Source organism: Urtica dioica, chromosome 11 (genome assembly GCF_054948205.1).
Source record: "Urtica dioica subsp. dioica isolate 48M chromosome 11, U.dioica_male_clone48M_v1_H2, whole genome shotgun sequence".
Lineage (NCBI taxonomy): Eukaryota > Viridiplantae > Streptophyta > Magnoliopsida > Rosales > Urticaceae > Urtica > Urtica dioica.
The window spans coordinates 4,866,083-4,938,171 of record NC_142766.1 but is presented as its reverse complement, the minus strand read 5'-3'; the positions used below and the strand labels follow the sequence as shown (position 1 = coordinate 4,938,171).

The following is a 72,089-nucleotide window of genomic DNA, read 5'->3' as shown; positions in this document are numbered from 1 at the left end:
ACAGATACTCGAGAGTAGAAATTTCATTTTGTAGACCTCAGAATTATCAAAATATCAAGATTAGACTCACTAATATAAAAATATCTGAAATTAGACTTTTGACCTAATTTCAGACAAAAATACATTTTCACTCCATGTAACTTCTATTTCATTCATTCTCTTCTCTATCTCTTATCAAATCTCTCATTCTCACTCATTTTTTCATCATTTCGCATCTCCAATTGGTTGAATTCGGTAAAAAAAATGGGTAAGTTTGCTTCTTTATTCATATAGATTTAGTCATATATTTTTAAGAAAATCAAATAAGTAGGTATATTTATGTTAAACTTTCCGGAATTTTACGTTATTTTCGATGAAATCCGATAGTTTAGGATGAAATGCAACTATTTTTTCCGATGAAATTCAAGGTTAAATTAGGTAATAATCCGATAGGATCTGATAGAATCTGATAGCTTTATGAAATCCGACAATTTCCGACATAATATGACAATTTCCAATGGACTTTGACAATTTTCGGTGACTTGTGTAAAAAATCCGATAGATTCCGTTTGTTTTTTTTTTTAATACATTTTAATGTGTGTTTTTTTTATTTTGTTTTTATTTACAGTTTTAGTGTTGTTTAACGGCACGTGGGAGATAAAAGAACACCTATGGGTGTTAAAAAATGTGAGAACATTTCCTATCAAAGTTTCGAAAGACATGACCTATATTGAGTTAGTGGATACAGTCTACAAGAGAATTGATATAGATAGATTCAAGTATAACTTTAAACTTGAAGTTCCATATGCAGTGTGTAGGATTCCGATTGAGCCTGCTTTGTTGAAGGACAATGTTGACGTTATGTATAATATGAAGCACAAAAGTCGTAAAAGATTTCCACTCTGTGTAAGCTTGGTATCGAAAGAAATCATATCGTTAAGTGCAAATCGAGGAGTTAATAAAAGGAAAAATGTGATGAATGAAGAATTATCTCGTGTTGAACTCAACAAGAGATGAAATAATCTGATTAGCAAATATCGACACAATGTTCCTATCATCAACAACCGACAAGATGTTCCTATGTTCAACAATCGAGAAGATGTTCCTATCATCCATCAACTCAATGGTATCGAAGATGAGTTGTATAAGGATGATGATCTATATAGGCGTGACAGAGATGATTACCACAACAACGACAAAGATGATGAACTTAACTGTGAAAGAGGTGACGAAGACAACGCTGACGGAGATGATGGATAAAACAGTGACAAAGGTGAAGAATTTTAAGAATTCGCAAAGCCTCAAGAATATGAAGATTTTGTTGAACATTTTACAGTACCATCGGGACACTGTCCACCGTCACGTGAGCCTTTTAAAGTAGTATCACCAACAGATTGCGTGTCTTACTCATGGAAAGTCCCCAATTTCATAATCGATGATGTTGTCAAGGAAGAACTTAGTGAAGGTCCAATTCTGTATCCAACTTCTTCCACGGGTAATATAAATGAGATGTACTTAAATTCGCAAATGAAAAATGTTACGTTATCTTCATTATAACCGTTGAATGTAATAGGTAGCACATAAGATATATATCTTCGGAAGGAATTTGAGTTCAAGAAACAAATGAAGCAAGATATCCACATTTATGCTCTTAAAAATAATTTCGAATTTAGAGTGAAATCTTCTTCGAAAAGGAGATGGTATATCATATGCAAAATGATATGTTCACTTGGAAGCTAAGGGATGTTGTGCAGTGGTCTAATATATGGCAGATTACATCTTACGAGAGTAGACACTCTTGCTCGCGTGTGGTTCAAAGAGAAGGCCATATAGGAGGTGCACCTTGGGTTAATGGGCACGTGTTTAAAGGTAAGTATACTATTAGCTCTATGGCTAAATATTGGGCGCATAACGTAAGAGATGAGGTCAAGAAAAGATCGGGGTATTGCCATCTCGTACTTGAAGGCTTGGAGAACTAGGGAGAAAGTTATTTTGTATGTAAGGGGTACGCCAGAAGATTCTTATCAGAAGTTACCATCTTGGCTATACATGTAGGAGCAGATAAATCCTGGGACATTGAATGAGTTTGTGAAAGATGGTGACAAATTCAAGTACATGTTCTTTTCTATGGTGATAAATTCACCTGCAAAATAAAACAAGAAGAAGAGAAAAAAAACACATGAAAACAAGTCTTCATCTCCATCTTCTTCTTCTCATTACTTTCTTCGTTCTAGCTCGGCTAGACCACCACCAACCACCATGTTCTTTTCCTCGCGAGCGGACCAAAGACTTGCACTTTGACCGAGAAGAAGAGAGCCATCGCGAGTACGCCGAAGACACCAGACAGAGAGAAATCGCTGAAAACAAAGGGAAATAGCACCGAAGAGGAGAAATTTCACGGAATTAAGGTGGGATTTTGGTTTCCCCAAATTTTGAATCCGAGATTAGGGTTCTTTTTTCCCCTAGAACTGTGGCTTTCAAATTCTAAGTTTAATCCGAGAAATTGAAGTGTGTTTGCTATTCATTTGCGCTCGAAATTATGATTTTGGAATCGATTTGTGAATTTTGCTCCTTTGATTTCAAGAATTTGATTTCTCTTAGTCTGCTTGTTGCTTGGCCGAATTTGATATGATGTTTTGTGAACCGTGAACGTGTTATAAGGCTCGATTTTGTTATCGGTTAATTCTGTGTGATTTGAACTTTAGCAGGATGGTATCGTTTGTCTTCCGTGCTCTCTGTTTGGCTGATATTTCTCTCTCTCGTTGTGACTCAGTGAAATTGTTTTCGGTCTGAATTGGAACCATTTTGTTTTGTCTGACTATGATTCATTGAATTTGATTTTTTGAGTCGAGCTTAGCCAATGAGTTTGTTAGTTGATTTTGATTTCAGTTTTGGTTATGCTCATCTTGAATATGAAATTGCATATGAGATAGTTGAATCTGAGGTTTTGTGTTGTTGAATTTCTGGATTTTTGTGGTGTTTATGAATCTGAGAGTTGAAGTTGATTTTCAGATTTAATGCTATGATTTGATGATATGTTTGTCTCTTTGTTTGTGTCTTTGTTTGTCGAGGGTCTAGGCTCGGTTTAGGCGGGCTGCGTAGAGCCCACGGCGGCGGTTCCGGATGGAGAAGACGCTATCCGGAAAATGGCGGAGCTGTTGCTCGAGCGACGACGAGGCAGGTCTGGACATCGAGGTTCATCGGCTCGATTGGGACGAGTTGTTGTGCCATAGGCGGCAGTGGCGGCCTCTCAGGGGATGTTCTCGATCAATTCTTGGTTCGAGAATGTCTTGGTCTCGGCCCGGACCAAGCCGAGAGTAAGCAGCATGCTCAAGGCCTTTGGGTTTTCGCTCAGAGACTCGTAAAGTCTTTGTCTAGTGTTTAGCAAGTCTAAATTTCCCGATTTCCGACTCGAGTCCAAGACGTAATTGAGTGTTTTATTTTTCGAATTGGTTTCGATGTTGGAATTGATCTAGGATTAAGAAAAGATTTAATGCTTCTAGCAAGCGGCGGAAAATAAAAATTTTCTTTAAACAAGTAAAACGATTTTTACTAACCTAGACAAAGAGCAAGCACATGTTATTTTTAAATTAAAACTATCTAAGAGCAATTACACGTTTACTAAATTTTATGAAGCTGGATCATTGAGAAGCTTGTGGAGGTTGAATCGCTCGTGTCCCCACGCAGCTCGTCTTTCTTCGTTCTTCGGGACTTTGAGTAACCACGAAAATTTCTATCACATAAATGACTCGAGATAAAAACGAATTAGTGTGTGGGCACTTTTAAACACAACGACTCAAGAACAAGTCTTGGAATCGAAGAGCTAACACTAAACGCTAGGTCAAATCTGGACCTAGTTGCCAAAACAAAAACGAAAAGGGAAGAGAGAGAGAGAGAGAGAGCAAAAACTGATCTCTCTTTCCTTGGGTTGGATGTGCAAGGCCTTCTAGAAGGACCTTCTAGATTTTTCTTCATTTGTTCATGACAATATAAGAAAAGCCCATTAAGAATTTTCAAGTAAAATTCTATGAAATAAAATTAATCCTCAAGGCCCAATTACTCTAATCTTGGCCGTGTGGTACATTTCATTTTTCATCATATGAATAAGTCAAAAAAATTATTTATTCACATTCATTCCATCCTATGTCCAAAAAGACAAAATTACCCTTTAGACAATTTTCGTAAAACTTGTCTATTTCTTGTTTTGACTTAGCTTCTAGTTTAACTAATTCTACTTGAAATGAGTTGTGACAGTGACCTCATGTATCCAAATGAACAAAGCTTGATCTAACATACTTAGACTCAAAAGTTCACAAACCTTTTTCAAAGTTTAGCTTAATGTCAACTGACTCCACTAAAGAGTTGACACTGAGAATCTCTCGGTTCAAATGAATTTATTTTCTAATCAAGAATTCAACTTAATTGTGATGAGTGGATCCACTGAATATTATCTATGTTTACCCTTCATGAATATCATCAGCTAGATGAGATTTACAAAATTACCATTTTACCCTTCTAGCTGTTATTTCCCCAACTCCTTTATCGCTTGTGAATAAGTTAGAAACAATGTATGGACAAAGAGCTAACAAGTCACATTGATTCATCCAAAAGAGTCATGACTCAATTTGGACACTAGCCAATTCATTTATTCACATTCCAAGGAAATAAGCATGAGGTGATATACATTGCATTTCAGCAATCTTGTACATGAATTCCATATCTACAAGATCTTCACAAACTTACTCATGACATCTTCATAACTTAGTACTTCACCAATAGGTCTTGTCTTCATCACATAGTGAATCTAGAACTTTGACTTTCTGAAATGAGAATACGTAAGCTCTGAAATGACATGTCTCATTTCAGGATTAAGGTAAGCACGATGCAATTCATGCATAGTGATTTCGAGACATAAGAGGTTATATGGTTTATTCTTATTCTGTCTCTAGAAGTGCATTGGTCAATTCAGTACCTTAAGAAGATACCTAGAAGAACTACAGAGTCTCCAACCCTCAATGTCCCATAATCAGACATCATATATTCTCCTAACAATCATACTGGGATCAATAGTCCTTTGACCCTTAGATTGTGAATATGCAGTTTTAAGCAAACCATGAAGGGTTTGTTCATGCAAATCTATATTTGACTCTTCATTTGTTGTTAGGTTTGTTTAAGGACTAAAGACTATATGTTGGAATTGATCTAGGGTTAAGAAAAACTTTAGCGCTTTAAGCAAGCGGCGAAATTTAAAAATTTTCTTTAAAACAAGTAAAACGTTTTTACTAACCTAGACAAAGAACATGTACATATAATTTAAAACATTATTGAGCATTATATATTTACTAACCTTTGAGAAGCATGAACGTTGAGAAGCCTTCGGAAGGTTGAAATGTTCGTCCCCCCTTGCAGCACGTCTCTCTTCTTTCCTCAGGAACTCGAGCAACCACGAAAGTTTCTATCACTAAAATCACTCGAGAAAGAAATGAATTAGTGTGTGGGCAATTTTAAACACGACGACTCGAGAACAAATCTCAAAGTAGAAGAGCTAAAATTACTAGGTCAAATAAGGACCTAGGTGCCAAAACAAAAACGAAAGAAAACTAGAGAGAGAGAGGGAAGAGGGAGGCCAAGCTAGAGAGAGAAGCTCTCAATCTCTAAAACTTGGGATGAATGAAATGTGAAGAATGAGGGTTCTATTTATAAAAGAGGTTTTACCTTCAATAAGATAGTTTCCTCTTCTATAGAATATCAAATATTCATGAGCAATATTCCCCTTATTTCTTTAGAGGCACACGGCCAAGAGAGTCTTCATGACTCCTTGCATTTGTTTCCTCTTTTGTTTGCTTCTCCCTTGACCCATTTGGACGAAATCCCCTATGCATCTAGATGCAAATTTGTTTCCTCTTTTTTCTTATGGCAAGTATCTTCATACATTAATGCACAAAATAATCTCCCTTTTTTCTTTGGGTTGGGTGGCCAAGACTCTCTAGTAGGAGCTTCTAGAAGCTTCTTCATTTGTTCATGACAACATGAGAAAGGCCCATTAAGAATTTTCAATTAAAATCCTATGAAATGAAATTAATCCACTAGGCCCAATGAACTTATCATGGCCGAGTATCAATATGTCATCATATGACATTGTCAAAAAAATTATTGACATTCATTTCATCTTATGTCCAAAAAGACAAAAATACCCTTTTGACAATTTTCGTAAAACTTGTATCGTTCTTGTTTTGACTTAGCTTCTAGTTTAACTATACCTACTCGATATTATTTGTGATAGTAAACTCATGGATCCAAATGAACAAAGCTTGAGCTAAAATACATGGACTCAAAATTCACAAACCTTTTCCAAGTTTTAGCTTAATGTCAACTGACTCCACTAAAGAGTTGACACTGAGAATCTCTCGGTTCAAATGAATTTATTTTCTACTCAAGAATTCAACTAATTGTGATTAGTGGATCCACTGAATGTTATATATGTTTACCCTTCATGAATATTATCAGCTAGTCGGGATTTACAAAATTACCATTTTACCCTTCTAGATGTTATTTTCTCAACTCCTTTGTGGCTTGTGAATAAGTTAGAAACAATGCATTGACGATGAGCTAACAAGTCACACTGTTTCATCCAAAAGAGTCAAGACTCAATTTGGACACTGGCCAGTTCATTTATTCACATTTCAAGGAACAAAGCATGAAGTGATATACATTGCATTTCAGCAATCTTGTACATGAATTCCATATCTATGAGAACTTCACAAAGTTACTCATGACATCTTCATAACTTAGTACTTCACCAATAGGTCCTGTTAAGAATCACATAGTGAATCCGAACTATGAATTTCTCAAATGAGAATACGTAAGCTATGAAATGGCATGTCTCATTTCAGGATTGAGTTAAGCATGATGCAATTCATACGTAGTGACCTCGAGACATAAGATGTTAAATAGTTTGTTCTTATCTTGTCTCTAGAAGTGCACTGGTCAATTCAGTACCTTCGGAAGATACCTAGAAGAACAATAGAGTCTCAAACTCTCAATGTCCCATAACCTGACATCATAGATTCTCCTAACAATCGTACTGAGATCAATAGTCCTTTGATCCTTAGATTGCGAATATATTCTTTTAAGAAAACCATGAAGAGTTTGTTCATGCAAATCTACATTTGTCTCTTCATGTGTTATTATGTTTGTTTATGGACTAAAGACTAAGGTTTTATCATAAAGCTTCACACAAGGAATAATGAATGAATGTTTCAACTTTTTATTAATAAATAAGAAATTACAAGCAAGAGTCTTCGTGAGACTTTATTACATCAAATGTACAAAAGTAAAGAATACAACTCTTCTTGTGGGCACCATTGACAACAAACTCACACTTGACTCAACAAAGATGTGGAATGAGAAAAATGAGAAGAATGAGGCTCCTATTTATAGGAGAGGTCTTACCTTCAATAAGGTAGTTTCCTCTTCTATAGAATATCACATATTCATGATCCAATTTCCTCTTTTCCTCTATGACATACTCGGCCAAGGTAAGCCTTCTAGAAGGCTTGGATTTGTTTCCTTTTTTGTTCCTTGCCTTGCCTTGTCTCTCTCTTGGGCGCCTACCTCATTTCCTCTTAGGGGAAATTTGTTTCCTCTTTTTCTTTTGGCAAGTATCTTCATACATTTATGCACAAAATATTCTCTCTTCCTATGGGTATGTTGGGCGCCTATTTCTCATCTAGAAGGAGCTTCTAGAAGCTTCTTCATTTGTTCATGACAACATGAGAAAGACCCATTAAGAATATTCAATAAAATTCTTATGAAATGAAATTAATTCACAAGGCCCAATTATTTTAATATGGCCGAGTGACATTAAGTCATCAAATAAACTTGTCAAAAAATTTATTGACATTCATTTCATCCTTTGTCTCAAAAGACAAAAATACCCTTTTGACAATTTTCGTTCTTGTTTTGACTTAGCTTCCAGTTTAACTATTCCTATTCGATGTGATTCGTGACAGTGACCTCATGGATCCAAATGAACAAAGCTTGAGCTAAATACTTGGACTCAAAAGTTCACAAACCTTTTGCAAGTTTAGCTTAATGTCAACTGACTCCACTAAAGAGTTGACACTGAAAATCTCTCGGTTCAAATGAATTTATTTTCTACTCAAGAATTCAACCTAATTGTAATGAGTGGATCCACAGAATATTATCAGTGTTTACCCTTCATGAATATCATCAGCTAGTCGGGATTTACAAAATTACCATTTTACCCTTCTAGCTGTTATTTCCTCAACTCCTTTGTCGCTTGTGAATAAGTTAGAAACAATGTATTGACGAGGAGCTAACAAGTCACATTGTTTCATCCATAAGAGTCAAGACTCAATTTGGACACTGGCCAGTTCATTTATTCACACTCCAAGGAACAAAGCATGAGGTGATATACCATGCATTTCAGCAATCTTGTACATGAATTCCATATCTATGAGATCTTCACAAAGTTACTCATGACATTCTCACAACTTAGTACTTCACCAATAGGCCATGTTCGGAATCACATAGTGAGTCCGAACTCTGACTTTCTCAAATGAGAATACTAAGGTGTGAAATGACATGTCTCATTTCAGGATTAAGGTAAGCACGATGCAATTCATACGTAGTGACTTCGAGACATAAGAGGTTAAATGGTTTGTTCTTATCTTGTCTCTAGAAGTGCACTGGTCAATTCAGTACCTTCGGAAGATACCTAGAAGAACTATAGAGTCTCCAACTCTCAATGCCTCATAACCAGACACCATAGATTCTTCTAACAATCATACTGAGGTCAATAGTCCTTTGACCCTTAGATTGCGAATATATCGTTTTAAGAAAACTACGAAGAGTTTGTTCATGCAAATCTACATTTGTCTCTTCGTAAGTTGTTTAGTTTGTTTATGGACTAAAGACTAATGTTTTATCATAAAGCTTCAAACAGACACGGAAGAATGAATGAACGTTTCAACTTTTTATTAATGAATAAGCAATTACAAGAAAGAGTCTTCATGAGACTTTATTACATCAAATGTACAATATAAAGATTACAACTCTTCTTGTGGGCACCATTGACAACAAACTCCCACTTGACTCAAAGAAGATGTGTGTAGTCCTTCATGCCTAATCCCTCTCGATGTTGGTCGAAGACCTTGTTCGCTAGGGCCTTTGTGAATGGATCTGCTAGGTTGTCCACCGTTGAGATCTTCTTCACTTCCACGTCTTCGCGTTGCACGATCTCTCGAATCAAATGGTATTTCCTCTCAATATGCTTAGAGCGCTTATGGCTTCGAGGTTCCTTTGAGTTAGCAACAGCCCCACTATTATCACAATAAAGGGTCATGGGCCCGTCGACGTTTGGAACAACTTCCAAATACTTAAGGAATTTTCTAAGCCATACAGCCTCTTTGGATGCTTCACAAGCAGCCACATATTCTGCTTCCATTGTGGAGTCAGCAATGCAAGATTGCTTAATACTTCTCCACACAACAGCTCCACCATTAAGGATGAACACAAATCCCGAAGTGGATTTCCTGGAATCCTTATCCGCTTGAAAATCGGAGTCGGGATATCCCGTCATAGTCAGGTCAGTACCTGAATATGTAAGCATCAAGTTCCTAGTTCTTCGAAGATACTTGAGAACATGCTTAACAGCAATCCAGTGCTCGGGTCCAGGGTTGGATTGGAAACGGCTAACTACGCCAACGGCATATCATACATGAGGCTTCCTACGGCAGAGGCGTAAGGAATTTTCCTCATGTCTTCAATCTCTTGTGCAGTCTTGGGAGACTGGTCCTTAGAGAGTGAGACTCCATGCTTAAAGGGTGTTTGGCCCTTCTTGGAGTCTTGCATCGAGAAGCGATCCATCACCTTATCAATATAAGATGCTTGAGAGAGAGACAGGGTCCGGTTTTTCCTATCTCGAAAGATTTGGATCCCCAGAATGTACGCGGCTTCTCCTAGATCCTTCATATCGAATTGCTTTGCTAACCAGACCTTAACCTCAGATAATTTACCCACGTCATTACCAATGAGTAGTATATCATCGACATATAGTACCAGAAACACAACTTTGCCTTCGTGTATTAACTTGTAAACACAAGGCTCATCTATTGACTGTTCAAAGCCGAAGCTCTTCACAGTTTCATCGAATCTAATATTCCATGACCTAGATGCTTGCTTTAATCCATAAATGGACTTTAGCAACTCACAAACCTTGGTCTCTTGACCTTCTTCCACGAAACCGTCTGCTTGAGCCATGTAAATGCGCTCGTCAAGATTGCCATTCAGGAAGGCTGTCTTGACATCCATTTGCCAGATCTCATACTTGAGAGCTCGAGCTATGGATAGGAGTATGCGGATGGATTTAAGCATCGCGACTGGCGAGAAGGTTTCTTCATAGTCAATCCCTTCTTGTTGAGTATAACCCTTCACCACAAGTCGTGCTTTGAACGTCTCGACGTTCCCATCATGATCATTTTTCTTCTTGTATATCCACTTACACCCTGCGGGTTTAATCCCTTCAGGAAGGTCTACAAGTTTCCAGACTTTGTTGACATACATCGAGTGCATTTCAACTTTCATGGCGTCAACCCAAAGGTTTGATTCAGAACAAGCCATCGCTTGACTATAGGAAACAGGATCATCCATGTCGGAGACAGCTACCAGAGATTCTCCATAAGACATGTACCTGTCAGGCTTTTGAGTAGCCCTCCCACTACGTCGAAGTACTACTTGACGAGATTCTGAAGAGTTAGGTTGTGTTTCAGTTGGGGTAAGAACAGTTCTTACAGATGAGGTAGAAGCTTCCTCACCCAACTTTTCTTCAAGCACAATTTTGCTTCTAGGTTTTGCATCCTTCATAAAGTCCTCCTCAAGGAAACGAGCATTCGTGCTAACGAAAGTCTTATCGTCCTCAGGACTATAGAAAGTAAAACCTTTGGTTTCCTTTGGATATCCAACGAACAGACACAATTCTGACCTACTAGCCAACTTGCTAGTCTTTTGCCTTAGCACGTGTGCGGGGCAACCCCAAATTTTGATGCGGCCAAGATTCACTTTACGGCCAGTCCATCGTTCATATGGAGTACCAGGAACCGTCTTGGACGGAACTTGGTTCAGAATATAAGCGGTTGTTTCGAGGGCATATCCCCAAAAGGAAGGAGGGAGTGATGAGTAACTCATCATTGATCTAACCATCTCCATAAGAGTTCGGTTCCTTCTCTCTGACACTCCGTTTTGTTGAGTTGTGCCAGGTGCGGTAAGCTGAGAAGCGATACCTTCTTCTTTAAGAAAGTCATCGAACTCTCCAGACATATACTCACCACCTCGATCAAATCGAAGGGTTTCGATCACTTTGCCAGTTTGCTTTTCCACTAAAGCCCTAAAGACCTTAAATACGTTAAAGGTCTCAGATTTGTGTTTGAGCAAATAGACAAAACCATATCGTGAGTAATCATCGGTGAAGGTAACGAAGTATTCGTATCCTCCACGTGCCTGTTGACTGAGCGGACCACATACATCAGAATGTACTAGTTCCAGCAACTCAGTGGCTCTTCGACCTTTATCGGAGAAAGGTCGCGTAGTCATTTTTCCTTCTATGCAGGATTCACAAGTAGGTAGTGAACCTATTGCAGAGGCTTGGAGTGGACCATCCCTCACAAGTCTCTTAATCCTATCTAGACTGATATGACCAAGTCTTAAGTGCCATAGGTATGTTGATTTTGTTAGATCGGAGGATTCAGAAAGTTTGATCCTCTTTGGCTCCCTAATTAGATCATTATCTATTTTGGTGTCTAAAAGAGAAGGTTGAGTGGGATAGATGTAGAAAAGAGCATTCTTCATACATGCATCAGTGACAAAGGAATTATCAGGAAACGAAATACGAATTTCATTCTTAATGAACTTTAAACAATAATCTTGCTCAAGAAGACGAGCAACGGATATTAAGTTCTTCCCAAAGGTAGGAACAAAATAAACATTATTCAAGTTTAAAGTGCGGTCTTCAAAAGACAGCGTCACAGATCCCACAGCCTTTGCGGACACCAGGCTCCCATCACCCCATTTGAAACAGAACTCGCCTTCATCTAAGCTTTTGGTTTTCTTGAAACCATTCAAGGAACAACAAATATGGTTAGTAGCAGCGGAGTCAAGAATCCACGTTGATAAAAGATAAAAATCAGCCAAGATTCTACTTTTCTATTTTACTTATTTACCCACTAATGTTGGAATAATTTACATAAGCCAAGTAAGTACATAGAGAGATAAGTTAATTTTTTTTAATCAGGCTACAAAAACTTTCTAAAACGAGAAGAAGTCCTAATGTTTGGGATAGGAACATATTAAGCTAAGATTTCTCTTTAAATTTACAAAAAAATTAGAAAAATTGTCAACTTAAACGTTTGATATTCCTAAATAGCCAAGGTTTAATAAATATTAGGTAAATAGCCATAAATGATGACGTAACTTAATATGACAGTGGCTATTTACTTAATATTTACGTTTGTAAATATATAAAATTAGCTATTTACCTAATATTTATCAAACTTTGACTATTTAGTAATTCTCAACGTTTACGTTGGCTAATTTGCTAAATTACCTTTAAATTTATTATATGGCGCACATTAATAATTATCCTATTTGGTGGTTCTTGGTTCGATTGACTATTGTATTGTATTTATACATTCAGTGAAAGTTGTTTTGTGAAGATAAAGGTACGTGTTGATATTGATTTATCATTGAAGATCTAAGCAACAAAAGATATACAAATCAAACACTCATTATTATATTATTATTAAAGTCAAGACAAACCTAAATCCATCACGGAATCTTAAATTGATGAACGTTGACTAATAGTATTTCGGTCATCTTCATTTAGTATCTCCCTAAGCCTGATATGCTCTCTCGATAAGAAATAAAAACGAGTGTATTCTAATACGGTATATTAGAAACCATAACCGTTTTAATAGAGTTTCAATTAGTGTTTTCATAAAATTCTAAAAAAGTAATTCCAAGTTGTGGTCGAGAATAATATTGTGGTATGTCTCACTTAACATTTGGATGTCATTGAATTGAGCAGGGATCGAGTACATAAAGGACAAAGTACATTGCTAATATTAAAAACTTATTTCCTAGAAAACGAATGGAATACATATAAAAAAAAATACAAAATTGAGAATTATTTTCAAGATGCTTAGCATAAGCTAAATTTATCATCTTTAGTTAAGTAAATTAGTTGTAAGTGGTATTCTCAACGCAATGGTCAAAATAATAATTTATCTTTGGACAAACTACTACTTTCATAAAAATAAAACTATATAATTGTCATATATTTATCCCTGAATGCATTATCATTCGGTCAAATTGCGTGCACCTATGGATTGATTACAATTCACATTATTAAAAATGTACAACAAATATTTTTCATTTAACTAATTTGATTTATGCATTAGATGTTACTTTGGCAACGCATTGTTTCAATTTTAATAATTAAGATAGAAGACCGATTCAAATAAATGACTATTAGAACAATTTCTATCTATAACGGTTAAAAGGCACAAACTTAAGTTAAAGAATAAAAGACATATTTACCCTCTGAATTATGGCGGCGACGAAAATTTAACCCTCGTACTTTAAAATCTTGATGCTTTCCCCTTAATCTTTGATTTTTTTTTCAGCGCAATTATTTCTTCAAAAATTTTGAAAAGTCACATGTTAAATAAGCATGTGGCACTCAAATGTTATCTGATTAGGATTAAGAAAATAATATTTATAAAGAAATAAAATAAGAAATTTAAAATAAAAGAATTACTGCATTCCATCTCTCTCTCTCATGTTTGGTTCATCGGCGTGGAAGAGTGCGGGGTGAGGCTGATGGTGCCGGCGCTCATGGCCTGTGTGTGGGAGGCGTAGACGGCATTCATGGCAGCGGTGGCTGATGAGTGCGTTTCGTACTCGTTAAACTCCTATTTTCCGACTTGAATCTAGCTAGTTTTTATTCTTTTTTTACGGTTTTAGTGTGTTTATGATGATTTGAAGGTTCAAAGAAGTGAAAGAGCCACTATAAACTATTTGGAGCCATTCATCGGCAAAACGAAGCAATCGAGAGTTGAAACGGGTCAAAACGGAGCAAAGAAAGCAAAGTGGTGAAATATTTCCAAACCGCGTGCCGCACGGAATGTTATGCAAGTCACCGAGCGATACGCACATTCCGCAAAGAAGTGAAAGCTTTAACCTCGTGATGCGAACCCCCCTCTGCGTGCCGCGAGGTTTAGCAAATTGTCGCCACGGTCTCCGAACAATACGCGCGTTCCGCACACTACCCACATGCTCAACCTCGCACCGCCACTATCTTCTACGGACCGCGCGAGGCTTGTGTACCATCTCTAAATGACTCTGGGCGCACTTCCTGAAAGTTTCGAAGCGCGCCGCGCAATGTGCCCCCCGCGCCATGACCATCATTCTGCACATGCGAGCTAGGTCCCATCAGGCAAAACAGGAAATTAACAATTTTATCATTTTGAGCCGTCGGATTAGTTTGAATGCCCCAGATCACTCCGAAAATTAGATGAAAACTTATGTAATCAGACCTAGAGTCTTATAAAACACAGCTTAGCCTCTTTTTACTTCCACTTTAGTTTTAGCTTTTGATTTTTGTGTGTTTGGGAGACATAGAGTTTATATTCTCTTCTCTTATTCTCTTGAACTCCCGTTTTTTTTTTATTTGTTTGTATTGAATTTAAGTTTTTCTTCTTCTTCTTCTTCTTCTTCTTCTTCTTCTTCTTCTTCTTCTTCTTCTTTGTTTCTTCGCTACGTCATGAACTTATCCCCTTAATGGCAATGGCGTAGCTAGTCTAGAATATGGTTATGGATTCAATTTGATTTTAATTGAAGTATTATTCATTCTATTTTGCTTTGCTTAATTCAATGATGCTCTTAATGCTTGTATGAGATTCTCAACCTCGTTCATGATTTTGAATTCAACTTGATGCTTGAGAAAAATTAGGTTATTAGTGTGCGTGAATTGAATTACCGTGATTCATTTCTAGGTTAGAGATACATAGGTTGTTATGGAGTTGTTTATACGTTCTTGTGTTCATTGCTTGCCGTTTTGAGATCTAGAGGTAAAATTCTGGCGTAGGTTTAGGTTGCTAGATGCTCGAGAGAAATTTAGTGATATCATTGTGAATGGACTAGCAAAGTTCCAAGAATCCAAACCATTGAATAGACTAGTGAAGCCGGTCATTACCTCCGCATAACCGCAAAACCATCTTTTAATTGTTTTGTTTATTTTTTCTTAAAAATTTGTGACGACTTTTCTTCTCCATCTTTTTAGTTTAATTTGGTCTAGTTGATTTAATTATTAATTAAACTTAGTCCTCGTGTGTACGATATCCTTACTTACTTATCTATATTACTTAAGCGACTACATGCACTTGCGTACGAAAATATCGCAACAGTGGCGAGAGATGATTACACAACAAAGAAACAATTTGGGAGTTTTGGGAGTTTAGAAATTAGATAGCGTTGAGTTGTGGGAATGTTGATTCGGCGAAGGAGAAACAGAAAAAGGCGAGGCAGAGAAGAATCTTTGGCAAATTTTTAATTGCCGTATTTGAGAGTGAAAAGAATATTCCTGTTGGGTTCATCGATACATTGGGGGTCTGCGTCGCTAGAATCCTCATCGCAGTCCACCAACTCGTTGTCGTGAGGGGATGTGGGTCTTGGCAGTCAATTATGCTATTCGCCTTCTTCTTCAAAGCTGAACAAAGAACGCCGAGAACAAAAAGATTAGAGTATTTGCTTAATACAAATCCTTAATTATTATGTTGATGTATTTTTCTACTTGATTTTATCATTCGAGAAATTGTCTCATTTGTCACAAATTTCATAACATTTTCCCACTTTCCACCAAAAGACTAATTTTGCCCAAAATGCCACCGATATGTCAACAATGTTGCATCTAATACTGAAGGACAAAAATAGATGTCAACATTGTTGACATATATGGTGGCATTTTGGGCCAAATTAGTCTTTTGGTGGAAAGTGGGAAAATGTTATGAAATTGGTGACAAATGGGGCAATTTCTCTAATGTTATCACACTAAATTTTGCATGAATTTGGTGTGGAATTATTCATCTACACCAAATTGGTGTAACATAATTTTTAATTGCAAATGCATCTCCAAAACATAATAATTTCTAATTTTCACCCTAATTTAAATAACTTATAAAATAAAGTACATATCATTAATTAAAAAATAGAGTAAATAAGATCATATTAATAAAGTACATAATATTAATGAAACACAATACATACTAAATAAAATACCCCACCAATTATACTAATAAAAAATACAAATACTATCCCAATACAAATTAAACTTAACAAACACGACGTTATAGAGAAACCAAGATACAAGTGCATACGTAATCAAATAAAAACACAAACAAGAAAAATAACTTTTGCTTACACATATTTAGTGACATTTATAATCTAATGTTAACATAAATTATAATCAATGACATTTAATAAAAAAAATGTAATAAAAGTGTGTATATATGATATATTTGGCGACATTTACATACAAAACGGTGTCAATTATGTTTTTAACGACAATAAATAAATGATGTAAAACTGAAAGCATCATGAGTAGTAAGAGATGTCAATATATGTTTTTCAATACATATTTATATAAAGTCATGGTATGTACTTTGTTATTTGTTTTTTTAGAAATATATGTACGATATGCATTCTCTTAATATATTTTATAAAAAATAATATTTGTTTACTTTAAATTATCTTCATTTTCATTATAATATTCATCTATCTTTCTAAAATGAATTATTATAATGTATCGTTTGTAAGTACTTGTTGTCAGTCGTTTTCGAAAAACCCGGAACGCCGAGAAGACACGCCGTTCAAAGGGCCGATAGTCAGGCCGGATGTCCTAAAGAGCGGCAAGCCCTCCGTCACGAGTTGACTGGCAAGTCCTCATGCCGAAATTTCAGCTCCTCGAGTCGAGTCACTCTCCTCGAGTCGAGCCTTGCTCCTCGAGTCGAGTCACCCTCCTCGAGTCGAGCCTCACTCCTCGAGTTGAGCCGTCTTCCTCCTCGAGTCTAGATATAACTCCTCAAGTAGAATCACGTGTCCGCGAGTCGATTAACAAATCCTCGTGTCGACATTGATTCCTTGGGTATGGACTTTTATGTTTCACTCGATTTGCGTGACATCTCGAATCCCGAACGCCCAACGGGCCGGGTCTTCAAAGCTCTCTAAGGCCCACAAACGACCGACGAGATGGGCCGCACGCCCCTCAAGAAAAGCACGTGCACGCTCCTTAAAAAGGACACGCGCGAGCAAACCACACGCTGCAGCTGGAAGGCGCATTCCACACGCCGCGCACCCCCTGGGGTAAGTACGCTCGCGCGCCATCCGGAAAGAACGCCCCGCGCACGAAGCATGGGGTGCGTCACGCAAAGCACCTTGCGCGCCGCGCACCCGCACGACTCCTCCTTTCAAGGAGAGCACGCTCTCCAGTCCTACATCGACGATCAACGGGCCTCTTAAGGCCATCCAACTACTATAAATACCCCTTCTCATTGAGGGGAAACCCATCTCATTCAATCCCATTGATTCTCTTGAAAGATCACTCTTTTCTCTGCTTCTCTGAATGCCATCTTTGGCCTGAAGCACTCTTTACAAGATTTCTCGCTATCAAAGATTCTGAAACACTCCCGGGGACTCCCGAGCGTCGCTTCTTCTGATCGAGCGCTAAATCTAGAGCCCAAGCGCGCTCTTAGGATTTTCCATTGAAAATCCCCTACGCGTCTAGCACACTAGACGCGTCTACCATTTTCAACAGAAAATCATCTATACGTCATGCACGCCTGCCACGACAAGGAACTCTTGACTTAAAGTCTCACACGCCTTCAAAGGAGAGAAAACACACATTCTCTCTCGGGTCACTCGATCCCAGAGTTCTGAGACGTCGCCGAGGACTCCTCCGCGCTCCGCCTCCTCTGTCGAGCACACCCTCCATGCTCCGCGCCTCATACAGCGTTACATACGCCTTGAACTACGTTCTCACCTGATCCATATTCACAAGGGTACGTAGGCAGCCCACACAAAAGGCACGGTCACTCGCCCTATTCACCCTTTCTCTCCTTTGAGAAACCCTCCGACTGGTGGAAACCGAACTCGAGACTTTCGAGTTCACACATTTGGCTCGGGTGCGGCCACTTGGTCCGACCTTGGGTCGAACCGCCCGAAGTTTTAAATCATTGTTCATTTTCGTGCGACAACAGTACTTGTTTTTTATTACCCCATATTTGATTAATGTAATTGGTTCCTTTATTAAATAAATATTGCAGTTGTTTGAAAACCGTCTATTAAAAAATTACAACAAATATATAGAAACTGCCACTAAAATAACTTGACATCCAACCCTTAAAATGTTGCAATGCACAACTATTTTGAGACCCAAAATACTTCGAAGTCCGCCATAATTTTCCCAAATTTATGGTTCTCTATGACGTATCCAAAATTTTAAACTTACAAAGAAATTAAACACATCAAAGTTTTGCATCTTAAATAGGCTTTCATTTCTCTCCATCCAATGCTAACTGCTATGGAAAATCACGTTTACCTCTATTCATTTCATTATTTTAGTGTGATTTATTGGTTTATAGTTTAATTTATTTTTTATCATTGATTTCAATCAACACCTCTAGCTCATTTTCCATATATACACATTGCATTTTCTATCCCCATCATAGAAATTGATTAGTCCATTAGGTATTATCTTTTTTTTTAAATCGTATATATCATCCTTTATTAATTTTTCCCACTATGTGCTTGGAATTGATTCAATGTCTTATTCATTAAATTTGATTTTGTGTGTGTTATATTTTATTTATTGTTTGTAGACTTGGGAGGCTTGAAGGTTATTTAAAGAATATCCTTGGTTTTTTCTAGTTCATTGATGCGTGAATATATATATATATATGCAGTGCTCAGTGAAGGTGACCTGCTTTACATAGAATTTTTTAATGACATAAAAAAAATTGCATCAATATGGAATGTAACTCAAGTGTTCTATAAAATTATGTGTTTGATAATACTTTTGTTGCATGTATAGGTCATTCGACCAATCACGGATTATCGTGTTGTGATTGATTTTGTTTAGTTATGTTCTATAAAATTATGTGTTTGATAATACTTTTGTTGTATGTATAGGTCGTTTATGCTCACGAAGTTGATTGCCAAGCTTCTCAAGTAGATGACGATGGACACGAGAGACCATTCTAAAAAGTCTCAAAGCTATAACACTAAGATATCTAATGTGTTTATGTTGTAAAATTTAGTTTATTTGTTTATAATAATTTTGTATTATTCTCATAAAGGCCGCTAATTAAAATAAAGAAGTTGGCAATATTTATTAATGATTGTTATGAAAACCAAAAGAATAACTTAAATCGAAAACTCTTTAAACACTTATAAGGTAGGAATTTTAGAAGAGAGATTAGAAAAGTATGAAGAGTAAATTTTGGAGAGAAATTGAAAGAGTGAATTGTAGAAATTGGGATGATTTTCCCTTCATCATACTCATGTATTTATAGTGAAAATTTGTGTACATTAGTCAATAAATTAGGTGTAGGGTAATTAATTACTTACCCATATTTTTTACTTATGACCATAACAATTATTTACAACACTCCCCCTTTGGGATGCTCATTGATACATTTACGTGTTCATGCTGCCTCATTAAAAACCTTACTAGGAAAAACCCAGTGGGATAAAAACCTCAGTAAGGAAAAAAGAGTACAGCTATGCAAAGCTCCCCCTGATGCAGACGTTGGTGCGGTCTTTCTACAAATCTTGCAATTTACGCATTCCAATGTCATGAACATGTTTTCTGAAAGTTGAAGTGGGGAGCGCCTTTGTGAGGAGATCAGATGAGTTATCACAAGAACGAATATACTGGATGTTGATAACATTGTTCTTCTCTAGCTCTTGGGTGAACGAAAAGAACTTTGGAGGGATGTGTTTTGTTTTGTCGCTCTTGATGAATCCTTCCTTCATTTGAGCAACACATGCGGCATTATCTTCATGAAGTATGATGCGGTCTTCAATTGTTGGAAGACCACTGGTGGCTCTGATATGTTGCGTCATTGATCTCAGCCATACACATTCACGACTTGCTTCATGTAGTGCTATAATCTCCGCATGATTTGATGATGTAGCAACGAGCGTTTGCTTTTGAGAACGCCAAGAAATTGCAGTCCCTCCGTACGTAAATACGTATCCAGTCTGAGATCTCCCTTTGTGTGGATCTGATAAGTAACCTGCATCTGCATAACCAATCAAAGCTGGTTTTGTCTTGTTAGGATAAAATAATCCTAAATCAATTGTTCCTTGAAGATAACGAAGCACATGTTTTACACCATTCCAGTGTCTCTTTGTAGGAGCTGAGCTGAATCTTGCTAATAGATTAACTGCAAAAGCTATATCTGGTCGAGTGCAATTAGCAATGTACATAACGGCTCCAATCGCACTGAAATATGGTACTTCAGGACCAAGAATCTGTTCAGATTCCTCACATGGATGAAATGGGTCTTTTACCACATCTAGGGATCTAACAACCATTGGAGTACTTAAAGGATTTGACTTATCCATATGGAAGCGTTTTATCACCCTTTTCGTGTAATTTGACAGATGCACAAATATTCCAGTTTTCACATGCTCAATCTGTAAGCCAAGACAATATTTTGTCTTCCCAAGATCTTTCATTTCAAATTCTTGCTTTAAGTAAGAGATTACTTCTTTGATCTCTTCATCAGTCCCAATGATGTTTAAATCATCAACATAAACAGCGATGATTACACATCCGGATGTAGTTTTCTTAATGAATACGCATGGACAAAGAAAGTTATTGACATAACCTTTTTGTATTAAATATTCACTTAAGCGATTAAACCACATTCGTCCGGATTGCTTTAACCCATATAAAGTTATTTGTAATTTGATGGAATATTTTTCTCTAGGCTTTGAACTAGATGCTTCAGGCATCTTGAATCCTTCAGGGATCTTCATATATATTTGAGTATCTAACGATCCGTATAAATAAGCTGTGACAACATCCATGAGATGCATATTTAGTTTCTCATGCACTGCTAGGCTGATCAAGTATCTGAATGTAATTTCATCCATTACAGGGGAATATGTTTCTTCAAAATCAATTCCGGGCCTTTGAGAAAAACCTTGGGAAACAAGTCGAGCTTTGTATCTCACAATCTCGTTTTTCTCATTTCTCTTTCGTACAAATACCCATTTGTATCCAACAGGTCTCACATCTACAGGTGTGAGTACTATAGGTCCAAAGACCTTGCGCTTGTTAAGCGAGTCAAGTTCGGCTTGAATTGCATTTTTCCATCCCCCCTAATCGTGTCTATTTTTACATTCAGTAACAGACCTTGGTTTGGGATCTCCATCATTTTCATCCATGACATCGCATGCCAGACTATATGAGAATGCATCATTGATTTCATCATTTCGGTTCCATTGTATACCTGTATTGGCATAATTAATTGAAATTTCTCGATTTTCCTCGTTTTGTATTTCTGGAATACATTCCTCCATTTTGGGGTCATTTTATCTCTCTGCTCCTTTTCTTTTCCGAGGATTTTTATCTTTGGAACCGAATGGTCTTCCACGCTTCAGGCGTATTGTGACTTCATGAGTGACTTTATTTTCAATTTGTCCTTTTGGGACATCAATTTGCGCAGGAGCATTTGCAGCAGGAATGTATGATTTAGTCACTCTTTTAGTGTATGTAAACGCATCAGGAAGTTGATTTGCAATACCTTGCAAATGTACAATCCTTTCCACTTCTCCTTCACAATCTTTTGTGTAAAGGTCAAGATGCAATAATGTTGGTGCAGACCAAGTAATTTCCCTTTTTAGATGGTTTCTTTCCCCCCCTAATACTGGGAAGTTTTCTTCATCAAAATGGCAATCAGCAAACCGTGCTGTAAAAACATCACCAGTTTGAGGTTCTAGATACCTAACAATAGATGGACTTTCATAATCTACATAAATTTCAAGCCTCCTTTGAGGTCCCATCTTTGTTCTTTGAGGTGGTGCTATACGCACATAAACAGCACATCCAAAAATTCTCAGATGAGATATATTTGGTACTTGGCCAAATGCAAGTTGCAGAGGTGAGTATTTATGATATGCACTCGGTCGGATGCGAATTAATGCAGCAGCATGTAATATTGCATGACCCCATATTGAAGTAGGGAGCTTTGTTCTCATTATCAATGGTCTAGCAATAAGCTGGAGGCGCTTAATTAGCGATTCAGCTACACCATTTTGTGTATGTACATGAGCAACAGGATGCTCAACATCAATCCCAACTGACATACAATAATCATCGAATGTTTGGGATGTAAATTCACCAGCATTATCGAGCCTGATTTTCTTAATTGTATGATCAGGAAATTGAGCTCGTAATTTAATTATTTGAGCAAGTAATTTCGCAAATGCCATATTGCGAGTTGATAACAGACAAACATGCGACCATTTGCTAGAAGCATCTATCAATACCATGAAGTATCGAAATGGACCAGATGGTGGGTGAATAGGCCCACATATGTCACCTTGAATACGTTCAAGGAACGTAGGTGATTATGTTTCAACCTTTCCCGGTGAAGGCCTTATGATAAGCTTTCCAAGAGAACAAGCTTTACATGGGAAAATATTACCTTGAGGGATCTTCTGGCCCTTCCATGGATGCCCATGTGTATTTTCAATAATTCTTCGCATCATAATAGAACCAGGATGACCCAAACGATTATGCCATGTCGTTAAAATTGAAGACTCAATGACTACCGAATTTGATTCTATCGCATTTATATATGTGTAGTGCAATCCAGTAGGGAGCATAGGTAGTTTTTCTAAAATTTGTTTCTTTCCGAATTTGGATGTCGTAAAACACATATATTTCATGGTGCCTTCAGTTATAGACTGAGTATTAAATCCATGATAATATATGTCATTAAAACTCAACAAGTTTCGTTTGGATCTCGGTGAAAGTAAAGCATTATTTATATTGAATTCTGTTCCATTTGGCAGTGTGAAATTTGTCTTACCAATACCTTCAATCAGATCTACAGGACCTGATATTGTATTCACAAAATTTTTCGTTGGCTTTATCATTGAGAAAAACCTTTTATCATTCAAAATAGTATGCGTTGTTCCACTATCCGGTATGCAAATTTCTCCAGTACCATATTGATCCGAATTACAATTTGCAATTTAAATGGGGGTACCTCTTTGTAATTACAAGTTAAAAGTTACACGGTGATGAAAAACTACGGTACTTTTAAACGGTGATGACAACTAAAACCTAATTGGGGTACCTCTTTGTAATTACAAGTTAAAAGTTACACAACCCTCGTGACTTGCTATAGATAATAGCCAGTTTTTCAAGCGATATAAATCCTTTTCTCGGCAGAAGATCATCAAAATATTCCCCTCCTTCGAACCGAATTAAATAGATCTGAACAAATTACTCTTTTTTGAAAGGCATAACATAATACACATGTTGTACAGAATTGTGATTCTTTTCTTTAGAACTTGGTTTTTGAAAACAGCTGCTCTGTGAAGTGACTTTATATCTGACACCGATGCTTATTCGTTTCGTAGGAGGTCACAAGAACAAGATAAGAGAAACAAAATTTTCACTCCAATTCAAGGTTTCTATTAAGAAGATAAAAAACATATCCTAATCTAAACTTCTCAGGCTTCTGAAAAAAATAACAATATCATACTCATAGTTAACCTTGTTCTCAGAGATAACCAAACTTCAAAAAATTTCTCTATGATGTTAAAATAGGTCCAAGGAGAACTTGTAATTCAAAGCAAACAGAAATATCCAAACACTGTCATTCGGATAGAGTATTGAAAGTTGAGCAAATGATCTTTAAACACCAAACACTCTAATCTAAACTAAGTTTATTCCCGAAATGGAATGGGTGTGAATTGATTATTCATTATTCCAAACAAGCTCAAAAATCATTTACAGCACAAATTCAGAAACCCGTTTGACAGGCTCATTCAATCAAATAGTAATAGGAAATTCTAGCTGAAAATGCGAAAGGTTGAGCGAATGATCTTTTATGGCCTGTAGTTAGGAAAAATTGACCTTGAAAATGACATCTTTAAACACCAAACATTATCTCTAGACTGATTTTATTTTCCGATATCCCAAACAGGCTAAATAATTCATTTACAACACCAGTGAAGAAATCCAGCCAAGAAAAAAAAAACACACAAATTCGTGATCATTTAGACTTCTTTCCTTGTTTCTTCTTAACAACCTCGTCGATGTACATAATACCTTTGCCTTTGTAGACCTCGGGTCGCTTGCAGTCGCGGACATCGGCGGCGAACTGGTGGACTCTGTTCTTGTGGATCCCGGTGCAGCAGATCACGTTGTTCTTGAAGCAGAACACTCTCACCGCCGGAGGCACCGTGAGTTCCACCTCGTGGCTGTACCCTAGTTTCAGGTACAGCATTCTTCCCTGCGACTCCGCTCGAGCTTTGTACCCGACCCCCACGATCTTCAGAAACTTGAAGAATTTCGCTTCCATATCTAGATTCTACGTTTTCTGCCAAAAACGAATCCAGGTCAATTTCATCGAATCCACAAACTAATGCACGAGTGATCGACTTGGTTTATGTCGCCGGGGATTGCAGTTACACGAATGAGCGAATTGGATCTGCTAAACGGAAAAGAATAAGAGAACAAGCTACAGAGAGAGAAATCGAACCCGTCGTCGAGTTGCAAGTAATGCCGTCGCCGAGTGGTGGAGAAGCGAAGCGAAAGAGGTGAGAGATGAATTTAGGGTTTATATTACTTCGCTCTTTTCTGTTTACCCGCCCGCCTCATGATTCCTTTCCTTTGTTTTTTCGCTTATTTTTTATTTATGTAATTATATTCTATAACATTGTTTTTATATTATTTTATTAAATTTTGCCCAGAAATTTCTAAAATAAATAATAGAAATATACATCTATTATCATAATTTCTAATTAAACACGTCCTTTTTTTTTATCTTCAGACAAAAATATCAGTAAGATTTTTTTTCTTTTAGCAGGTTATTATTACTTTTTTTTTTTTTGAATAATACGGATTTTCTATTAAAATTGGGTAAAAAACTCATCAATACAGGAGAATAACACCTTAGTACATGGATTACCAAGACCTAAATCGAGGTGAATCTAACACTAACTTCCGGTAAAAGTACGATATGTGCAAACTTCCGACATCGGGAAGAATTACAAGCACCAATAGAGCACACAAGAGGCTCGTTAAAAAACCCAAAGAATGGCGAAGGAAAAATCCAACCAAACTTGGTCCGATAACCACGAATAGGGTGGCTCTTCAACCTGCATAGATAAAAACCTAACAGGAAATCCACTACGGGAAAGGGAACTACGGCTAATCCGAGTCCAACACAAAACAAAGCATAACAATAAAAAGATAGGTCCATTCCAACACCAGAAAAAACAAACTAAAAAACTAAAACCAAGACAAACTAAAAAAAAGGCAGACACCCGCACCCAAGATCTGCAGCGAGCACGGCCGCGTCGCGAACGTCGACGAGCCACAACTGTCACTCGGCATCAAGCTTCGATGGCTCGATCCCGTGGCACGGAGCACCTCCAGCGATTCCATCCGGGAGGGACCATGAGGATCGGGGTCGACGGGACCACGTCGGAGCTTCGGATCTACACACGAGAGGGAGGGACTCGCTGTGCACCTCCGAAAAACGCTAGTCCACACCGTCGGGGCTGAACCGGTGCCGGGGACGTCGACCGCAGAAGCTCTCCGGCTTGGAGAACCTTCGCCGGCGAGGGTGGCTTCCGACGAGGGCGAGTGGGGCGTGAAGGAGCAGGAGCCACCGCAGCGTCTTGGTAGCTTGTCAACTCCCAAGCCACCGAGATCGGTGAGGATTCGCGAGGACCACCGGTGGAGGGGGTTCGGGGCACCGAAGATCTCCCGGAAAGACTCCTCATTCGCTCTCGAGACCTGCAAAAACCAAGACCGGGAGGAGCACCCGAGCAAGACCACACGAGGACAGCCGGAGGAGCAGGCTTTCAGACCGGGGAAAAACGACGCGGGGTAGCACCCACAACGAGAACGGGGGTCGGAGGGGGGAAGGAGACGGTTGACCGGAGTTGGTGTCGAACGCCCTAATGGCTGGGCTCCGCCCAGGACCGACGCCGTGGCTGAGAGCACGCCGGCGAGCAGCATCCTGGGGGGCGGCGGCGGCTGCTACAAGGAGAAGAAGAAATTTAGAGAGAAAAAACCCTAGTTTCTAGAGCAGTTATTATTACTTTCAATCTATCTTGTTAGCGCTCTCATTATCTCTAAATCCATTTTCGAATAAAATAAACGAAGTTCAACTATGTTCAAAATAATATTTTGTATTTTCGGATGGTATTTGATGGTTTAAAACATAGTGCTCAACAAGTTCTTTGAACGGTTATGAATAACGTGATTTGCTCATTTGTAATTATCTAATTAGCTCATAATTCGTTTCTCTTTCTATTACCAATTAATATAAATATGGATGAAGTAAAAATTTATCTCGGTTTTTTACGACTCTCTCTCTCTCTCTTACTCATCTTCAATTGTTAGTGTTTAAAGTTGTTAGTTTTAGCTATTGTTTTGGTTTTCCCCTAAAAAAAACAAAAAAACAAAAAAACAAAAAAAAAAACTATTGTTTTGGTTTTCATAACAATTTACCAAGACGATCACTCTCATTAATATGATCAACTCGGAGGTATAATACTCTAAACACTAAATTTTTTACAGCTATTATTTATTGTTGTATAACACCAGATTACTATACACATGAAACGTTGCCGCCTTATGGTAATATGATGTGATTTACAATATTTTAACTTCATTAGTGTATAACATCATAATACTATATACATGAAGGCTCTGCCTCCTTATAGCAAAGTGATGTGAACTACATCTCGTCTTATTTGTAATTAACGTCAATTTTCTTTACACCTGACGTTCTGGCACCTTATAGAAAATGTTATTAATTGTAAATTTATTTTAACTGCTTATTAATATCTTACTTTGATTGACTATGTCACTTTAATACTCGTACATTTGCATCTTGTTTATTACACATTGTTATGGTTTACAGTTTACTATAATTAATTTTACAACAAAATTAAAAAAAAATACCCCACGGTAATAATATAATGGCCATAAATGGCTATATTTTACCTTATACATACATATCTATTCAACTAATTTTAACCTTACAGAAATCCCAAATTTTCTACTCTCTAATTACTAATTTTCAGTTTATACAAAAAATTTCGTTTGATACTAGTCCTTATTGTCATACTTATTGTTGCTTAATGTTCGTGTTTTTATCTGAAAAATTTAACCAGATGATTTTTACTTCGTTCTAGTAATATTTGGATTCATGTATTACTTTTCATTCCTTATACTCTTTGTAGACTTATATGTCATTACTCGATAATCTAATAGATTATTTTACTTCTATAATAGTTACCATCATATCAAACCTTGTGAATCTTGAATCCAGTTCACTAGATATCATGGGACACAACTACGTGCCTTAACTGGTGGATGTAGAAATGCTTTTAGAATCCATGAATCTCCTCGATACACTTTTGGAGGACAATCTCAAACCAAGAATGGACATGGAAAAATTGTTGATTTTCCTTTGTTGGCATTTTGACGAACAACTCAAAAGTAAATATTTCACTATTAGAGATCCAAGTGTATTATGGATAGAGCCGATGGATATGTATGATCACTAGAGAGACGCAACACATCCTATATACCATGATCAATGGGCCAATTTACGATTCCAAGATTACAAAAAGGTCAATGAATATAACTATGCAATGTTCAAAATATTATCTCATCTAACATTTTGTGGAGACAAAGTGACAGATGCTGACATGGCGAGCCCCACGGCGTCGGTAATGTTCACGAACTTCTCGTACCCCTTCAAAGTGGTTGTGGCCGATGTCTCGAATGCTCGGATCGGGGTCGTCGTCTTTCTTCTTGAAGGGGCTCAGGTGCTTCTCCTTCGGGGTTGTCGTTCGGGCCTTGCCCCGAGTCTTCAATTTCGGGTCCCAACGGGATGTACTCCGTTACGTCTTGATTGTTGAAGATGTCGTCAATGAGGACGCCTTACCCTCCGAGTCTTTTTAGATCAACATTTACGAGACACATGTCGGGGTGCGAGCTTGAGACGTGTCTCGATCTTAGGTTACGAAGCGTCGAATCTTCTATGGTCCCGAATGGATTGTGACGGGTCCGGGATGGTGTTACGACCGTGGTGAAGACCTTCAGGAATTCGACGTGGGTAGTGTATTTTACCGTGCCCTTCCTTTCCCTTAGCTGAGAGAGAAAATACAAAGGGTGATAAATTTTGGAATGTTCCTCTTATTAAGTGAAGAATAAGATAATTAGATTTCTCAAGTTTTCGGACACCTTTCGAGAGGGAATGTAATTTGGCGTAGTTCTAGCCTTTGTTTGTAAAAGAAATATGAGAGAGAGAATATTTCTTCATCAATTCTAGAGAGAAATGAAGTAGATCATTCTTCTTTGTGTTTTGAGGTGAGTTTGTCTCGATTATGAGAGAGAGAGAGAGAGAGTTCTCTTTTAACTCTAGAGAGAATTTTAGAGAGAGAAGTTGTAGTCTATATTTCTTGGTAGAGAATGACTTTTTTGAGTGCTTTGAGAGCTTTTGTTCTCTTGAAAAAATCCTTCTTCTTTTTGGTGAAAAATGATGGAGTATTTATAGGATTTTGAGTGTGCATAGTTATGGAAACTTAGTCGGAAGGATTCTCTGATTTTGTGAATTTTACCGGAGGGATCATCCGGTTTTGTGAGTTTTACCGGAGGGATCCTCCGATTTTGTGGGTTCTATCGGAGGGATCTTCCGGTTTTGGAGATTTTACCAGAGGGATCCTCTAGTTTTGTGAGTTCTACCGGAGGAATCCTCCGGTTTTTTGGATTTTACCAGAGGGGTCCTTCGGTTTTGGGGATTTTGGCGGAGGTGTCCTCCGGTTTTAGGTCGTTTTTTGCTCTCGGGGTGTTGTTTTTACTTCATGAAAAAGATGGATTTGATATATATTTCATGGATTTGATACCCAGTCTATAATTGAAGGTACCATAAAATATAGGTGTTTTGCGACCTTCAAATATGGAAAGAACACATTTTAGAATTATTACACATACATAAAATATAGGTGAATTGATACCCAACTGGATTGCATTACACATACATAAATGCAACATAGTCAAATTCGATAGTTATTAATTCTTCTTGGTTCAACTATGATGCTAAGAATTATTGAAAATACACATGAGCATCCATTAAAGGGCCAAAAGATCCCTCAAGGTAATATTTTTCCATGTAAAGCTTGTTCTCTCGGAAAGCTCATCATAAGACCTTCACCGGAAAAAGATAAAACAAAATCACCTATGTCGCTTCTAAAAATCGGCGTCGCTTCTAAAAGCTGTTTTTGTAGTAGTGATATGTGGGCCTATTCACCCACCATCTGGAAAATTAATTTTGATACTTCATGGTATTGATAAATACCTCTAACAAATGGTCACAAGTTTGTCTATTATCAACTCGCAATATGACATTTACGAAATTAGTTGCTCAGGTAATTAAACTACGAGCTAAACTCTTCATATGATCATACAAATCAGGAAACGAGAATAAAGGCATGAACTAGGTTAAGGGTTTGAACCGAGAGGCTCTAATACCATGTAGTTTTGTGGAAAGGTTGAAAATTATCTTCTTCTTTTTTATTAATTAACAAAAGAATGAATATATACATGTATCAAAGCAACAGATACGTGAGAAACTAACCCCTAAAGAATAGGAACCGCTTAGCTACTCTGTAACCTATTTTACATGATACGGTTATAATAATAATAATAATAATAATAATAATAATAATAATAATAATAATAATAATAATAATAATAATAATAATAATAATAATAATAATAATAATATATCCTAAAATATCGATTAGTTTGAATTTCAACACTGCATTTGGTGGAGAAAGAAAACAGCTGAAAATGAAAATCAATTGGTATGAACCAACATTATTGCATCTGGATCTTTATACAAAGGACCGTGAAGGAGAAGTAAAAAGATCGTACATTTGCAAATATTTCGTAGATTTCCTGATGCGTTTACCAAATAACGAGCATGACTAAATCATACATTCTAGCTGAGAATGCTCCTGCGCAAATTGATGTTTCAAACAGATAATTTGAAATTAAAGTCACTCATGAGGTCACAACATGCCAGAAGCGTGGAAGACCATTCGGTTCCAAATATACATATATACTCAGAAAATAAAATGAGCAGAGAAAATGACCCCAAAATGGAGGAGTGTATTCCAAAAGAAATACACAACTAGGAAAATCGAGAAATTTCGATCAATTTTGCCAATACATATACAATGATGAAATCAATTATGCATTCTCTTATAGTCTCGCTAGATCTGTTACGATTGGGGTGAAAGCAAAAATGAAATTCAAGCCGAACTTGACTCCCTTAACTAGCGCAAGGGTTTTTGGCTAGTAGTATTCATACAAGTAGATGTCAGACCTTTTGGATACAAATGAGTATTTTTACAAAAGAGAAATGAGAAAAATGAGATTGCGAATCAAAGGCCTGTGATTGATTTTGAAGAACCATATTCCCTTGTAATGGACATAATAACATACATATACTTGATCAGCCTAGAAGTGATTGAGAATATATATATATATATATATATATATATATATATATATATATATGCATCTCATGGATGTAGTCACGACTTATTTATACGGATCGCTTGATACTCAAATATATAAGAGAACGCCAAAGGATTCAAAATGCCTGAAGCATCTAGTTCAAAGCCCAGAGAAAGATATTCTATCAAATTAGAAATATCTTTGTATTGGCTAAAGGAATCCAGACGCATGTGGTTCAATCGCTTTAGAATATATTTAATACAAAATGGTTATGCTAATAACTCTCTTTGTCCTTGGGTATTCATTATGAAAACAACATTCGGGTGTGTGATCATTCCTATTTATGTTGATGATTTGAACATCATTGGGACTCATACAGAGATCCCAAAAAGTAATCTCTTACCTAAAGAAAGAATTTGAAATGAAAGACCTTGGAATAACAAAATATGCACATCAATCAAATTACACAATAAAGGTGATAATACATTTCCATATGCATAAATCAAATCCTTTAATTACCCTAATGCTTGTCAGATTCCTAGATGTGTAAAACCCATTTCATCCGATTGGAGCCCTTATGTATCTTTCTACTTGCACTCGACCTGATATAGCTTTTGCAGTTAATCAATTAGCAAGATTCTGCTCAGCTCCTACAAGACACTGAAATGACTATCAAACATGTACTTCGTTACCTTCAAGGAACGATTGATTTAGGATTATTTTATCCTAACAATACGAAACTAACCAGTTTTTTATTGTACATGCAGATGCTAGTTACTTATCAGATCCACACAAAGGGAGATGTCAAACTGGATATGTGTTTACGTGCGGAGGAATTGCGATTTCTTGGCGTTCTAAAAAATAAATGCTTGTCGCCACATCATCAAATCATGCGGAGATTATAGCACTACATGAAGCAAGTCGTGAATGTGGATGGCTGAGATCCATGATGAAACATATTAGAACCACCAGTGGTCTTCAAAAAATTGAGGAATCTAATCAAACTTTATGAAGATAATGCCGCATATGTTGCTCAAATGAAAGAAGGATTTATCAAGAGTGACAAAACAAAGCATATCCCACCGAAGTTCTTTTCGTTCACCCAAGAGCTGACAAAGAACAATGCTATCAACATCCAATATATTCGTTATTGTGAGAACCCATATGATCTCTTCACAAAGGCACTCCTCACTTCAACTCTCATAATACACGTCCATGACATTTGAATACATAAATTGTAAGATTTATAAAGGAACACACCCATATTAGCATAAGGTGCCCATATTAGCATATGAGGGAGCTTTGTGTGGTTGTACTCTTTTCTCTTACTATGATTTTTATTCCACTGGGTTTTTCCTAATAAAGTTTTTAACGACGCATCATGAACACGTAAATATCATAATGAGATCCCAATGAGGAGTGTAATCAATAATTTAGTTTGCTCATTTGTAATTACACAATTAGCTCACTATTCTTTTCTCTGTCTATTATGGTGTTGTACCAATTAATTTAGCTTGATTTTCTTGTCCAATTTTAATCTATAAATACACGAGAATGGATGAAGCAAAAAACCATCCCGATTTTGTATTCATTCTCTACATTTCTCTCTATCTCTAAATCTCTCATTTTCAATTGTTAGTGTTTAAAGTTTTTAGTTTTTAATTATTACTTTGATTTTCAGGACGAACAACATTTTCCTCAATGATAATTCTAACATGCTGTATTTTATCATAGTAAGTTCCAAGATAGGAAACCAAGACCCACTGAGTCAATGTTAGCCTACTTTCTTTATTGAGAAAATTTTATAACCAACATAAAACATGCGTCACTTTTCATATTTCACTCATATTTTCTAAATATTTCACCAGTTATCGTTTTTTTTGGACAAAAATACCATCATATTTAAAAAAGGGAAAATACCAAGATTATCCCTCATGTTTAATCGAAATACGATATTTATTCCTTTGATTTCTAGAAATATCATACATATTCCTTCAGTTTAATATAAATGACATATACATCCCCTAAAAATGTTATAGTACAAATATCACCCTTTTCGTTTATTTTTTACAAAAAAAAAAAAAAAAAAAAAAAAAAAAAAAAAAATTGAACTCCCCAAAATACACTTAATAGAATAAATATTTATTTATTATTTTATAAAAAAAAATCAAAATATCTCTTTATAAAAAAATCCTTAAACTTTTTATAAAGAAATTATTTAATTTAATTTTTGTATATAGAATAGAAAATAAAAAATTATATCATTAAGGGTATTTTGGGGAGTTCAATTTTTTTTTTTTGTAAAAAATAAACGAAAAGGGTGATATTTGTAATATAATATATTTGTAAGGGAGATTTATGTCAATTATATTAAACTGAAGGAATATGTCTAATATTTTTGGAAACTGGAGGTATAAATCGCGCACTTCTATTAAACACATGGTATACTGTTGATATTTTACCTTTAAAAAATGTAGTAAATAATTATTGAAATTTGATCACTAATTATTGAAATCTAGTCACCAATTATTGAAATTTGGTTAAAAGGTGTGGTCAATAGTTATTGAAATATGATCAACTATTGAAATCTGATCAACTGTTATAGAAATCTGGTTAACTGTTATTGAAAAATATTATTTATGAAAATTAGAAGTTTCAATGACTAAAAAGTATGAAAAACAGTTACTTTCGATTATTTCCAGTTTTTTATTCGTGTATTTTTCACTTATGAGAACATTCATTCAAATATGCCAACAATAACTACAAAGTTCCCTAAAAAAACAAAAAAAACAAAAACAATAACTACAAAGTTCCCTAAAAAAACAAAAAAAACAAAAACAAAAACAAAAACAATAACTACAAAGTCCAAGCTAATTCTCGATACAAATGATAGTAGCTATTGTAGTTGTAAATCCTATATGTGGTTCATCACCATTCACTTTAAACAAAAACATTTAAAAAAAAATTCAATTTAACATTAGATCATATACACAAAGCATTGACTTGGAATACAAGATAAACTTCCACCTACACCACAAATTACCAATTAAATAAGAGACATTTACAGTCTCTTCTCATCACTCCTCTGATCTTGACACAAAATTAAGCCGTTGATCGTTATTTGGCCATAGCTTTTACATCCTTCTGTTTTGTTAGAATGCTTTTAGACCATCCTTTATTTACGTTTTCTTTTTTTTTTTTTTTTTTTTTTTTGTTCAATCAATTAACACCGTTTACCCTAAATCTTTTTCCAACAACCTACCACGAAGCCTAACACCCTGAACTCTTCACGTTCCCACTAATAGCCATATAAATAAAAACATTAATATTTATACAGTATACTTCAAGGAACAGTTAAGGTACACATTATATTTGCTGGTGACGAAGACTAATAGTACGAAACAAGTGAACAAGAAAAGAAACTTCGACAATATGATTTTTCCTAATTTGCTTGGTAGAAAATGAAATCCATCATATCTTGCCAAGGTAACAAAATTCAGTGCCTAGGGATTTAGTTTCCGTAAAGCTACTCTCTCCCTCTCTGTCTCTCTAATAATCAATCAGTTATCAACAATGACATTACAGCACAAACACTCCGTCCTAAAATCAAACTAAATTCCAATTCGTCAAACACTCCATCCTAAAATCAAACTTACTTCCAATCCGACGAATAGCACCATTTACATTTGGGAGATCGGACGGTAACACTAACTTGGCCTTGCAGGCAAGTTATTGTGAAAACCGACCAACCTATACCGTACCAATGGGCCGGCGCAGACCGCAATAAACTACTCTTCTGATTAGGGGATGCACATTTTCTGTTAGTACTTCTGCCTCCAACTTTTCCATGTTAAGCCATACCTGTAAATCACCAAAATGAAAAAATAAGTTTGAATAAAAAATCAGAGTAAGAGAGGGTTAGTAAGACAGCCTGTTGAGATGCATTTTTTAATACCTCAGAAGCGTATTGCCTTGAGAAGGCCTTGAGATAACCCAAAGTGGATAAGCACCACTGCTCTCTTTCACCAATGTTATATGCCTTCTTCCCACCACCGTTCAATTGACTGCCAGGAATCAAAATCAATGGTCGTTTTAGTATTCGACAAAATTAGATGTGATTACAGGGGTTTATCGAGCTTGTTTATAAAATTGCTAATGAGGGGTCATTATACCTTTTCTTAGGCCTACTATTCTCGTCGTCCACCTCCATCGTTGCAGGTTCTTCAAGGTCAACGGCCATAGCATCTGAGGAAATGGACTTCAGTTCCTGGATCGTTCTAGCTTTGGATGCTTCTGGCAGACGTTCCATCAGCACCATCGAGAAATTTTTGTACAATGAGATAAACAACGCCTGGACAATAGTGAATGGAGGTTTTCAAAAGAGAAAGGAAATTAACGGGGAGGAAGAGAAAGGGAAATTAATCTGATTTTTGAATACTATGTATAAATAAAGAGATAACAAAGGGAAAATAAGCAAAAGATAAATAGAACAAAACATAAATAATCTGACAAGGACATTTTGGTAAAGGCCAACAGGACAATATTCAATCAGATAAACAAAAATGCTAGATACTGCTTCTAACTTGTCGCGTGTTGGTACCTCGATTTCATCAAGTGCTCTAGCAAGAAGAGCCTCTTTAGCCTCCAAAGATTCTCTGGCTGACACTTCTTCCTCGTTTGCCTTTTCAGAGGATGATTTTAAGCGCTTTAACTTCACTGGGTTGTCACCGACAACGGGTTCTCCATCAACAAGTGTGAGCTTCAACTCAGCTTCATCTAGCTCTGCTTTCGCCTTTGCAGCTACTTCCGCTGCTGATGCAATATTCTTCTGTTGAGATGATATCTCTTTCCTCAAATCACATATGCGATTATATGTCTTGCTAACAGCATTTCTTAGAATCTTCATTTGAACACAAACACAACAAAATAAAGAGTTATATGGAAGAAAATACAAACAGCCAACAAAGTATGTGCTTTGCTGTTCAACCAAGAAAAAGAAAAAAAGAAACACACCTCCCATGGGCGATCTGAAGTGTGGAATTGTTCAATGTTTTCCGGAGAGAAGACCCATCTCACAATAGATAAATTAGATAAAAGCCGGTAACCCATCATCCTATCAATCGCTATAGCGGTCATTTGCGTATTGTTCTTCCAGTAAGTAGCTACTTCTGTGATTAACATCACCTGTGTATCTTGATCGGGGCAAAACTTGGCAATAACTTGAAAATATCTCTCCAAAACAGTAATCAAATGAGTGAAGCTTTTAGATCCTATGTCAAGCAGAGTTTGCACAACCACCTTCAGGGCAACCTCCAATCCATGAACAGGGTACACTTTCTCTTCCAACCATAAAATGATTTCACGGGAAGCCGCTCTTCCTTTAACCATGTTTTTAAGGTCCGTTGAAAGTGTGTATTGCTCACTTTTATCATCAACGCTGAATGCAAAGTTTGGTCCACCTTTAGGAGGAAGCAACTCTTCTAAACCAGGAGCATTTTCAACACTCTAGACAAATATCCAGAAAGAAAAAGAGTGAATAAGTGAACATGTTAGCTATGAATTTCATTACCAAGAAGATATTACAACATTGGTGATTTTTTTTTTTTTTTGGCTTAGAGACCTAGTCTTACATATATTAGAGTTTATTACATCTCACGACCCTCGCATAGAAAGGGAAGGGCAAGAGAGCTAATACCATACCCATCACATATCTTAAAGATAGGACTGCTTTCTCTTAAGGTGTCGCATATTTTAAATGCCAAACTTCAGATAATCAACCACCCATCATTTATATATTCTGGCAAGGTAAATTGATAGTAATCGTTAGTTACCTGCTTAATTTTGTCCCAGTATGATAAACGAATTTCTCTTTCCAAAACTTCCTGAACAAAGACACGCTGAGGTGCCCACTTAGGAAGGTCTAAAACAAATGCCCACTCTTCCCAGTGCCAGATGAATTGAAAGTTTGATCTGCATTTTCAGGGCACATTACTAGATGCAGAATGAGTTATAATTTAGACAACTGACCTTGTTTACCAAGTTATCAAACATATTCAACAAAACAAATCATTCTACCAGAAAACATTGATCATGCCAGCAATCATGATCTCTTAATTGTTCTTGCATCTTCCAAAAGTTTCATCCCCTTTTGTCTTCCTACGTACATTTGTGTTGCAAAGAAGTGTACATAAGTGGGCACTTACAGATGGTGAGAAAACCAAAGAACAAGACGCGTACGGCACTCCATATCTAAGTCATCTATTTTCTCAAACAGAGCACGCACAGCACCAGCTATAACTCCGGGAAAGGCCCCAGGGAGAGCCTACACATTAACCAATGTTGTTAGATTCAATAGTTAAATTCCAATCATTTATGCAACTAGGCTTGCCCATGTTTCTCGGTATTACCTTACAAAGGTCTATAATTACAAGTGTATAGTATATTGGCTTGAACGGCGGTTCTGGTAGCAGAAGTAACTGGAGAAAGACGTAAACGTGTTTAACACAAATGAAGAGGAAAGACCAAAATCCACAGTGAAAATCTTTGCTGCATAGCTAATCTCCCAGGACTCACGTTATCATCACATAATAGCTCACCCAGATAAAATCAACGCTGGACAATAAGTTAATTTATGATGTAGGCCGGTTACATACTCTTTACAGAGGATAAAGCCGAAGCATATATTTAATTTTGAAACAATCTGGTATAAAAAATCCATCCTCGAACCCAGTTGTATGAATCAATTAACAAATCTCAACAGAATCTATCCAGATTTTACTAACATGAATTACACCTCCACAGTTGGATGAAGTTGTAACAATACCCTTGTGCTTTTTAGTTAAGTAACCATCCCAGTGTTTGCAAACCTCACTTTTATAGACCACCTTTAAGTAGTATTTTTTTTTTTTTAAAGAAACAACAGGTCTTTATAGAAAATGGAAAAACCGTAACAAGATAGACCACCTATAAGTAGTTAAAATCAACCGAAGCCAAAAACTTAAAATTTAAACCATACATACACTTGACATCGAAATCTCAACAGTCATACCAAATTGCTTCTCACATGGGCAACCTTACAACTCATTGAAGCCAAAATTTATGTATCCTCACAAATGTCTGGGTTGCTTAATCATAAATTTATAACAAAAACTATCTTCTATTACATTAATTTCACTGAAACGCTAAGGAATTAATATCTTACGTTTGTTAAAAGTAAATATGTAAAGATCAAGGAATCTGGTACCTGGGAAAAGATTGTCTCCGCCATTAGATACTCATATCTGAAGGGCACAGCCAGACTCGCCATGAATGAAGCACATTCTTTTCGACTAGCTTTGCATGAACGATGAACAACGGTAATAAGTAACAACCTCAATAATAATACAATGAGAAATTGTGACCGCTTTTAAAGAGATCAGTGTTAATATTGTTCCAAATTCAATGAGTCAGATATTTACAAATCACTTTATATCTTGCCAAAAAGAGCACTAAGCAACTCAGTTGTGTTTTGCACTATGTCTTAAAAGAATGAATCTGGAGGGAGAAAGTTTTATAAGTCACCAAAATCTAATGTAATTGGCAGTCAAAGCAAGCAAGTAATTGAAATCGATGAACGAGATAGAAGCGTTACAAACCAGCCATTGAAGAAAAATAGAATATCTAGTAGATATTCTTCCATGACAAAGCGGTCTATGGGCTGTATATCCTGTCCGTAATAATAAAACGAGAGACAGATTAACTTCATGAATCAAACAAGGGAAATAGTGAAAGAGTTCCATCATAAAAAAAATCTCAAAGTTTGACCATTATGAAAATTGACAATAAATACTGAACATTACCTCACTTTTAGCAGAAGGAAATACATTTAGCATGCGCATCCTTTGCGGATACCTAATTTCTGCATCATGCTTTTGTTTTCCATAACTTAAACTAGAAATTGTCGATGGTGAAGCAGGCTGAATAGGGCAGCTTATGGGTCCAATCTCATGATACTTTCCGGCAACAAGCTGTGCTTCAAACGGAAGGTGAGGCCTAGGAACTAGCAAGGAATCGAGATCATAGCTTTTCAGTTGAGTTCAAGAACTAAAATTTCATTTATAAAAATCATTGTAAGAAAACAAATAGGCACCAACCGCTATCAAGTTTCCAGCCATTAGAAGATAGAAGCCTTATCCGGTCCCATAAATCCTCTAAAAAATCCTGGGAACAAGAATAATAGACAAACAGATGGGCATCAAGGAATTGAATTTGCAAGATTCAATAAAGATAATAGAAAATTATTCCAAACAAAAGAAATATAACATGGATGGCAACGGGACTGTCATATGAAGACCCTACATCATCTCAAAGAAGCTACATTGGTGAAAAAAGAATTCATGATGCATGTCTCCATGATTACGAGTGCATTAAACTGGAAGATTATCAAAGCCATAAGGGATTTTCTGCACAGCTGCTTTCAGCTATCTTCTCCTGCAAAATAGGTTTTAAGCCCAACTCTTGAATCCTGCTAGCCTAGAATCCCGCTAACCTAGAACCCCATTACTTTGATTCGCTACAGTTTTCAATGCCGTATTCTGATAGCTTTTAGGTTAAAAGATCTCATTACAATCAAGCACAATTAGATCAAGGGTTCACTCTCTAGAATATATTGAGCAAAATTATATCCAGACACATTTCTACTTTCCTAATATTGATATAAACTAGACGAATTTTTTTTTAAAAGAAACAGCTGACTTTATTAAAACCGCGGCAAAGCCGGAAAATCCAGGACAAGAAATACAAAAAACCACTAGGGAGAACCCCAGTCAAAACAGAATCCCTAGAAAAAAATTACAGCGAACTAGACCAATCCCTAGCCAAATCCGCTAAAGAAAAGGACTTGAACTCGTTACAACAGGAAAAAATCCAAAGAGCGATAAATATAAACTAGACGAATGACATCAATTAAGTAGTAACTTAACTATATGAGGAACTTATAAATATAGGTATAGCACAGGGGGTGACCAAAAGAAAGACAATTGAACAAAGAAACCACGCGTTAATCTTTAAATCTGATGATAGTATCTTAATTAGAATACGATTTACCTTGTCAGCTTTTGAGTTCTCACTGTCATCTTCATTCTCAAAAAAGGACAAACCAGTTTCAGCACTATGCCTTCTGATACTCAAGTAAGCTTCTATTCCAACCGTAACTCTTTCAATTTCCTCGGGTACTTGCTGCAGCATATTATTTTGTCATCTTATCAGCCAAGAAAAACGTGAAAATAATACTCGCTATTTGTATTTATCTTAAACTTCCTAATTAATTATTATTTATTAAATCAAATGTAAAAGTTATTGTGAAATCCATCTGAATTAGGGACATCATACCTCAGTTAACTCTGATCCTCCCCATGGAAGACATGATAAAATACACGTAATATAAAAGTCGGCTTGGGCTTGCCATGATGGATTCCCCTTCTCATCGTCAACTGTTGTGGCAGCTGATGATAATAATGTTTCAAAAACAACAACCAGAGAGCTGGGCTGTATGACTTTACTGCACATCTATTAGAAAATTAATCAAAGTGAGCTACATGTGGACTCCACAAGGACTTAGGATAAATTGTTTGCAGAACGTTTCATCTCTCAGAATCACAGTACTTATCATCAATGTAACTTACATACCATAACAGTTAGAAACCTCATTAGAATTCGGATTCTGTCGCAATTCCCAGATAATAATGCATCCTGAAGATTGATGGCATCAACAAATGCAAGAGATCAGGAAAGCAAAGTACTAGAAAAATGTCCACAATTTCTGAATTCCATAAAACTAAGATTACCCACAGTGTGATGAAGCGAATTAGCTTACCTGAAAGTTAGCTTGGGTTTTCTCAACTACTTTCCGGACAAAGTCTTCTTTTTCCAAGTTCAGCAGGCCAATCTAGAAAAAGAAAGAAGAAAAAATCATTTCAATCCTCAAAACAGTATTATATTTATTTTCTATTTCTTAGATACTACCAATATCTATAAAACATTGTAAAGTAAGAAAACCTCACTACAACGGTATTGTTTTTCAATATGAAAACATAACAAAAATGTGAACAGATTTGGTATGGACTACGCATTGAGCTTTGGAACTTAGCATTCTAACTACTCTAACTAATTAAAATCAAGGGATTGGTATTCAAATGAAATGATTTATACTGGGTTTTTGCATAGCATGTACTTTTTTTTTCAAACGTATACATTCAAATAATTACAATGCACATGTTAATGAGTACGATCGATACACAATTAGAAACAAAAAGCACAGTCGGTGTTCACAGTTCATACATGCACAAATAAAAGTTTTTCTACTTGAAGAATGAAACAGGGCGTGAAATCACCACATCGTATTCTAGTAAACAAAAAGAATGCTATTCAAAACAATACCATTACAAGAATTTCTAAAATAATGAGTTTACAATCCGAACTTACCACTGTCCCGTATAAAGGAAGCTTGTGAGGTAATTGCTCAACACACTGGAGAAAAAACTGACAAAACCAAACAACAAAAACAACAAATTCACATCTTCATTTCTCCACGAAGTAATGAACGAAGACAATTAGAGAAACAATTAAGGAAAAAATCGTAACATGAACAAGATAATTACAGCCAGAATGTCATCGGAAGAGTTCTCCAAATCCCTCCGAAGCGCACCGAAGCAAGTTTCCTGCGAAATTCAAGATAGAAACAACTGAGTTTATCGCCCAATCTGAGAGAAACTAGGGTTTCGAGACAATAAGGAGATAAAAATAACGATGCAGAGAGACAATGTTGAGCGAAACGAACAATATGGTCCTTGAAGTCAGAGGTGGCATAATCCGGAGATTTATCGCCGATTCGGAGGAGAAGATTCTTCCAGCTACTCATTTCTCAACAATGGAAGACACGATAGAGATAGAGAGGGTTTACGAGAGTGGGTTTTTCAGCTGTGAACGATTGAGTTGGAGTCGAAATCACTACTTGAACCCTAACCTATTACTTCAAGTTCAAACCCGCCCGATTTACAAGCCATACATTTTATTTATTAAATTTCTGAAATTGATAGCCAAAGTTTTATTTTGAAAATAATACACCAAAACAAAATTAATAAAAAAACTGAACTTCAATTCGGTGGACTATTTTCTTAATAAAATAAAACTTGAATTATTTAAAAAAAATGAATATTTAATTACTAACTTAATTGCCTCTATAAATAAATTAAAAAGTTTACGAACACATAATTTCATTTCGAGTTTTGTAAGAATAACCCAATACAAGATGCATTTTAAAAATAGACTTCGTTTACCCAATTTTTGAAGCGGGTCAGATAACATACATATACATTAGTCGAGTAAACAGACAAAAAAGTATTTGATCTGTTACTCAGTTATCTGTTTATCATTAGTATTGGGTCAAGTATACCAACAAACAAGAAAGTATTAGATTTGTTACTCAATTATCAGTTTAACGATAGTATCGGATCAAGTAGATCCGTTTGTATTTAAAAAATAAAAATAAAAACACCACCCAACAATTTCAATATCCAAACACAAATAGATAACAAAATCCTAATACAATTCAAAGAAATATTCAAATTTAAAGCTTACAAATTACAAAACAATGTATGTAATTAATTATGATTTTTTTTTTATGGAAGAAGTTGGAAATCGAGTTGTCTCCATGGGTAGTCCATCTTAACCCTTGACAATGATGCGTTCTACAAAAATAAAATCATTATAGCAAGATTACAAGATGATGTTCTAAACACAATTACTATTGAAATAAACACATGTTAATCACTTGTACCTCAATCATCCCAATAATACATTTAGACTCGTCTTCTATAATCAAAGATCATAAAGACAATGAGTATGTAAGTAATATATTTTAGAATCTAAAAGAACAAATTTACCATGAATTTCATTATTCAACCAATTTTGAGAACACATCTAAGCTTCTAGAGTTTCTGGCAAAAGTCTACTACGATACGGATTAATAACTCATCCACTTGTTAAGAATGCAGATTTGGAAGCAACCGTAAATATATGAGTTGAAAACATATCCCTAGTTATTTGAGATTGTATGGGAAACTTTATTATGTACATTTTCCACCTTTATATGCAACACATTGAAATCGTCTTTTATATGCGTGACAGACTCTTCAAAATAAAAATTCAAATCGCTCTTGACATTCTCAATTACATCTTCACTATGTAGAAATGTATTTTAAAGCGAAGAGAATATATGCAGAAGATAATGATTCTCATTGATTGAATAGATATTAATGCAAGTAAATATAATAACTAATTCCCTAGTAAGTTCAATTTACTGAATAAAACAACTAATATAAATTTAATATAGTTACTCCTAAAAGTAATCATGGATATTATCTCTTTTATTTAAAGAGATAATATCGATCATGCCCAACTTGACAGTAAAATCTTCAAGTTGCTCCATAGTAGGGACATATGGCATGCAAATCTCTCTTTGTTTGAGTCTTTCTTATATGAAATGACGATCTACCTCGATGTGTTTTATTCTATCATATTGTACGAGACCAATATTGATCACCGTTTTATCGTCACAAAATAACTTCACCGGGTTGTTGTATACGACCTTCAACTCTTCTAGGACGCTTCGAAGCCAAATGACCTCACAAAATTCTTTGCATCATTGCTCAAACTCTGTCTTGGCACTGCTCCTAGTCACCACGTTTTGTTTCTTACTCCATCAAGTGACTAAATACCCCCATATACGACTGATCGCTGCTTTATCGTCACAAAATAGCTTCATCAGGTTGTTGTATATGACTTTTAACTCTTTTAGAATACTTCGAAGCCAAATCACCTCACATGCTCTAAATTTTGTCTCCTGCTCTTAGCCACCACGTTTTGTTTTTTACTTCTCCAATTCACTAAATACCCCCATACAAAAGTGCAATATGCCGATGTAAATCACCTTTCATCTATACAGTGAGCCCAATCCGTGACTTTGATATCTGGATTCTGATTTTTTTAAGAGAATACCTTTTCCAAGAATTTCTTTAAGGTAAAAGAGGATCTAGTAGAGTGATGTGAGATGATCTTATAAAGGGAAGTGCGTATATTGCCAACTACCACGTCACTCACATTTCAAAGCTTGTGATTCGGGCTAACTTGTATGATAATCGGGCTGCAATAAGAAGACCAGCTTCTCTTCAAAAGATCAAGGACATATTTCTTTTTTGAAATTACAATTCATTTTCCCAACCGATCTACTGACATAAAATTTATTTTTCGTTTAGGCAAAGAAACGTGAAATTTGAGAAAGAAAAAATTATGTTTTCATCTCTCGTAATAGAGTTTAACTTTAACTCTTGTACTATTCTTTTTCTCCTGAATGTGTTTTGAGGTAGCCTATCTTTAGGTCCCTCTACATCTGAAGGCATGGTTCGAAAGATCGCGATAAGCTAGTGACTAGTATTATTCTTAAGAGTTAATAGCGATAAAAGTAACTTAATGTTTTCACAAAATCATACTTATATACTTAATCTTTTTTTCGAGGGAAAAAATACATAATGTTACATTTTAGTTGCAACGTAGGTACCTAGACCGTTAAGTTGGATGGAACGACACGTGGCAGACTCAAAATTAATGAAAAATTAATACTTTTTCTTAAAACTAATTAAATATTAATTATATAATTTTATAATACAAAAAAATTCAAAACAAAAAATATATCTCATCATCAATATACAAATTCATATTTTTTTTCCTAAAATTAATTAAATATTAAGTATATCATTTTATTATACAATTTTATTTAATAATTATTTCTTCAAACTAATTAAACATTTAACTGTATCATTTTATAATAAAAAAAAATGAGAATAGGTTTACTTAAATAGAATAAAAATTAATTATATTCTTTAACAATACAATAAATTTTATCACTAATTTGTCTTAAAATTAAAATATTAATCATAATAATTGTTTTTTTTATCAACAATGAGAGATATTCTTTTTCTTATAATTTTTATTGGATTTTAAAGTGATATAATTAATTTTATTTATTTTTAAGAAAAAAAATTTGTATTATAAAATTATTTAATTTATATTTAATTAGTTTAAAAAAAACATTAATTTTTCATTAATTTTGTGGCTGCCACGTGTCTTTCCATCCAACTTAACGGTCTAAGTACCTACAGTGCAACTAAAACGTAACATCATGTATTTTTGTCGCAAAAAATAGGTATATAAGTATGTTTTGAGATAATAATAGGTATTATTTCCGCTATTAACTCTATTCTCAATAACAAGTAAGCACCGAATTTTTTATTTTATTTTTATATATCCTTTTTATTGTATTTAATTTTGATGATCGAGCCTACCATTATATAGTATATACTAAAGAGAAGGAGCAACATACTAACATTGACATAGTTTTGCTTTAAAAAAAAGTGCTTTTAAATTCTGCTTTCGAAAAAAATTATTTTTTCAAATGCAGCCAAGTATTTAGTAAACTGTTTTTAAATTAGTTTTTGTTGATAGTAAAAGCATATTTAACGTTTGGTAAAATAAATATGATTATAAAAAAGACCAAAATAGATGACAAACATAATTATCTCCCATTAATACATAGTCATACACATATCACCCCCACACAATTTTACCCCACAAACGATGACCAAAACTAGAAAGAGAGCCCAACTAGAAACCCAAATTCTCTTTGCTATCAGGCAAGCAAAAAACAACACAATTTTTATCCACCGATTTTGAATTTATATGTAATCACATCAACCCCATTGATTCTCGAACCCTACACAGTCTTGCACCCTTTGCAATTCAACATTTATTACCGAAATCACGCCGTATTGCCTAGGGGTGGCAATTTGGTCCGGACACGAAACACGAAACGGTTATGACACGATTTAAAGAGGATTTGGATCTCAATAAATGGGTCGGTTCTTAATTGGATCGAACACGCTAACACGATTAAATAATGGTTCAAAACGGCACGATTACGGTAACACGATAAAAAGCCGATTAACACGATTATTAAATGGTCGACACAAAACACGATTACGACCCGCACGAATATGATCCAATTAACACGATTACGAGTAATAGCACGATTACGATCCATTTAAATACGATTAATATTATAGATGTAAAATTATAAATTTATAACTATAAACATAAAATTATAATTAGATATTAGAAAACATGATGTAATAAATAAAGTATATTCGTATAAATATCAATTCACGTATGATAACATATAGTCAATGGTATACCAATCGATTTAACGAGAGCAATAAGAATCCCAATTCATTTCGAACAATCACAATTACTATAGTCTCATGATAACGTATCATATTCAATTTTGTTTGATTTCAATTCATATCGAACAATTTTCATTCCCAATCACAATAACTATCATCTCATAATAACATATCATATTCAATTTTATTGGATTTCAATTAAATTCATATTGAAAAATCACAATTTGAAATTGACAGTCACAATAACTGTAGTCTCATAATACCGTATCACATTCAATTTTATTTTATTTCAATTCAATTCATATCGAAAAATTACAATTTACAATCACAATAACTATCATCTCATAATAACGTATCATATTCAATTTTATGTGATTTTAATTCAATTCAATTCACATACACAATAACAATAATCTCATAATAACGTTTTGTATTCAATTTTATTTGATTTCAATTCAATTCATATCGAACAACCACAATTCACAATCACAATAACAATACTCTCATAATAACGTATCGTATTCAATTTTATTTGATTTCAATTGAATTAAATTTATATCGAACAATTACAATTCACAATCCCAATATCAATAGTCTAATAATAATGTATCATATTCAATTTTATTTAATTTCAATTCAATTCATATCGAACATCCATAATTCACAATCACAATAACAATAGTCACATAACAACATATCATATTCAATTTTATTTTATTTCCATTCAATTCATATCGAACAATCACAATTCACAATTCACAATCACAATATCAATAGTCTAATATTAACGTATCATATTCAATTGTATTAGATTTCAATTAAATTCATATAGAACAATCACAATTTCACATAGTTTCATAATAACATATCATATTCACTTTTATTTTATTTCAATTCATATTGAACAATCGCAGACAATAGTCTCACAATAACATATCATATTCAATTTTATTTGTTTTCGATTAAATTCATATTGAACAATCATAATTCACAATTCACATATACACTAACAATAGTCTCATAATAATGTTACATATTCAATTTTATTTGATTGTTCAATATTTAATTCAATTAAATATCGAACAATCACAATTCAGAATTCAAATTATCCTAGAAAATTTATTAATTCACTTTACATTACCAATGATATTTTTGTATGTAATTAACAAACTATTATTATTTCATATAATTATAAACTTTTATTGTTATTTCATGTAACTATGAATTTTTATATTAATATTAAGATATTATATCCCTCCATAACATTCCCTCCTTTTTTCCAATGAAATTTCAATCTAATATTTTTATTTTGTTTTACCTCTCTTACTTTCCCTCTCTTTTTCAATTGATATTTGACTAATTTTTTGTTTGAAAAAAAAAATTAAACAATTAGGTCTGGGCAACTTGTCATTAAAAGTCATTAAAATTTAAAAGTAATTGTCATTAAAATTCATTTCATTGTACACGTTGCAACATACTTTAAAAGGGAAAGATTAATCGTAAAGTAATATATATATAAATAGTCTAAGAGAAAGCTCAATATCACCGAGATACAGGTCTCACTGCTTAAAGTCCATGTCTTCATCCTTATCTTCTAAGACTTACTTTGTCTCAGAGAGACTTTAATAATAATAAAAAACCAGAGATTGGTAACAGAGAGAAATTGAGAGAGAAGGTTGAGATTGGAGGTTGCCGGAGCTGAGCGCAAGTGGAGGTTCGTCGGAGCTGAGCGCGAGTGGAGGTTCGCCGGAGCGGAGCGCGAGTGGAGTTTCGCCAGAGCGGAGCGCGAGTGGAGTTTCGCCGGAGCTGCGCGCGAGTGGAGTTTCGACGGAGCTGCACGCGAGTGGACGTGCTACACATTATCGCCGGAGTTGTTAGTCGCCAGAGACAGGTTCTTCTTCGTTTTCTACGTCATTCTTCGCCAGATCCGTAGTCGTTGTTCGTTGCCTCATTTATTCTCTCGATCACAAGGTAAATTTGATTTTAGAACGCTCGTTGTTGTGGTTGTTTGAATCCGGTTTTAGAAATCTCTTTGTGATTGTTTGAATATGAATTTTGAACACTCTTTGTGGTTGTTCCCCTTGCGATTTTAGAATTCCGAATTTAAATCTTGTTATTGGTGATTTTTAATTTGAATTTAGAACACGGTTTATGATTGTTTTGAACTGATTCCGTGTGACTGTTTATGTGATTGGAATTGAATCAATGAATATGTATCATTTTGTTTGTTATATCTGTCACTTATGGAATTGATTGAATCTGTGTTGAACTTCTGTTGTTTTTGGTGTTTTTTTATAGGCTATAAATAGATTGTGAAAGCTGTGTTGAACTTATGTGTCTTAGATCCCCGATACAAGCTCCAATTTGTTGATTATAGTTATAGAAAGCTTCATGGAAATGATTCTTTGGAGTTCATGCAAGTGAAAAGGAAAATGTTCTCTATCTTTGAAGAGTATTGTGAGATATCAAAGAAGTATTCACCACCACCACTTGCCGATAAAAGTTCAAGAAAGGATAACGATCAACGGGAACCAATAGATGAAATCTTCAAGGTATGTGAAATATAATTTTTATTTTATTTTATTTTAGTTTTAAACTTAGTTACATATAAACTTTCTTTGGAACTTATCTTGAATTATTTTAAATATTTAATGTAGGAGTTTGATGATATGTCTCCCTCGGAATTTACATGTTCTCAACCAAAAACCCAATTTGAACTTTATTTGGATGCATATCATAGCTGACTTATTCCTAGTACGGTCGAGGCATTAGTTTGCCCTCGTGATTAGCTTTATGGTAATTACGTTTTTTATTTTATTTTATCATTTTCTAATTTTATTAGTCTTGAATTTATTTTTGCATTGATATATTTAACTAATTATAAAATTTATGTAGGATCAAATGGAGAAGCCGCAAGGTTATTTCGTCATGAGATATACAACGATCTACTCAAAGACATAATCAACGAACCAATCGCCTTAAAGAGACCGGCTTGTATTTTGAAATACTATACAAGTATCACCGAAGAAGATTGGATAGCATTTGTTGAGTATAGACGAACCGAAATGTTCAAACAAACATCGGAACATGGGAAATCAAATATCGGAAAAAGTGTGTACAAATCTCGAACGGGCCGAAATGGATATCGAAAGCTTGATCAAGAAAATGTTAGATTCATTTTTTTCTTTTAGTTATTTCAAATGTTGCAATTATTTTTTAATTTATTATATAATTACTTCTTACTAGCATGACGAAACGGGGGAATGGCCTACGAAAGAGGAACTTTGGATTGACTCGCGAATGAAAGACGTAGATAACTACAAGGATGAGAAAGACAAATTGATGGGAGAAAAAATCGTAAGTTCTTTACCTTTGTTATAACAATTAACCTTGTAATTTTATTTTCAAATAATTTTATGTGTAGAAAAACGTTATCACAACAAGCATCGCAAGGGACATGGTTGCCGGAATCGGGAAAGAGTGTTTTGCAAGAAGCTTTGGGAACGTCACGAGTTTGCGGTCAATCCAAACACACGTCGCGTTTTAAGTACTTTGTTCCTCCAACGCCCAACGAAGAAGTAATGAAGATGCGTCGGGAAATGAGCGAGTTAAAGTCTTTGGTGATGAAGGCCTTCGGTGGAAATGGTAGCATTAATGTCGAGTCGCCTAGTGTCGAGCAAGTGGAAGGGAATCTCAACGCGAAGGTTGTTGATGATAAAGAGATGGCAAATGTTGAAGAACATGTCAATGAAGCGGTCTCTTTAGGTATGTTTAATTTTTTTTTTATCTATTTATTAAAGATAAATGTTTTGGTATTAAGTTATTGATAAAATTCTTGATTCGCTTAGAACACGACGATGTTGATGATCGTCCGAAGATCGATCCTATCATTGTTGATGATCGTCCGAAGATCGATCCTATTGTTGTGGAAAAATCCAATAGTGTTCGTGCTAGTTGCTCTTTGAATCCAACCACGCCGGTGACACCGAGTTCGGATGAAAGCGTCGAGTGTCTTCTTTTCATTGATGACACCGAGTTCGGAGGCACAATTCATGTTGCAAATGGGCGAGCGTACATGAATGGAGGCGTAGTTCATTTCTCACCTTTGGAGGAAGGAAATTTACGCGTGGCCGTTTTGGGGGTTTTGATTAAAAAAGCAAAATTGCCAATTCCCACCGAAGAAGCTCAAACCATTGAAGATGCTATAGGCGGGTTTGTCTCGTGGCCGAAGAGACTCATGGAAATGGACACGGGAATAGAGAGTCGCGGTCCGGTTGTCAAACAACTCTCAAAGCTCGGTTTTGAGAGTGAAGCTAGGATCGATGATGCTAAGAAGATTCCGTACAAGGTGATTAATCCCAAGTATCGATTGCTCGCTCAACATGCCAACAAAGTAATGTTACCGGAAGGGGATGTGATTATGGTCAATGTTAGTCCAAGTCTCGCGGCTATCCCGATTCCGGTGTCATTTGAAGACATTTCCGATTTTTTGCAATACTTGGAAATTGGCGCGGGGAGCATAACGGTTTATATGGAGTAAGAGTTTTCTTTATATGCGTTTTTTAATATCAATATTCAATATTTAGTGTTTTGATCAACTAAATATTTGTTTGTCATAGCTATCTACGCTCGAGGCTAGAAAAGGCGAAGAAGACTCGAAATTATTGTTTTATAAATCCGAGCTTAAGTTCGTATATCGAAAATGACGATGAGGAGGCTTATTTGTCAAAACGAGTCAAGGACGTTGGAAACGTGGTACGAGATTGCAAATTTGGTGAATTAGTTTTGATGCCGTATAACAAAGGTACACATTGGATGCTCGTTGTCCTCGACCTTTGGAGAAATAGCGCTATGTTCTTTGACCCGTTGAGAAATAAAATCCCAATCGATTTAAATCGATTGATAAAAAGGTAATATTTTGATTTCTTAAATCATTTTTATTATAAATCGTTCTAGATGTTTTTTCTCTTATAATCTCCGTGTTATATAGGGTCCTTGTTGATTTCAAGCTCGAGCATCAAAACGCCCATAGTAACGGGCAATCAACGTACATCAAGGCTTGGGACGCTCCGAGACAAACGGGAAACACGGAATGCGGGTATTTTGTCATTTCTTATATGCGTGATATAGTCGTAGGAGGTGTAGGAAATTTAGAAAATAAGAAATCCTATACAAAGGAGGATTTAGAGAGAGTTAGGGAAGAATGGGTAAGTTCTGTACAAACATTTATTAACTGTGATGATTAGCTAGTTTTTTTATTGAATTATGGATTGGTTGTAGATGTATATATTAGATTTTGAATGTTTTGAAGATGAGGATATTTGAAGATGAATGTATATATTAGATATTTTTTTGTATTGAAGATTATTTTCAGGTGCTAGTATCGTGTAAAAACAGATTTTGGATTGAAAATAAATGATTCTCGCCGCGGCGAACTATACTTCTCGCCGCGGCGGGAAATATTATTCGCCGCGGCGAGAAAAGATACCGAGAGCAGGCAAATTAGAAATCTTAGTCTCGCCGCGGCGAGATTTTTTCTTCGCCGCGGCGAGTTTTAAAAAAAAATTCATCGCCTTCCTACAGCGCATAATTATCCGTTGTAGAATAATCTCGCCGCGGCTAAGATTTGACGTCGCCGCGGCGAAGTGTAATCTTAGCCGCGGCGAGATTATTCTACAACGCTTGACAATCCGTTGTAGAATGTTGTTGCCGCGGCTCGGAACGTACCTCGCCGCGGCGACGTATATTTCTCGCCGCGGCGAAGTGATTCTACAACGGATTAAAAATCCGTTGTAGAATATGTCGCCGCGGCGAGAAATATACTTCGCCGCGGCGAGATGTTTGAAATTTTTTAAAAATTACACAATGGATTCTAACCGTTGTAGAAGCTTCTACAACGCTTAAAAATCCGTTGTAGAATCTTAGTTTCTACAACAGATAATTAAGCGTTGTAGAAAGCTGTTGGATTCTACAACGGATTATTTTAAGCGTTGTAGAAGCTTCTACAACGCAGGATTCTACAACTGTTTTTAAGCGTTGTAGAATCCTGGTTTTGTAGTAGTGCTACTATTATTCTTGACGCTGTAGCAGATTATGATCTTTGGATATGACATGCTTATTTTGGCATGGCAGGGAGCAACAATGATATCAATGTGCTAGATTCTTCTCATTTATTTTCCAATCTCACTCAAGGTATCGCTCCTCCTGCTCATTATGTCATACAAGGGATATAGTATAATATGGGTTACTATTTGGCTGATAGTATATATCCAAAATGGTCAACCATTGTGCAAACTATCCGAGAGCCGCGTGGCCACAAAAAAAAAAAATTTGCAATGAAGCAAGAAGCGTGTAGAAAAGACGTAGAACATGCCTTCGGGGTTCTCCAACAACGATTTGAAATTGTTGCGTGACCGACAAGATTTTGGAGAAAAGACGTCTTACAAGATATAATGGCTGCATGCATAATTATGCATAACATGATAATTGAAGATGATCGAGATCTTAGTGCTCCAATAGGAGTTGCGAGAGAAACACCACCAGGGAATGTTGAAATGGTGGTGGATGATGGCACACGATTTGAGCAATTCGTTACTCGTTATAGACAAATAAGAGATAAATATGCACACATCGCACTTCGAAATGCATTGATTGAGCACTTATGGGAAGAGTATTCTAATTCCGAGTCATAATTGTTTGTGTTAAAGTTACTTTTATTTGTTGTGTTGTAGTTTGTTTTACTTTATTTTAATTGAGTTTGTTGTAATTTATTTTATTTTAATTGTGTTGTGTTGTATATTATTTTTTGTATTGTAATTTTTATTAAATAAAATTTATGTGTATTTATATTTATAATTATAATTAATTTATAGAGTAATATTTTACTCATTATCATAATTCTTCTAAGTTATAATTAGTAATAATAATAAAAATATAGGGGTACAAGTATATAAATAAGAGATAAAGAGGATAAAAATAGAGTGAAAATAGAGTGGGAAATAAAATTCGATTAGAGAAAAATCACTGTTTACTAAATAATAAAGTCAGAAAAAGTGTGATCGATGGCCTAATGTAAATTAATGCAGTTCATATCTCATAAGTCAAAATTGCTCACATATAAAAATTAAAAGGTATCGGATTTTTTTTCCCCGTTTCGTTGATGAATTGTTTCCTTTCAAACTGGACCCCATTATTTTTTTTCTTTCAATTTTTCTTCTAGCTGTAGTCGGTTACTCGGTTTAGCTTTAATACATTATTCCTTTGACTTATAGTGAAGCCGAGGAAGACCCAAAAAGGAAGAAGCGGTAATTTTTTGTCACGTGAATTACTCTTTTTTGGAAAACAAGGGCGTAAAGACATAATTAAGATATGAGGAAGCAAACACAACGTCTTAGTTTATTAGATTTCTGAACTACGTACAGACGTAGTCTAAATTTTTTGCCGCCCTGAATCTGTAATATGTAAGCTCTTCCGTAGTTGAATATTTTTTCTTAGCGTTGACAATTTCCAATAGCTGATTAATTTATAGTCGTAATATTTGTTTCTTTAATTTTTCTTCCAAGAGTATTACAAAAATATAGAAAGTTAGATTTATTTGTGTAAGTGTTTGTCTTAGTTCAGATTGCTATTAAATACTTGATTCTTACTGGTTTTTAATCCCACAAAATTTTACAAAAATTGCACTCTTGTAATATCATAAACTCTGACCTCCTACGTAATATTTGAACATACTTTAGATGCTTGACATGGGAACAAATTCTAATAATTTTGCAATTAATGTTTTTTTTTTTTGGATAAGTTCTTATTCTGCCACCAATTAACATACCGGGAAAAAACCAAGAATTTCCTTACATACAGTGCAACTCTTCGACATTGTATCATATTTGAGTTTGAATATGTTATGGAATGAATGCTATTTTTTTTTTTGACAGATCAATAAGACATCCCAATAGAATGGAGCATTTTGCTACTTTTTTTTAATACAACATAGAACACATGTATATTTATGTGTGTGTGGACAGACGTAAAAACTACTACACTTTTGTAATATACTTTGTCATAAACGTTTTTTTTTTTACCTTAAAAAATCACGCTATGGGATAATGTCCGAGTTTATTCTACTACCTATTAAACTGTAAAGAAAAATTCTCAGACTAGAATTTAACCCGCCGCAACGAGCGGGTCAGCTGCCTCGTAAAAACTAGATCGAGGTGGTGGTGTTTATTGCTTTCTGAAAATAGTAACCGATACGTTTCTTATATTTCAAACTCTAGCGGTATGTGATTCCATCACTTTATAGTTATCCAACTCCAAGGCAAGGGGAGCTTATATTTCTTTGGTTTTTTCCCTTTTTCTTGTATGCATTCTTTGCAAAATTTGTTCATTGGATATCATCATCGGGTTTCCATAAAAAAAATAGTAATTATCATCGGATGAAAAATAATTTTTATATAAAATTATATATGAATCAAGTTTACCTCCACGCGTGGGATCAGGAATTTGAGGTTGCGATTCTCTCAGATGACACGCACGCTACTACTTATTTTCTCCCAATATTAAGATTTCAGAAATTTGTTAGTGTCGGTTTTTTTTATAGCATTTTAAGTTTGAAACATACTTTTCCTCTTCCATGCACGCTGACACATTTCCAAACCTGGCTGGCCTGGTTGTACGTATTAGATATATATGCATGCACGGTGGACTATATAAATAAATACACCTCACATTCCCTTGCGTTCAATAACACATACATAGATATATACATCTGAGTGCATGCATGTATAACTAACGATGAGACCATTGGGAATTGGTGAAGCGATAATTTCAGATATAGCGAGAAACGACGGTCATGGTGAGAACACGCCGTACTTCGATGGTTGGAAGGCCTATAAACGTGACCCGTATCAAGCTTGTACCAACCCCAATGGTGTTATCCAAATGGGTCTCGCTGAGAATCAGCTTTGCTTCGACTTGATCGAAGAATGGATAAAGAAGAATTCAAGTGCCTCTATATGCACCCCTGATGGAGTGAACGACTTCAAGGACACCGCCATATTTCAAGACTATCTCGGACTCCCTCAGTTTAGAGAAGTACGTAATTTATAATATTAAGTGTTGGTAGTTATTTGACTATTTTAAGTAATTTATCTTACGTATAATAGTTTGCTATATAACATTAATAAAATTTTACATACAGTTTTGAATGATTGTTGGCGCCGAACATAAATTAATTTTATTTTCTTTGAATCATCTTGTTTATCCTTTGACTACTTTCCAAATGATTTAAACTATTTTATATAACTTTTTCTTGAATAAATCTCTTATTCATTTTCACTTATAAAAAAAAAAAAAAACCAAGATCCAACCCACTATTTGATACTCACACGAACCTCTGGTGAGAGTATTATTTGGTGAAAACCTACCTCTCATGTGTCTCATTTTTTTAATCAACCATCATTAATATTTTCGTTGATAAGAATCCTCATATTTTAATTGAGCTAGCATTATAAATTATTATGTTTAATTATATTTTTTTTTTAACTATACAATGGGTTGATTGAATATTACATATGTGTTATATGTTAAATAGTCGATTTAAATTAATGAATTTTTAAAAAATTATCTATAATTAATGATATAGCCAAAATGTGCAAGTATCAAGTTTTAATATTTTTTTTACAAAATAATTAAATTTTTGAAAGCGATAAATTATTTTATAAATCGTCAAAAAATTTAGTGATAATAAAACAAATTGACAACATACTTCAGTTATTGAAAATTTATCTCAACTATCACCGTTTGATAAATTTTTTCAATTTTCCACTAAAAGCTTAATTTGATCAAAAATACTAATAAACCGCTTGTACAAAATACAATTTTACCTTTAACATGATGTCAACAGTTGACATCTATTGTTGACAAATATGTCAGCAATTGACATCTATTGTTGACATCTGCGAGATTTGGGTTCTCTATGTCAATAATCGACATCTATCATTGACATTTATGTCAACAATTGACATAAATTGTTGAAGGTAAAATTTATTTATACAAGTGACTTAGTAGTATTTTTAGTCAAATTAAGTTTTTGGTGAAAAATTAAAAAAAAAACTTATCAAATGATAATAGTTGAGGCAATTTATCTCAGTTATTTTAGTTATTTTACTAATCAATTAATTTCAAAAAATTATCTTGTATAATTTTTCAATTAGACATATGTATGTGCTTATAGGCAATTGCAAAATTCATGTCCATGGTGAGAGGTGGAAGGGTGAAATTTGATCCAGACCGCATCGTGATGGGTGGGGGAGCCACCGGAGCAAATGAGATACTCATGTTCTGCCTAGCTAACCCCGGCGATGCTTTCCTCGTTCCCGCGCCTTATTATCCAGGGTACGTTTGCGATTTATTAAATTATTAATTAATTATATTAAAATATATTAAATATATTCATCACTCCATTTGCTAGTCACTTCATCCAAGCTTTTTTTGTTTTAAATTGCCCGTTTTTAAGGGTGCCGAGTAAAGGGGAGGGCAATTGAGCCATTGGACAAGGCCCCTTCCAAAAAAAGTCACTTTTAATATATATATATATATATACATATAATAATAGTAAAAAAATTGTTTGCCAGGTGTTATTTTATTAAAAAAATCCGAATAAATTAAATTAATTAAAATTTTATTTTAATTAGTTAGACATTCTTAATGAGTCTATTTTTAGCTACATCATCGAAATTAAATTATAAGCCAAACCAATTATTCATAGGTGATTCATATACCGATACTTTAAGCTTGAATACATCAGGTCCTCTGTTTTATATCTGACTTCGTGCATGTTTTCACATCAATTATATATACTATTTACAACGCCATTAGATTATGAATATTGAAAGTTCATGCACATGCAGATTCGTACGAGACTTGTGTTGGCGAACCGGGGTGAAGATAGTCACAGTCCCGTGCGAAAGCTCAAACAACTTTCTGTTAACCAGAAAAGCCCTAGAAAGAGCCTACAAGGACGCCAAAAATCATAACATCAACATTCGGGGACTGATCATAACAAACCCATCGAACCCTCTTGGAACCACTCTGGACAGACAAACTCTAGAAACCCTAGTCCACTTCGTGGACGACAAGAGGATCCACCTGGTTTGCGACGAGATCTACGCGGCCACGGTGTTTGACTCGCCCGCGTTCATCACCGTGGCCGAGGTGGTCTCCGGGGAAGAGAACTGCGTGGACAAGAACCTCATACACATCGTTTACAGCTTATCGAAGGACTTGGGTCTCCCGGGGCTGAGGGTCGGAATCGTGTACTCCTACAACGACGCGGTGGTCGCGGCCGCGCGGAGGATGTCGAGCTTCGGCCTCGTCTCGTCCCAGACCCAGCGCCTCGTTGCCAACATGCTCGGCGACGACCCCTTCGTGGCAGCGTTTCTGGCGGAGAGTTCCCGGAGGCTGGCGGCACGGCGGCAGCGCTTCGACAACGGGCTCGCCGGGCTCGGGGTGGGTTGCTTGCGTGGAAATTCCGGGCTGTTCTTGTGGGTGGACCTCCGGCAACTTCTGCCGGAGCAGACGTTCGACGGCGAGATGGGTCTGTGGAGAGTGGTGTTGGATGATGTAAGGCTGAATGTGTCGCCGGGATCGTCGTTCTATTGCCCGGAGCCAGGGTGGTTCAGGATCTGCTTTGCCAACATGGACGATGACACCGTCGGAGTCGCGCTCCAACGCATCAAGGAATTCGTCGGAGAAGACCATGAGATAGAGAAGAAGAAGAAGAAGAAGCTGAAGACGATGAGTACTGATCAGCTTGGCGCCGCAGAGAGCCTCGCATCCACCATTGTGCCTCCGTCTCCCCTCGTGGTCGCGGAGGCAAACACTTGATCATGGATCGTATGATTTTTACTACTTTATTACTTTTTGTAATTATAATAGTATAATAATGTTGTTGCTTTTCATTTTGTTCATACAATTGTGCCCTGTTTTGTGTTGTATAAAATACGGTGTAAGGTTTTATGCGCAATTTGTTAATTGAGCGTTCTAGAAATATATGGCTAAAATCAAACCTCATTTTTTGGTTTTTGTTGTTACAAGGAAATTGGTTGTTTGGTTCACCCACTTATTTTGTCTCTCATGTTGTTTCAAGCATCTCGAAGAACATATTTCTGGTCAAGCTGTGTCAGCTCTTGTTGTGGCGCCGCTGACAGCTTTTTACTGTTATCAATAGATGCGTGCCATCTGGCATTGTTTTAGATCATAGGGCATTCTCTTGGTCTGTTTCTTATAAAAGACATAGCAAAAACCCTTGGTAGGGTTACCCATGCTTACGCCATAAAACACCTTTGAAGAAGAGAGTTTTTGTCTTTGGTTTTGAGGTGAATGTTCTCCAGCAAGAAAATTAGACCTCCTGCTTGTATGTACTGAGTGAGGTTCTTTGACACACCGAGTGATTGTAAAAGTGAAAAGTGAGGGGAGCTCAAATCTAGGGGGAGCCTAGATTAGTAACAAGCTAAGTTAGTATTGGAGGTAGGAATAGTGGAAGGTTATCATTCATTGTATTCCTTGTGTACTCATACTTTCGTTTAGTGAAGTTACTCTTTTCACCGGGATTCACATCCTCCCAGAGCAGGCAGTTGATGCCGAACTGGGTTATCATTCGCGGTGTCTTTTGTTTCTTGTTGTGTTGTGTTTACAGGTGTTCTTAATCTCGTTACAACATCTCTCAGTTTGATAAAACAGTGGATCTGGACTTTCAAGTGGTATCAGAGCGGGCACCCTACGTTACTGGGTGAGGTTCTTGCAGATCCAACTGGTGTTGCTCGAGATGGACACTTTCAGATAAGGGGGGTCTATCTCTCGGGCGCCTCTTCTTGATGGGCAGAACTACGCATATTGGAGAGCCAAGATGGGAGCCTTCATTAGGTCTATTGATCATAAAACATGGAAGTCTGTCATTACAGGTTGGGAAGCCCCAAAACGACTCTTGGCCGATGGTGTTACCACAATGAAAAAGGCTGAGATTGATTGGAGCCCAACTGAAGACGAAGTGGCTTTGTCCAACTCCAAAGCTCTCAATGCCATCTACAATGGTGTTGACATGAATGTTTTCAGGCTGATCAATACTTGTGAAAGTGCTAAAGAAGCTTGGGGTATTTTGGAAACTACGTATGAGGGCACAGACAAGGTCAAGAACTCTCGACTCCAACTTGTCACCACCAAGTTCGAGAACATGAAGATGCTCGAGGAAGAAACTATCACTGAGTTCTACGTTAGAGTCATAGACTTATCAAATTAGTCTCACTCTCTTGGAGAACCTATGTCAGATGCTAAACTGGTAAAGAAAATCTTGAGGTCTTTGCCTGAAAGATTCAAGATTAAAGTGACCACTATTGATGAAGTTCACGACACCTCAATGATGAAGGTGGATGAGCTAATTGGGTCCCTTCTCACTTATGAGATGTCCTTCACTGACTCCTCTGAGAAGAAAACCATGCGTCTTGCTCTCAAGACTACTTCCACTGAGCACATGTCCCCTAAGCTGTATGGGCCCACAGAATGCTACGATGAATCTCTAGCCTTGATGGTCAAGAACTATGGGAAGCTGATGAAGAGGTTTGAGAAGAGATCTCAAAATTTCCCCGCTCAATCTACCTCCGGACCTAACCGTGAGAAGACCTTCCAAGGCTGTAAACCTGAAAGTTTTAACAAGAAAGGAAGAGAAGACAAGGGAGCATCCTATGGGTCCAAGGGAAAATGAATTCAATGTCGAGAGTGCGAAGGTTTCGGTCACATCCAAGCTGAGTGCCCAAATTATCTGAGACGTCAACAAAAGAACTACACCACCACTCTCAGTGATGATGAAAGTGAATCAGGGAGTGATACTAGAGAGGAAGGAGGAAACAATTTCCTTGCCTTCACAGTGCAGAGCTCAGTTTCTATCGAAGGGACATCAGAGGAGAATAAAGGGACTGCCCTGGCTCATTCTGAATGATCTAATGAGTACGAGCCAGCTAGCAGTGGGGAACTGAGTGATGAGTTTTTGCTCCACGCCTACGAAGTAATCATGTCTCAAACTGAAACATCTAACAGTGCTGAGCCTCACTCAAGAGTAGAAGAAGAGGAACTAAGTGATGAGATTCTTTTGGAAGCCTACAAGACTTTGTTTGTTTGCTTTTCTCAAACAAAAATCCATAATAGAAGAGCTAGAGTTGAAGCAAGCTAGCCTTGTAGAAGAAATTAAAGAGTTGAAAAAGGACTCTCCTGAAGAGATGAAGAACAGGATTGAATCCTTGCTGACGGAGAAAGCTCACCTTCTTGAAGTTATTGGCACTTTGAAGAAAGAAATCTCAAGGTTAAATGGTGAGCTGTCTAACATGACCAAATCAGTTCAGATGTTGAATTCAGGGACATCTAGTTTGAATGAAATCCTCAGAATTGGTCAACCGTCCTATAGTCACAGAGGTCTTGGCTATCGCTCAGGGCATACACCTCATTCGAAGACAGTGTTTGTTCCATCATCTCAACAGCAAATCTTGACCGTACAGAGGGTGTCTCACTCACCTCCTGCAACATCTGAGCAAGTTGAGAAAATGAAGTCTCTCAAACCTGCTTGGAGATGCCATTTTTTTGGGAAGTGGGGTCACATTCGTCCTTTCTGCTTCAGGTTATATGGTAGATTTCTTGTAAGGAAGAACACTAGTCAAAATGTGTTGTGTGCTCAAAGCAAATTTCCCAGGTTGAATGTCGATTTGAGAGAGATAGATCTCATCATGAGTGGAGGATTAAGCAGGACCATCGAGCTCATGCTGCCTATACCTCTCTGAAAGCCACAGCGAGAGAGGACTGGTATTTTGACAGTGGATGCTCTAGACACATGACTGGGGAGGAATCTTTTCTCAACAATGTAAAGAGTTGCACCAAGGGTCATGTCACTTTCGGTTGAGGATCTACAGGCACCGTTGTGGGAAAAGGGAAGCTGAATGTCTCAGGTCTGCCGGTCCTAGATAACATCCTTCTTGTTGATGGACTCAAGGAAAATCTCATCAGCATCAGTCAGCTGTGTGATCAAGATCTCACTGTCACATTCACCAAGAATGACTGCTCAGTTACACGTAAAGACAAATCCATCTATATGAAGAGATTGAGATCCCCAGATAACTGCTACCTTTGGTCTGGACCCTCAGTGCTATATCCTACGTGCCTCCTGAGTAAAGTTGATGCAGCTGATCTCTGGCATAAGAGACTTGATCACTTGAATCTGAGAAGCTTGGGGAATCTAGTCTCTAAGGAGGCAATTCGAGGGCTGCCTGAGCTCAAAATCAAGGAAGGAAGAATTTGTGGTCAATGTCAAGTTGGAAAACAAGTCCGTGCCTCCCACAAAAGGTAGACTTCCTCACCACCTCGCGAGTACTAGAACTCCTTCATATGGATCTCATGGGTCCTATGCAAGTAGAATGTCTTGGGGGTAGAAAATATATTCTTGTGGTTGTTGATGATTACTCTAGGTACACCTGGGTGGCGTTTCTGAAAAAAAAAACTGATGCCTTTGAGGCTTTTCGAATCTTAAGTTTGAGACTTCAACGTGAGAAAGAAAACTCTACAGGGAAGATTATGAAGATTCGCAACGATCATGGTAAAGAATTTGAAAATGGAAAGTTCTTGGAATTCTGTAGCTCTAATGGAATTAAGCACGAATTTTCTGCTCCTATCACTCCACATCAAAATGGCATTGTGGAAAGGAAGAACAAGACGATTCAAGAGATGGCAAAAGTCATGCTTCATGCCAAGTCTATGTCATATCGCTTTTGGGCGGAGGCTGTCAACACAGCATGCCACATTCATAATCGTGTGTCTATTCGCCCTGGCATGTCCTGCACCAGCTATGGAATTTGGCGGGGGAGGAAACCTAATGTCAAATATTTCCATATCTTTGACAGTCCGTGCTTTGTCCTTGCTGACAGGGAACCACGAAAGAAGCTTGATCCTAAGAGTGATGAAGCCATTTTTCTAGGCTATGCTTCTAGCGGTGCAACTTACAAGGTCTTCAACAAGCGAACTAAGTGCATTATGGAGTCTAGAAATATTGTTGTTGATGACGAAGACAAAGTCACTGAAGAAGATGAAACAAGCGAGCAATCTACTTCTGAAATTGTATCCAGTGTTCCTGAAGATGTCTCAGACACTGAAGATGCTTCCGCTGTCACTGTAGACAACTCTACACAGGGCTCTTTAGCCAAAAAGGTGTCCAACAGGTTCAAGAAAAATCTTCCTTCAGACGCCATTATTGGAGAACTAAATGATGGAGTCATTACCAGAAGAAAGGATCATGTGAATTATCGCGAAATGATTAGCAATATGTGCTTCACTTCCAAGATTCAGCCTAAAAATGTCACAGAAGCTGTTGGTGATGAATTTTTGGATGATTGCCATGCAAGAAGAACTGGTTCAATTTGAGAGAAATGAGGTCTGGAAACTTGTTCCACGGCCGGATGATGTCATTGTCATTTGTACCAAGTGGATCTTCAAGAACAAGCACTAGGACAAATGGGAAGGCTGATGTTACTCATATATTTTGCACACTCCGAGCATGCGTTCGAAAGCTCTGAGAACAAGAGGAATTCAACACTAAGCCCAAGTCGAATAGGTTCAAGGGACACATAAGATAAGGAACGACTCGTTCGTAAGGCAAGAACGAACCCTACCGAGCATAACTTCAGAGAAAAGAGAAGCTGTAGGTCAAAGACTAGTCAAATAAATGAAACACGTGTAAATAACTACCCACTACACACGTTCTGGGGACGGTTATCCCATAGCCGCTGAAGATGTGAGCTTGATCACCCCACGTAGTCGACCCCAAATATTATTAATAGAGGTAGAAACTCCGAAGACAAGAAGAATTCATTTTTTTTACACACACACTAGACCGGAAAGCTTCACCTGTCATTCAACACCCTCATTTGTAGTCTCTCTTTTACTAGATTCGTCTGTACTTATAGATAATCTTGCCTAAAATCTTGGAGTTCTCGGAGCTGCGTGCTCGGAATCAAGTGATCTTCGTGAGATAATTGTTGTAACATTTTTGTCTGTTAACATAGTTGAAAGACTTTGAGCTTTGGTTTTGAAGTCTAAAACTGGGAACATGGAGCTAGTTTTATTTATTTATTAAGGATATCAGAGAGTGTGTGTGATCAGATAGGAGATTCTTGGATTAAATTGACCCTTAGCGAGACTTTGTACGTCAACATACTTTGTCCGAACACGTAGAACTGGATTGATTGAGAACATAATGTTAAGATGAACGACATGTCACTTCCATGACATTTGTTATGCTGTCGTTGTTCTACTTTCCCTCTGCTATGTCTCAACAACTTCTAGAACAGTTTGTGGATATAAGCTTGACGTGTCTGTGCTTATCATCAATTCCTTCATCGTACAACCCTGGCATCAGCCTATTGGCTAATATATTATTCGTACAATTCACAACTGTATTGAGCCATATAGAGCAGAGGAATAGCCTCTGAATTCTAGGGTTAACCTACCTTGTATAAATTCAACAGTAATCAATGAGAAATATCATGGCTGATTTTATTCTTCTTTTGTGAATAGCTTTTATTACTTTCCTTTCATGGTATTAGAGCCTCTTTCAGCCTAAACAACCAAATGGCCGAACAAAATGAAAACCCCAACCCAGTCATAAATGAGCCACAAATCCCTCAGCCTATCATACCCATTGTTCTTCCCCAAATGATAAACCCGAATCACCAAATCCTAACCATCCGACTCACGGAAACAAATTACCTGTTGTGGCGTCAACAAGTCCTCACCGCTGTCAGGGGTTATGGCCTCACCGACATCCTTCTCCCACCCGGGCCACCACCACCACAAACCTTAAACAATCTCCCAAACCCGGCTTTCCTTCAGTAGGAGCAACAAGACCAGCTCTTAGCCTCTTGGCTCCTTGCTTCCATCAGCGAAGCCATTCTCGTGACCACAGTTGGCCTCCACAGCTCACACCAGATTTGGTCCTCCCTGGAACAAGCCTTCGCCGGCCAATCCAAAGCCAAAATCCTCCAATACAAACTCCAGGTGCAAACAATGAAGAAAGGGACCATGACTATGCGTGACTATCTCTCCAAAATGAAGGCGTGTATGGACGTGCTCTTCTCCGCAAGGCACAAGCTAACCGACGAGGATCAGATTTTTCATGTCCTCGCAGGTCTCGGCAGTGAATACGACCCAGTAGTCGTCTCCATCACAACCAGGTCCGAGCCCTTCTCACTGAATGACGTTGGCTCTCTTCTTCTCAGTTTCGAAGCACGCCTGGATCGAAGCCCCAACTCGACATCCGAGTCACATCTCCCGAGTGTAAACCTCACCCACTGCAACTCTCAACGCTGCCCTACAACTCTGCGCCCATATACAAACCAATCCCAACCTCACAACAGCTCCTACCCTTCAACCAACTCTTACCCGACAACACGAGATGGCAGAGGCGGTCGAGGGCGAGGCCGGAACAACTACAACCGTCTCCTGTGCCAAATCTGCGGAAAACAGGGTCACTTAGCAGCTCGATGCTTCAATCGCTTCAATAACTCCTTCAATGGCAACGACGGCAATGCGTACACCGACAACAACAACAACTTCTCGACGGCGCACAACCCGACATCTCTCGCCGCTGTATTCTGAACCCCTGACCAAGTCAATGATGATGCTTGGTACCCCGACTCCGGCGCCACCAACCACGTCACCAACGACCTGAACAACCTCAACCTCGCCAGTGAGTACCGAGGAAACAACAGAGTACAAATCGGCAATGGTACAGGTCTTCCAATCTCTAACATTGGCTACTCATATCTAATACCAACTCACTCCTCTCGACACACTCGTTTGATTATGAAAAATCTCTTACACGTACCTTCAATTACAAAAAATTTAATCAGTGTTTCTCAATTTGCTACCGATAACAATGTTTTCTTTGAATTTCACCCTCTTTCTTCTTGTGTTAAGGATCTGGAAACTCGGCAGGTTCTTCTTCGAGGGACGCTTGAGCATGGGCTGTATCGGTTCCACCTCGACCCCAAAGACAACAGATTCAGAGTTTCAACCTCAACCTCGACCACCACGACTCAACCCAACCCCATCCCATGTGTCCACTTAGTTCATAGACCATCTAAGCCTGTAGTTTTTCCTTTCAATCAAAGTGTCTCCAACACTAAGACCACAGAGTCTCAGATTTTAGCTTTCAATCAAAGTGTTTCCAACAACAAGAATGATGTAATTTTTTGGCATAGACGTCTTGGTCACCCAAACATCAAAATTATCAATAAAATTATGTCTTCTTGTAATACTTCTTTGTCAAAAAAAAACTTACTCTGTGTCCAGCTTGTCAACAAGGGAAGTCACACAAATTCCCATATTCACCTGCTTCAACTCTCACTGAAAAACCTTTGGATCTCATTCACAGTGACCTTTGGGGGCCATCTCCGATCCTTTCTCGAAACAGCTACAAATATTACGTTAGCTTCATCGATGCCCACACACGATACACTTGGATATACTTCTTGAAAAACAAGTCAGATGTGTTCAGCACCTTTGCCGAATTTAAATCCAAGGTTGAGCTGCAATTAAACCAAAAAATAAAAAGGGTTCAATCCGATTGGGGAGGGGAATTTCAAGCTCTTACTGATTATTTTACCTCATTAGGAATTGACTACCTAGTTTCCTGCCCACACACTCCCGAGCAAAACGGCGTCGCCGAGTGCAAACACCGTCACATAGTCGAAACCGGTCTCACTCTCCTAGCCCAAGCCAATATGCCTAAAAAATTTTGGGACGACGCCTTCTTCTCCGGCACATATCTCATAAATCGCCTCTCATCAAGTGTCTTGAATTTTCTCAGCCCCTATGAAAAGCTTCTTAACCGGAAACCGAACTATGACATGCTAAAAGTCTTTGGGTGCCTCTGCTTCCCAAATCTTCGCCCCTACACCAAACATAAACTCGAATTCCGGTCACAACCGTGCACCTTCATCGGCTACACACCACAACATAAAGGCTACAAATGTCTAGCCAAAGATGGGCGTACCTATATTTCCCGTGACGTCAAGTTCAACGAATCCGTGTTCCCTTATCGTTCTGACCCCTCACCTCCTCCAGCTTCGGTACCAGCCTCACCACCGCCCGTAATCGATAGCCCGTGCTCACGCCTCCCTTGCAGCTGCTGCCGATGCCTCAGGTACTTTCTCCAACACAATCACTCACTACTCCCTTAAATTCATCAACATCTTCAAACACAAACCACTCATCTACTACTGCCCCCATCTCACACAGCCCCTCACCATCACTTAACCACACTCCCCCAATCTCTCCACCTTCAAATGAGCAGCCTGTTTTAGACATTGCACCAACTGTACAACCTCCAGATTGTACCAACACCCACCACATGGTCACTCGGGCAAAATCCGGAATTCACAAGCCCAAAGCTTATATCACCAACATTCATGATACTTACAATTTTTGGTTGAGGATGAACCCAGGTCATTGCAAGAAGCCATTGACACACCACATTGGAGAAAAGCTATGTTGGTCGAACTTGATTCACTCAGCCACAACAAAACGTGGTCATTGACACCAGCTCCAACGAACCGGAAAATAGTCGGGTGCAAATGGATCTACAAAGTCAAAAGAAACTATCGAAGGCACGATCGCACGGTACAAAGCACGCCTCGTAGCAAAGGGATTCCACCAAATACCTGGATTGGACTTCGCCGACACATTCTCTCCGGTGGTGAAACCGGTCACCATTCGAGTGGTACTCACGGTTGCGTTATCCCGGGGCTGGCCTATAAATCAACTCGACATCAACAATGCGTTTTTTAACGGAGAATTGACCGAGGACGTCTTCATGGATCAACCCCCCGGGTTCGAAATCTCCTCTCCTCATCCTCGAGTTTACAAACTACACAAAGCCATCTACGGTCTCAAACAAGCCCCTCGGGCTTGGTTCGAGAAACTACGATCAACACTTATTGGCTTTGGCTTCACAGAATCAAAGGCGGACACATCTCTATTCATGCGATTTTCCCCTTCTTCGTCCATATATCTCCTGGTGTATGTCGACGACATCATCGTCACTGGCAGCGACTCAAAGGAAGTACAACGTCTCATCACCGGCCTCGACCGCGCCTTCTCCCTCAAAGACTTGAGTCCTCTAAGCTACTCCTTGGAGTTGAAGTTCGATACACCCCCACCGGGATTCACCTATCTCAGAAAAGGTACATCACCGACCTTCTTCACCGCACCAACATGATCATGGCAAATTCTCTCCCAACACCCATGATCATCGGTCTCCGATTATCTGCCCACAGCGGAGACCCCGTCGAAGACATTACCCTCTACCGGAGTGTGGTTGGGGCACTGCAGTACGCTACTATAACCAGGACAGAAATAAGCTTCAGCATCAATAAGGCCAGCCAATTCATGCACAACCCCTTACAGCCTCACTGGAAAGCAGTGAAACGAATTCTTCGTTATCTGCGAGGAACTCTCTCTTTTGGTCTCACTCTTCAGCGATCAAATCCTCTCCACATCACAGGCCACTCTACTGGTACACCACTCGACATAACTGGCTTCTTCGACTCCGATTGGGCAACCGACATCGATGACCGGCGATCCACCAGCGGCGTTTGCATCTTCCTTGGCAAGAACCTAGTGACATGGAGTTTCAAGAAGCAACCCACTGTGTCCCGGTCGTCCACGGAGGCAGACTATCGCAGCCTTGCCACCGCCACTGCTGAAATCTTATGGCTGCGCTCTCTTCTTCAAGAACTGCAAGTCTCCTCCAACCAAAAACCCATAATTTGGGACGACAACCTTAGCACTGTCCTTCTCTCAGCCAACCCAATACAAAACGCCCGGACAAAGCATATAGAGCTTGATCTGTTCTTCGTCCGAGAGAAAGTTCAAGATCAATCCCTCCAAGTTTGACATATTACAGCCTACCATCAAATCGCCGACATCCTCACCAAACCACTCTCGTCCAGCTCCTTCTCAAGCATCAGGAATAGACTGGGAGTTCGACCATTGGAGGGGAGTGCTCAGCTTACCAGGGGATGTTAAGATGAACGACATGTCACTTCCATGACATTTGTTATGCTGTCGTTGTTCTACTTTCCCTCTGCTATGTCTCAGCAACTTCTAGAACAGTCTGTGGATATAAGCTTGACGTGTCTGTGCTTATCATCAATTCCTTCATCGTACAGCCCTGGCATCAGCCTATTGGCTAACATATTATTTGTACAATTCACAACTGTATTGAGCCATATAGAGCAGAGGAATATCCTCTTAATTCTAGGGTTAACCTACCTCGTATAAATTCAACAGTAATCAATGAGAAATATCATGGCTGATTTTATTCTTCTTTTGTGAATAGCTTTTATTACTTTCCTTTCACATAACTGCACTGAGGTTACCGCACAAAATATCAGAAATTCTAGACTTAGAAACTCAGCCTTGGTGGATTAACACAAAAAAAGAATGTATCCACTACAGTTTTCGACTTTTGTAATTTGTATATAAGAAAATCAAATTTCTCATTCAATATTGAACCTCGAGTCTGAAGAGGAATTAGGTTGAAACTAACAGTGTGTTGCGTGATATCTAATCACTATAAGAAGAAAAATAGGAAATAAAATTTAAATTGAGCTTTTGAAGTTGCCCTGAACAATAACCGTTGTTGCATAGTAAAATTGCACAAATGATTGAATCAATCAACAAATCAAACTGGAATCTGTTTTCCTGGTTGGTTCTCAGAGGTTCCGTGGATGACCAAAAAAAAAGTCGTAGTAGCTTCCTGCTAAAGCTTACCAGTAGAAAATAGATGACTAAATACCAAAGCAACAAAATCCCATATCAAACAACACATTCATTTTTATTCGAGTAAAAAAAAAAAAAAAAAAACAGTAGACAGCTAGATTTGGTGTTTCCACTTCTGACGACAAGGTGGAAGTGAGGTAACATGTCTCTTAGAGTTGTGAATATTTGTAAGAAAGCGGTTAACAGCGATCCCCCGGCGGCCACATGGGCGGGTGATGAGCCATGTAGGGCGGAGGCGGAGGCGGAGGGTGGGGCTGGGGAGGCATGTAGATGGCGGCGGCGGAGGAGGAGGAGTCCATCATGGGATGCTGAGGTGGCGGCATGTAGCAGTAAGGGAGGGAGTCGGGGGGGTCGTTGGCGAGGTCCTCTCTTGGGACGATGTCGACGAGGAAGTCGAAGATGTCGGTTCTGGTGATGGCGGCGGCGATGTCGTTCTTCTGCAGGGTCCTGCGCTTGTTCTCCTCGGTGTGGGCCCACGAGCGCAGGGTGAGCTCGAGGACGAACATCTCGCACGCCCTCGCGAACACCACCGGAGCCTCCGCGGATATCATCCTCACGTCCTCGTCCGCCTTCATTATCTTCTTTATCCGAGCCAGAGGCAGCGAGTGGTTCTTGAACTCCCACGTCCGCTCCGCCTCCTCGTACTGCCTCGCCCACAACCCCTGCAGCTCCGTTCCCGGCCCCGCCTCGTACATCGTCATCATCGCCTTGTTCTGCCCTTGGGGCTCCATTTTTAAATATACTTTTTTTTTAACTGATTCAAAAGGGAAGGAAAAAAAAAGGTCAGCTTTGTTCTTACTGAGGTCTTGAGCCAGGAACTGGTTTTGGATTATTGCTTATTAAAAACTCTCTTGTTTCTCCTGGTCTCTAAATGAGTGTTATTTGCAAATTTAAACGGTTTGGATAATTGCACGAGGAGTGAAACCTGAGAGAGATATCTAGGGTTACTCAGAATGGATTATTATTTGTCTTTGATAATGAACACATTTCTATTCATGTTTCTAAATCCTGTATTTCAACAAGAAGTGTAATCAATTCTCTGGAAAACAGCAACACATTTCGGGAAACAAACACAATCCATAAGGTACTGAAGACAGAGAGAGAGAGAGAGAGAGAGTTCACACACCTAGTTTTTCTTCGAATCGACGATTATTTGCAATCAATTTCGCAGCTGAAAATAGAAAACATAAATTCTTCAGATCGAAAGAGCAACGACAGCCGTGACGTTCAGAAGGTTAACCGAAAAGATCCAAATATTTGGGTAAAGGTTTGACTTTTCTTTTCCTCAGTTGAGTTCTTCTTTTCGGTGTCGTAATGATTACCAGTGTCTTTCAAGCGTACGATTTCCAACCTCGGTAAGAAAAAGGAGAGAGTGTTTTTTGGTTCCAAGTTAAGAATAAGAAAGACCTGATGAGAGCTATATGCCTTTCCTTTTTTATAAATCTCGTTTATCACATTTAAATTGTTACTTAGCCTAAACCAAGGTTTTAAATATCGGCGATATATAGAGATATATCGCCGATATATAGGTTTTTTTGAAGTCTCGGTAAAAAATCATCAATAATCGTTATCGTTTTATAAAATATCCATAAAATATCGGTGATATATCGGTATATCCCTATATATCCGTGAAAAATCACCGGACGATGAAGGATTGTTATGTCATATCGCCGATATCAGGCGATATATCTCTGGTATGAGTATAAAGTTCGGATATTGTTGAATTTTTTTTTTCATTTTTACATCGATTTAACTCTAGTTTTGTTGAAATTTTTTGCATATTTGAGATTAGTACTTGATTATTTTTTAGATCCCCAACTTTTTTTAAATTTCCGACGAGTTTTTCAATTTTCCGACGACCTGCCACCCATTTTGACGGCGGCCGGAGAATTTTCCGGCGAGTTGAAAATTTTCAGAATCTTTATAAAGGTTAGTGTAGAAATTATGATATTCCAACGTGTGAATTGGAATTTATGATTGTGGACGGGAATATGTGATATTGAAATTAGGATAGATAAATTGGAATTGTCATGAACTTTGTAGTATTTGATTTTGTATTTTCATAATTTGGATTCCATGATATATATATATATATATATATATATATATATATATTTGGTTATTTAAAAATATCTACTTGTTATAGGATTTATGTCGATATATCCGTCGGTAATCGATATATCATCGATATATCACCGATATCATCGGTAGTCGGTATTGAAATTGTTATAGAATATCCGTCGATATATCCGTCGATACTCGATATATCCGTAAAATCAGAACCTCGGTATGGGTATCGGTATCGATATTTTAAACCTTGGCCTAAACTCACCAAGCTAATAAGCGACCTCAAATAATATGCTAAATTTCTGAACCTAACAAATCAAAAAACAAAAATAGACCCTACACCTCTATAATATCATATCATAGCTAATGTTTTCCAACCGCGCTAGCTCTATAAGAAAGTAAGAAACTTCTAATTATTTGATTATTGATACACTAGATGTATTATTGATATGTGTCGAGATTGTAATTCTTACGAAATAATGATTAAGTTTAACGTTGTAAGATTGGTCACCGCAAAATAAGGAATTGTGACTTTGTTGTGATCTTGATATGTTAAGAACATTTCAAACACGATCATGTGATATTTTAAGCACATACCACTCTTATTGTTTCGACGTTTTTTACAATCACTTTTACGACTTCATTTTGAACAACTTTCCAAATCTTACGATATATTAATTTAATATTCTCTGAAGCTTTTTGTAACATCACATCTTTGATTTATTGTTTCAAGCTACCAATAAATTTCAAGAGTTCTAGAAAATTATATTGATCACTTTAAGCTAGTAAACTTAAGAAAAATATCGCGGATTATGCCACTTATTGAATTTGCAATCTAGTCAAAGTTTTAAGTATGCTTAAAATTTAACCATATTTAGTGATGTGATCTCATTTATCAAATGTGATTTTAGATTATTATTTTTAATATTTTTATACGGTAATTTTGATAAATGACTAATTTACTAAAATAAACAAAATGTTGATTAGTTCTTTAAAATCAAGTTTACATTAATTGCAAGTATAGGTGTGTA

The 72,089-nt window shown here is 37.0% G+C and overlaps 4 protein-coding genes and 2 pseudogenes across 5 annotated transcripts; 3 read left to right on the top strand and 3 right to left on the bottom strand.

Annotated features, from left to right (window-relative positions):
* Positions 1–24,152: 24,152 nt before the first annotated feature.
* On the bottom strand, positions 24,153–24,993 carry LOC149380806 (ribosomal protein L6 family protein). Its single transcript, XM_089600863.1, has 2 exons — positions 24,840–24,993; positions 24,153–24,677 (listed from the first exon to the last, which is right to left on the bottom strand). Exon 2 carries the CDS (start codon positions 24,657–24,659, stop codon positions 24,351–24,353), a length of 309 nt encoding a protein of 102 aa, XP_089456989.1. The 5' UTR covers positions 24,660–24,677; positions 24,840–24,993; the 3' UTR covers positions 24,153–24,350.
* Positions 24,994–34,139: 9,146 nt separating this feature from the next.
* On the bottom strand, positions 34,140–41,882 carry ABH1 (ARM repeat superfamily protein). Its single transcript, XM_089630402.1, has 19 exons — positions 41,664–41,882; positions 41,485–41,544; positions 41,309–41,365; positions 40,701–40,772; positions 40,514–40,576; positions 40,217–40,393; positions 39,932–40,063; positions 38,980–39,046; positions 38,686–38,885; positions 38,482–38,552; positions 38,091–38,175; positions 37,255–37,323; positions 37,051–37,169; positions 36,679–36,817; positions 35,861–36,352; positions 35,448–35,747; positions 35,020–35,198; positions 34,803–34,911; positions 34,140–34,708 (listed from the first exon to the last, which is right to left on the bottom strand). Exons 1-19 carry the CDS (start codon positions 41,742–41,744, stop codon positions 34,598–34,600), a joined length of 2,583 nt encoding a protein of 860 aa, XP_089486528.1. The 5' UTR covers positions 41,745–41,882; the 3' UTR covers positions 34,140–34,597.
* A 13,042-nt stretch (positions 41,883–54,924) lies between these two features.
* On the top strand, positions 54,925–58,002 carry LOC149380804 (1-aminocyclopropane-1-carboxylate synthase-like). Its single transcript, XM_089601209.1, has 3 exons — positions 54,925–55,209; positions 56,351–56,511; positions 57,027–58,002. Exons 1-3 carry the CDS (start codon positions 55,057–55,059, stop codon positions 58,000–58,002), a joined length of 1,290 nt encoding a protein of 429 aa, XP_089457335.1. The 5' UTR covers positions 54,925–55,056.
* Positions 58,003–59,023: 1,021 nt separating this feature from the next.
* Positions 59,024–59,413, top strand: LOC149380803 (uncharacterized). The gene has a single exon (XM_089601208.1). The coding sequence runs from the start codon at positions 59,024–59,026 to the stop codon at positions 59,411–59,413; it is 390 nt and encodes a 129-aa protein (XP_089457334.1).
* An 8,015-nt stretch (positions 59,414–67,428) lies between these two features.
* LOC149380802 (secreted RxLR effector protein 161 pseudogene) lies at positions 67,429–68,103 on the top strand (annotated as a pseudogene).
* Positions 68,104–68,797: 694 nt separating this feature from the next.
* Positions 68,798–70,426, bottom strand: LOC149380801 (nuclear transcription factor Y subunit C-3 pseudogene; annotated as a pseudogene). Its single transcript, XR_016293960.1, has 2 exons — positions 70,118–70,426; positions 68,798–69,745 (listed from the first exon to the last, which is right to left on the bottom strand). The product of XR_016293960.1 is annotated as a nuclear transcription factor Y subunit C-3 pseudogene (transcript).
* Between the last annotated feature and the right edge of the window lie 1,663 nt (positions 70,427–72,089).

What these genes read in the sequence shown, in the direction of transcription:
- LOC149380806 (XM_089600863.1), bottom strand. Translation starts at nt 24,659, where the DNA reads ATGGAAGCGAAATTCTTCAAGTTTCTGAAGATCGTGGGGGTCGGGTAC.
- ABH1 (XM_089630402.1), bottom strand. Translation starts at nt 41,744, where the DNA reads ATGAGTAGCTGGAAGAATCTTCTCCTCCGAATCGGCGATAAATCTCCG. An exon ending in CTGACTTCAAGGACCATATT is followed by an intron (nt 41,545 to 41,663) that starts GTTCGTTTCGCT and finishes TGAATTTCGCAG; the next exon opens with GAAACTTGCTTCGGTGCGCT. An exon ending in TGAGGTTTCTAACTGTTATG is followed by an intron (nt 40,394 to 40,513) that starts GTATGTAAGTTA and finishes ATTTTCTAATAG; the next exon opens with ATGTGCAGTAAAGTCATACA.
- LOC149380804 (XM_089601209.1), top strand. Translation starts at nt 55,057, where the DNA reads ATGGGTCTCGCTGAGAATCAGCTTTGCTTCGACTTGATCGAAGAATGG. An exon ending in GACTCCCTCAGTTTAGAGAA is followed by an intron (nt 55,210 to 56,350) that starts GTACGTAATTTA and finishes ATGTGCTTATAG; the next exon opens with GCAATTGCAAAATTCATGTC. An exon ending in CCCGCGCCTTATTATCCAGG is followed by an intron (nt 56,512 to 57,026) that starts GTACGTTTGCGA and finishes ATGCACATGCAG; the next exon opens with ATTCGTACGAGACTTGTGTT.
- LOC149380803 (XM_089601208.1), top strand. Translation starts at nt 59,024, where the DNA reads ATGGGAGCCTTCATTAGGTCTATTGATCATAAAACATGGAAGTCTGTC.